This window comes from Amblyomma americanum, chromosome 2 (assembly GCF_052857255.1).
Source record: "Amblyomma americanum isolate KBUSLIRL-KWMA chromosome 2, ASM5285725v1, whole genome shotgun sequence".
NCBI classification, from domain to species: domain Eukaryota; kingdom Metazoa; phylum Arthropoda; class Arachnida; order Ixodida; family Ixodidae; genus Amblyomma; species Amblyomma americanum.
In genome coordinates this window covers 80,076,507-80,137,454 of record NC_135498.1, presented here as the reverse complement: position 1 = coordinate 80,137,454, position 60,948 = coordinate 80,076,507, and the positions used below count along the sequence as shown (strand labels likewise).

The 60,948-nt window shown below is 47.7% G+C and overlaps 4 protein-coding genes across 6 annotated transcripts in view; 1 reads left to right on the top strand and 3 right to left on the bottom strand.

The window, feature by feature from the left end:
* Window positions 1–2,465: 2,465 nt before the first annotated feature.
* Window positions 2,466–13,927, bottom strand: Drep2 (DNA fragmentation factor-related protein 2). Of its 2 annotated transcripts, XR_013312623.1 has the most exons (5): window positions 13,690–13,927; window positions 12,971–13,064; window positions 10,823–10,996; window positions 3,660–8,474; window positions 2,466–3,617 (listed from the first exon to the last, which is right to left on the bottom strand). XR_013312623.1 is itself a non-coding variant. In XM_077654698.1 (4 exons), the coding sequence occupies exons 1-4, from the start codon at window positions 13,699–13,701 to the stop codon at window positions 7,546–7,548; spliced, it is 1,209 nt and encodes a 402-aa protein (XP_077510824.1). In that variant the 5' UTR covers window positions 13,702–13,927; the 3' UTR covers window positions 2,466–7,545. The 2 variants fall into 2 exon arrangements, 1 of the variants encoding a protein (XP_077510824.1); XM_077654698.1 differs by having other exon boundaries at window positions 2,466–8,474.
* Window positions 13,928–14,071: 144 nt separating this feature from the next.
* Pex14 (peroxisomal biogenesis factor 14) lies at window positions 14,072–28,230 on the top strand. Of its 2 annotated transcripts, none has more exons than XM_077654700.1 (9): window positions 14,072–14,401; window positions 14,519–14,599; window positions 14,712–14,796; window positions 16,086–16,220; window positions 18,077–18,165; window positions 19,630–19,803; window positions 22,384–22,469; window positions 24,721–24,829; window positions 27,964–28,230. In XM_077654700.1, the coding sequence occupies exons 1-9, from the start codon at window positions 14,336–14,338 to the stop codon at window positions 28,066–28,068; spliced, it is 930 nt and encodes a 309-aa protein (XP_077510826.1). In that variant the 5' UTR covers window positions 14,072–14,335; the 3' UTR covers window positions 28,069–28,230. The 2 variants fall into 2 exon arrangements, with proteins under 2 accessions (XP_077510826.1, XP_077510825.1); XM_077654699.1 differs by having other exon boundaries at window positions 14,081–14,401; window positions 19,630–19,836.
* Window positions 28,231–32,809: 4,579 nt separating this feature from the next.
* On the bottom strand, window positions 32,810–37,451 carry LOC144121472 (scoloptoxin SSD20-like). The gene is made up of 3 exons (XM_077654697.1): window positions 36,926–37,451; window positions 35,308–35,421; window positions 32,810–33,276 (listed from the first exon to the last, which is right to left on the bottom strand). The coding sequence occupies exons 1-3, from the start codon at window positions 37,175–37,177 to the stop codon at window positions 33,127–33,129; spliced, it is 516 nt and encodes a 171-aa protein (XP_077510823.1). The 5' UTR covers window positions 37,178–37,451; the 3' UTR covers window positions 32,810–33,126.
* A 1,656-nt stretch (window positions 37,452–39,107) lies between these two features.
* LOC144119819 (scoloptoxin SSD14-like) overlaps window positions 39,108–60,948 on the bottom strand; it is a 169,789-nt gene continuing 147,948 nt past the window's right edge. Inside the window, exons 7-9 of the mRNA XM_077652350.1 lie at window positions 46,204–46,484; window positions 43,679–43,935; window positions 39,108–39,246 (exon numbers count right to left, since the gene is read on the bottom strand). Coding sequence (XP_077508476.1) covers window positions 39,108–39,246; window positions 43,679–43,935; window positions 46,204–46,484 — 677 coding nt within the window. The remainder of the gene's footprint in view (window positions 39,247–43,678; window positions 43,936–46,203; window positions 46,485–60,948) is intronic.

Below are 60,948 nucleotides of genomic sequence, written 5' to 3'. Positions count from 1 at the left end.
CTTTCAAATGAGGTGTTAGACATCACAATAATGGATCACCACATAGTCTTTGCATACAATCACTACATAATCTATAATTGAATTTCTTCTGTCACGCTGTTTCAGTTTCATCAACCAAACAATGGCTGAGACATGTAGTTGGCCCTTAGGTCACATGAGACATGAACAAAACTACAATATAAACGTTGAAATGTAGTTTTAATTCACTACAACAACCTGCTTCAACAGCTGGAATGACAACAAATAACGCAGCAACAGTTACATTGCCATTTTTTTATACCTCACATGACCTAAAGGTCAACTACACGTCACAGCTATCATTGTTTAGTTCATGAAACCGAAACAGCGTCGAGAAGAAATTCAATTATAAGTTATTCAGTGGTCGTAGCTTAGATGTGGGTTGATCCATGGATATTAATGTCTAAAACATCATATGAAATAAAAAAATGAGATAGCTCTCTAAGGCCCAATTTAAAGAAAATGGAGTATTCGCCCTTTCTGTGGGATGCCAACGTTAAGTGCCAAGCGATTATAAATGTAGTGTTACAATTTGGCACTATGTTAACCACTGTAAAAGTGCTGAAAAATCTCACAAACATTGACAACTGTGTTATGCTGCCTTCACACTTCATCCGCTACACTTAGGACCCACTGGAAGAATTTGTGACACTTCTCAAGAGAACTGGTGGAAAGGCGCTCAACGTAAACAGCGAACCACCTATGTGTTGTTTAAAGCTAAACTTCAAGCTGTAGCAAAGCAGCAAAATTAGACTTAAACAAAGCAAAACTTTAATAAATGGCGTACCCAACTCCCACAAACATGAAACTGTAACCTCTCCTCTGAAAAAAAAAAAAAAATGTGCTCGATGAGCAACAAGCAGCAACACAGCTGCCTGCGCTTTCGTCCAGCTTGGGCTGGAACCATGGGCATAACAGTAAGCTCAAAAAGAGTGCCAGAGATAGCACTTAGTGCAAGTTGAATTCAACAAGCAGTGCCTACGCAAGCCCAATTTGCAACCAATCTCAACAACAAATCTGCAGATGACATGCAGCCAGCAAGCAACATGGAAGCGTCAACGCAGAGCCCACCCAGACTCAAACGAGGCCAGCAGTATGTGTATTGTGCACAAAAAACGAGTTGCCGTGTTCAGGTAGAAAGATTATTCAGGTACTCTCTGGGGATTACTCTTTCTTCCCCAGAGCTCATGTGGCAACAAAAGTCAACATTGAGAGCTGCGCTATGGCAATCAGACGGGTATTAATGCTGCTTCTGCCTTAACTGTTTGCCAGTTTTCACTAAAGCTTTGCGCAGAGGTGATGCTTGGAGGTGGGAGTCCCGAGCTGTCCCAAAGCAAACACTATGTTCTGTGACACCCCACACAAGACAAACCAAAACACTTCACTGTGTGGATTTAGCTAGTAACAAAGGACTTAAATGGCAATGCAAAATATTAAAAAGAAAAGTACCAGAAAACCATTAGCTGCCATGGCAGCGAAGTACCAGACAGAAAGGGGAAAAAAAAAAACACAGCCGGCAAACAGCAGGCAGTTCACCCCTGTGGCAGCCCATGGCATCATGTTTGTAAAGCTGTAAAATTGTACACATCTGGTTGGCAATTACAAAAGATTGCGGGCTATAAAATCTACCTGAGAGAAAAAAAGAGGCAAGCAAATTAACTAGAAGCGATGTTACGCAAACCCACCTCCAAATGCCACCTATGGATAAAATATTAGCACACGTCAGCTAGTGCTCTCTAAGGAGAAGCGCTGACATCTCCATTATTGACGCAGCAATCAGTATATGCCACTGGGCCACAACGATACGTTTTCAGCACAACTGGACACAATGTAAAGCAAAACCCAAATAATTATCACAAGACTCTGCTTTCTCTTACACCACTATCACATGGTCACTTTCAATCCTGATACAGTCGATTCAGGTTGAACACATTTGCTACAGGGTCGATTTCAATCTCAACTGAGCCTGATACGGTTTGACACTGAGCCGGTTCCAAAGGCATGATTGAGGTTTTCAATCCAGATCAAGAAGCTACCACTGCTGGCTACCCTTGTGTTCAGAAAACGTTAAAATGCTTACTAATAGGCTAAACTACCTGCCTGCACATAACTGAAAAATTACACAACACTGTTTTAAACAAAACTGTTTTCTTGGTTTAATTATGATTTGCTACAAACCAATAATTTGCTACAGCTACACAACTATATGTGAGTGCAATGCCATCAGGCATGAAGCAGACCAACTGGTTAGTTAGGATTGAGTTGGAACGTGTATGAGCGGTGCATGTTGAGCATGCCCAAAACTTCAATCAGGATCGCACTCAATCAGGATCAAAGGTGTCCACCTGACAGTGGTATTAGAAAACTCTACTCACTGGTACTTCCACGCGCACGAGACGTTGGAGAATTTCAGGTAGCCCACTGAATAAAAGTACTTTCGCTGTGAGAACAAGTGATACACAAATGTTCCCGTCAGCTAATGTTAAAAAATTTGGCACAGAATTGTAGAATGACAAAAGTTGAACACTGTCAACACATGGCATGACAACGTACACTGAAAAAAAAAAAAAATATGAAGACTCGTTCAACAAACCTCATGTCAGGTACACCTGCTGCCAGGCAAGGTGCCAAGAATTAAACAAGTGTAAACAATAACAACAGGTATTAAGCATAACAATGCCTGGCCATAGACACACCAACAAATTGCATGCCATGACACAGATAAAGCGACCAACAATGCTATTTCGCTCTTGGCGGAACCACCCTCTTCTGGTTACGTAATTCCTAGGCTGCCTCAAACAGAGAAGGCAGATGTCATTGCATATAATAATAGGCAGTCTTGTAACACAGCAATAAGCTTGGAACCTTTTCCACTGTTACATTTAAGACAAGTGCAACACCAAAAACACACACGAAGAAAGCATTTGAGAAACAGTTGAAAACATGAAGGCCACCTCAAATATCATCAGAATAATTCTTTTGCAAAGTGTGTCTGAAGGCATAGCAATGAATAGATGCCTTTCTTTTTCCACAATATAATGATAAAAGTAACTGCGTAACTGCTTTGTAACATTGAACTACAAGAAGATAAGTGTCGCTAAAAGTCTCTGCACGGTATAATATGCCAGAAATGTAAACCAGTACCAAAAACCTTCCTTTCCTAACATGTTAGCCAAGCATGCAAAAATCTATTGGAACTAACCTGAGAGCTGAAAGTGAAGTCGTAAAGTCAGTAAGAAACACAAAGCTGTATTCATAAAAGTACAACTACCAAGAAAATAGAGAAAGCCCTGCACTTAGAGGGACATTGACAGATAGAAGTTGGCTTGCATTGATAGGGTACCGCATTTTAATCACAAAGAGACCACTTTCAGCAAAAGTGATTTATAAGCCAGAAAAAAAAAACAACGAAATACAGGTGTCGCCACCACTGGCTGATTTCGCAACTAAAATGCGTGTGCCGACAGTGAATTTTCGGCGATGATCCCAGAGGCTACATTACACCACCATTCACTTCAAAACGGTGGCAATCCGTCCTTTCCGGCAAGGATGTCACTAATTTGAATCGATTGGTGGGATGATTTCTAAAATCCAACTTCCTCGCCGATAAATGCATCTTTTACATTTCGACAAACATCAACATAGCCGTAAACAGCCACTCAATGAATTTTTACTGAGAACATTAATTGGGTGGAGTTGTCCTCAATGTCCCTTAAAATTTAAATAAAAAAATGTGGCAAGCTTGGTCAAAGTATAATTATCAGTTATGTGAAACGCAGAAACAGAAATGCATGTATGCATGCATTTCTTGGATATAAACCTTGGATATAAAATGAATGACTTAGCGGATTGGAAAGTATTACCTGAAATAAAAGCAGCTCCAATGTGAATGCACGGGCAAGGTTTTTTTGAGTTGGACAATGCCATCTAATAGCTCCAAAGCCAAGTAGGAATAGTTTGTAAGATTTTCAAGCAAACGGTGCATAGACACTAGTGAATCTTTGTTATGCTTTCTAAAACAGACTTCACTTCCTGCCAGCATGAACCACAAGTTCCATACATAGTAGAATTTCCTAAAAACAAGTCAAGTGGAAACAAACTGCAAGTGAATAAATTGGTTCAGGCTACATTTAGGCATTACATAATGCACACACAGCTCAATAGGAAGCAATAAAAGTTTGATCAACAAACAGCAAAATAGATGCCTAAAATGAAGTCTTCTTTGTCTTGAACTGTACTGCAACCTCTAACAGGCCTCGCAGAAACAAGCACAAAAACATGCATCACACCAAGCTACATGTAGCAAGACTCTCAAGGCCTTTGCATCATACCAATTTCGGAGCAGAAAGATGACATAAAGTAACCCAGATATCATGCAGAACAGCATATTTTACCCCGTCTGTGCAAAAGCACTAGAAGAAAGCGAATAGTTGACATCTGTACATCACTATTTAATAATAATAAACAAAATAAATTCAGCTCATAAATAAAAGGCAGGAACGTGTATCGTGGAAGTAATGCATTAACTGGCAGCCAAGTGGCATGAATTGCATCTTCTCAAAATGAGCCTCTTGCTAGCCGCATTAAATTGCTGACTACTTAACCAAGACAGGAAAGCGAGTAGCAAGACACCAAGTTCCGTGCGAACCCTCTCAACACAACTAGAGTCGGCATTTCCAGCAACAATAAGCTACTCTTGCATCCAAATTCTTCCAGTGCAAGCTTTGAGTCAGGTAATGCCCATGGCAAGCCTTGGACATAATGAAACAACAGGAAACAAACAACCATGAAACACAAGGAAGTCAATCAGAAAAGTGAAATGGAAATATTCAACAGCCTGCCTGCATATGAACAGCGCCAGGGGAACTGGCGTTCGCCCAGCTTTTAATATCCAACAAGTCGGTTCCTACAAGCCTACAAGCTCCACTCCCCGACAGTGAAAACACAACGGCAGGTGGAAGAAGACTGCCCCTCGGCGGAAGACCCAAAGAATACTTGAAAAATGCCAAGTTTTCTGCCTCCCTCATCAATCTGCATAATTGGCGACAAGAAGGGTGGGGGGGAGCTTCCAGGGTATACATACAGGCTTGTAGCAGAAGGAAACGGTTACTTCCCACAGTGCATGTATAGTATATGTACATGTATAACTTGTAGATTTGTTAGATATCAGTTATATATATATATTTTTTTTATTCGTCTCCTATGTACATTACAAAACTATGGCAATAATTACTTAGCTGTTGCTTTTTTATTCTTAATGGCAGTTCCAACAATGGGATGTCAAAAGTAGCTTATAAAGGGAACGGGCTTTTACTTCTCATGGCAGCTAAGTGGCAGGGAAGAGAGGTTGAGAATAAGGGGGTAGCAGCAGCAGCAGTTCCTAGACACACCTACACTACATACAACTCTCACGTCTCTGCTCTCCGTGTAGAGATGCAAGGCTGGAAAGGTGACAAGGAGGAGGGAGGTTCTAGAGCGCCATCTATGAGCTCACCCGAAAAGCTCGCAATCTCACCAGCGGGGGACCGAGACAGCACTCCCACTTTGAAAACCACTTTTGCAGCCAGCACGACGTCAACGATATATCAGCATCATCATTGCTATCGTCACCAGAAGCACGCATGGCAAAAAACAGAGAACAGTCCCTTTGCATTGTTTCTAGTGTCTTCCCTTCACTTTGCTTGTTTGACAATGTTACAATGAGCAACAAAAGCCTTTTTCATTCGATGATACCATGGATTTCAAACAGTCAGAAAACAAGACATGCAAGACAACATTGCTAATAAAAGAAAGATGAAACAGAAATTCACGCTCGATGATTAGATTCTCGCAAAAAGTCAAGAGCCAGCAAGTGTGTACGTCTGTGTGTGTGTGTCTACGCAGGTGCGCATTCTCCCAACGCCACTGGTTTGAGCACTGACACCTTGGTCTTCGACACACATGCAAATAGGTCAGGACAGGGAAGAAACCAATTGAGGAATAAAGAGAATACGGAAATTCAATAAGAATAAAGAAGATCATGCCAAGCTGGCATATATATAGAATGTTACCTTGAAAGAAAGAGTCAACGTATAAACCATAAGCCAATGAATAACAATTGGTCCAACAAGTTTAAAACAAAAAAATGTGCAACCAAACACTGACCTACTTGAGGATTCCTATTGGCACAGGACAAAGACGTTAACTGAGGTTTCCACCAGCAACATCCAAAAACTGACAGGCATTCGCTAAATTGAAGGCTTCTTCGACAAACCTCCAAGAATTGTAAAACGTTTGTTGTCAACAGTGAAAATGTTGTACTGTCCAAAAGGTGATGTTCATCAGTTTCCTTTTTTTTTCTCGTATACACACGCACATATATACAAACACACACACATATATACAGTTAATTCATGCATTGAAAGTGCTTGCCTTTGATGTGACAACAGCTTAGCCACAATGGCCACAGTAAAAAAGAAAGTAAAAGGTATTGAAAAGGAAGAGTAAAACAACCGACAAGCGCTACCTGCAAAAACACAAGGAGCAGGTGGCATGCACCATGAAAGCAAAGTCGAAAACTTTGCCAAGGTGACGACAGGTGAGCCGACAAAATAGGAGCAACGTCTCATGTCAACACGTTGCGAGACAGTGGCAGTGAGTCGGCGCCGCAAAGTTCAGAGCACTCAAGAGGTCAAAGGAAGATGACCCACTGCAGGCTGAGACAGTACAGTGCACATCAGTATGGGGGAGGAAAAGGGAAATGGTAGGGATGAAGGGGATGGGGCACTGTAGAGTGCCGTGCTCGAGAGAGGGATACCCCAAAAATTGGTGAGAGGAGATTGCAAAAAACGTCTTGAGCAGGGGATGTGTGCGAGGCCTGGGTCCTAAGCCATTAGGCCACATGAGGCTGGGTTCACGGGATGGTCAGTTCATGCAGCCAGGAAAGGCAGCCTGCCGCCCGCCGCTGGCAATACAAGGTGAACGGCTGGAAACGCTGAGGAGACTCATATTAGCACCAAGCGAAAGAACAAAGCCTGCGAGAACACACCACGGGGAAGCTAAAAAGACGCCGGCAGTAAAAAAAAAACAAACACCGCAAAGGAACCATTAAAAATCTATCAAATACAGAAAGGCATGCTAATGAGTTATATAATCTGTGGAAAGTATCTAGACATGAAGCAACCAAAGAAGAGACAAGGAAGCAAGAGCAACGACTTTAGCGCTGCATTAAGGAATGTCACTTGAACATAAGATGACGGTGCAACCAAGGAGTAGCCAATAAGTGAGGAAGCTGCTAAACAGAGGTGGCACACTCTACTCTAGCTGCACTTATGTTACCCACAGAGGAGCTAGTGGCATGCCGCTTTGACCCGGAACAATGCCTCTGGTGTTGATTGGCATTTCGAAGGGAACAGTGACCTCAGCACTGCCATCACCGAGCAGCGTGGCTCCTTGCGCCCCAAAAGTGGCAGTGGCAATTCTTTGGCACATGGCCTCTATGTGAGCTAAAAAGGAAAGGAAAGACACCAAAAGCACTGACACCTCTTATCAAAAGTACCCCGGGTGTTCCATAATGCCATAATACTGTCCATTGTAGATGACTCCGATTTCCCTGAGCACCTCGCCGCGTAGCGTTGCTTTGATAGTCCAGTTGTGGACATCGGCACTCTCTCGCTCGCGCTCTAGTCGGTCCACGTCGACAATGCGCGAGCCCAGCCTCTCGAGAATGACGCCAATGTCTCTGATGGTGAGGTGCCGGTCCTGCTCTAGCGACAGCTGGTCTACCAGCAGCAGGTAGCGCTCCGTCAGCTGCTCCTCCTCACAGGCTGTGTTCTCCGTGTCAGACTCTGAGTCGTCGACAGCAGGTATGCGTGCTTCCTCCGTCACCTCCAAGAAGCGGACGTGCTGCCCCTTGCCCGATGTCGTCGGTTGAGGCTGAGACACCATCCTTTGCAAGCCCGATGTGCCGGGGAACGGACCGCCGCGTGGCGGGAACTCCTGGATGGGCGACGTTGCGACTGACTTGTTCACCTGGATCTGGTGGGAGCCATGGAGCGCGGCACAGTGGAAGTCGCACTCAGCGTGGTTGTGGTCGGGGCTTCCGGTCCCGTTGTTGCCGTTCGAGGAAGGGGCGGCACCCGTCGTCGAATCACGCGACCCTGCTCTGGGTGGCAGCGTGCGTGACTCAGGTCGGGGCCCCAGGCCTTCCAAGGTGAGCCGGGTTCGAGGAATGGCACCGGCGGCGCCTCCGTCCACGGCTCCGGCGGCTTGTGCCTCTTGCGAGGAAACTTCGACACGAAGCACTCCACCGGGCTCGGAGCCGGGTCCGCGGCGCCCCTGGCACCTTTCATGCTGGTCCCAGTGGAGCACGACTGTGACGCGTCCCTTGTTGTCCATGATCTTCCAGGAAGGCTGCAGGTCCATCAGTTCCAGGCTGGCAATGGCGTCGCACACAATGCGTGGTATTGCTGTGATGGCTGAAGTGAGGAGGCGGGGACGTGGGTCGACAGAACAACCCAGCCAGAAATTTGGTAATGCGACAGAACTCTGCATATAGATTGCACTGAAACAAAATGTAGCTAAAAAGAAGACCAGATGTAAGCTACTTGTACTTTCTTAGCTAAAGAACACCACTACTACCAGGCGCGATTAGTACGAACATGTGGAAATATGAAATACTTTTACTTTATTAACTAAAAAGTCATATTAGGTAAGCATGATTAGTTTATGCAACAAGAACATATGAAAGTGGAAACTTCATGCATTTCAATTGTGCAATAGTGCTAAAGATGGCTCCAAGGTTTTGTTGCTTAAGAAAGAAAACAAACGTGTGAGCACTGGCAGGCAGAGACAGAGCCATTACGGTTTTCATGTCAGCAGGTGCGCCCACTGTATGAAACTGTATTGGTGCACCTCTCGTAAGTGACATTCCAGATTGCTTACTCACACTTGCACGAATTGGGAGTTCTCGACAGCCCACTAGCCTGTATTCCAGCCATTTACTACACAGAAGGAAGTGCGTTTTCTTTACACAGGCTAACACGCAGGCACCCTTCAGTTACCTAAGCAAGTTGACAACTTTTAGCAGTTTCTGTAAAACGCAAGGCAAAACTGGAGCTATAGATTAATCGGACAGCTTTTTTTAATGAGCCAATTTACAAACATCCTATTGCTGCTTGTAGTCTTCGCACCCATATTTTGCAACAGATGCCATTTCAAGCGTTCCTGCTTCTTGGCCAATACATGCTTTGTGTCGATAGAGGAGACATACTTTCTGCAAACTTGCAAAGCAATCTTCTTGAATGTCAAATATCACAATGCTCTAGCATTTTTTCTTTGTTCGAACAAGCTTGTTCTAACCTTCAGTTCTACAAGCTGTGAATTAACTGACCACATTAGCCTTCTGCTTGGATGTTTGGCATTGTTACGGTTGTATGGGGCACGGGGTTCAGCAGCGCTAAGTCATGCACCTGGTATGTCCCCATGAGGATGCATGTGTGTTTAACAGCAAAAATAAATGGAAACGTAAAAGCAAGTGAAGCTTTATTTTCATAAGGTTACAAAATAACAACGAAACACAAGAAACTAAATACACAAAACTAAATAATGAAGAATGCATTAAATGAGACTCAAGGAGACAAACAAAAGGTGATCATGCAGAGTGCAAACACAAGAAATACCAAAATCTGACAATGCAAAAGAAGCAAAATTTTGCACTGTATTAAAACATACAGCAAACATCTCATTTCTGTGTATTGTCAACAATATATAAATGGTATATGTAAGTATGCGCCAATGTAAAAACCAGGTTTGTGTTGTGTTCCTAAATTGTGAAAAACTAAAAGCAGCAAGCCAAAATATGTCACAAAAAACATGGAAATGTGTAGGAAATCAAAAGTAAAGACCCAAGTGCTCAGGAGTAAATATCTCTGAAAAGATGCCCCATAGAAAATGCATGATAGAAGATGTACAGAAGTATAAATGGAAGCTCATGAACGACATGAATTAATGAAATGCAAAAACATTACGGAATACCGCGTGAGCAGAGATTGGCTGCTCTGCCCATTTTGTTAACTATGTTGGCATATATTCACTTTAACACTTTAATGAACTGAGATGTAAAATAAGTACATCAGCATCAGACAAAATGGGAAATATCCGGAATTCTTAAATCGAGCTTCTCCACAACACATTGAACAGTCAACATGCTGGCATCTTGACCCATAAAGCTGCTTAACTGCAAAATCATGCAGATACAAAACTTTTGGTAGCACACCACGACTTTTTATAGAGCCAGGCAGCCTCAAAACATGTGCTGTAAACATAACGTGTATATTGCATACTATGCCCCAAAAATTATTACTGAAGAGAAATATTGTTACTAACAAATTATAAAAGCTTCTAAGGCGGCTTTCACACAGTGCAAGTCACCACCATGGCCATTACAACATGCTTTGTCGAAAAAGTAGTTTTCAGAATTTTGCACATTCCCTACTGCTCTGCCTATGTGCACTATGTAAATCAGTAGACACAGCCTAAATGTCTGATGGGATTTCCTTCAGGGACATGCTGTGTGGCTCGACATGCATTGCCAGCGTTCCAAATGTCCTAAAGCTGGAGGACTTCCACAGATGCTACAACAGCCCCTTTACACAACTTAGAAACAAAATCCCTAGCGCTGTTTACTTTCTACAAAGGCTGTAAGGTGGATTTATGAATTTGGCATCAAAAGAACGAAAGTACCACGAATCTCCTCTTGTGCCAGCAGCATGCAAATCTTGGTGAGAGAGAGGCGAGCAGCAGTCATCAGGACAACACTCCTTACCTGCCCTCAATGCTTCGACACCGGGTGGCAGCCATTTTTCGTTGGGCTGGAGCATTAGGAAAACTGTGTCCCTTTCAGCTCGCTGGAAATAGTTTTCATCTTCCACTTCGGTGCCATCTGTTTCGAGTACGATCTTCAAGTCGAAAGGGTTGTTGTACCCTAACTTGGCTGCTCCTGGAGGGGAAAGTTTGCATGTTCGAATTATGAGCAGCTAAGGTGCACAAGAGTAACACTTGCAATGAAAGTGACGATGGGGAATATGCCCTACAGCAGCTGCAGGCATTGAGATGGAAATGTAGCAATAGTGGTAGTTGGAACTAAGAACTAGTTGAAACCACCGTGAGGCCAGAATGCATTGGTACAAAAGCACACGGGTATTTCTGCACAGGGGCCTTAGAAATCAGGAATGATACTTGGAACGGACATCTATCTTACCATACCGCACAGAAGTACAGGAAATGAATTGGTGAGTGCCGGTAGAAAAAGGCATCTTTCAGTCTAGAAAACATAAATGATGACAGAGAGAAACCATTCATGAGCAGTACACGATGACAGACTGTTTCACTAAATGCAACTGAAAAGCCAATGTGCTCTGGCTTCCTTTCTGGACCTGCAGAAAGTTGGAAACATGTTTTAACTAAAAAAAAAAAACCCACGGAACAGTCATTGTTAACCCAGACATCGGATACCAACACACTGATGTGATGCGTGTCATATCTGCTTCTTATAAGCATTGTAAAGCAGGGACACTATCAGTGCCAAGGTTGTGCCTCCTAAAAAAAATTAAAATACTCTATACATCAATATCAGCAAGAAAGCTGCCAATAAGGGCCTTACGACAACCCACTCTATGCAACCAGTAAACACAATGCACGTAATCAGCTTGTACTGGAAAGCCCCACTAAACGGACAACCCCAGAACAGAACGGCTTCACACAAGGAAATGAACAGTGAAGGCACAGCAAACCACTAACAGGAGTACTGGTTAATTCAATTCAGGGTGCAATAAAGGATATGCTCCTAATACGAAAATAAGCAAAAAAACAAAGCAGAGAAAATAATAACCGAACTTCAGCTTGTTGCATCGCAGATGGACGTGCTCTAAATCATCCTCATCCCAATTTTAATACCAACTGATGCAAGAGCAGTGGTAGCAGATCCTGCCAAAGGATTTCTATGCTTGTGTTTGTGTAAAAAATTGTACTCTTAATTTCGTTAACACCATAAGCCAGCTGCAACCCATTACGCATGAGGATTGAACTAGTTTATATTATTTGCACCAAAAAGAACTGAATACATATTAAGGCGACAGTTATGAAGGCACAGTGAACAAACTGACTTTTGAACTGTAACTATGTGTAGAGATTTGATTACAAAAATGAACTGCTGTGAGTTACCAGGAGACTGCTGCTAGAGGCACATTGTACTTTCAACTGACTAGCACTTAGCCACTGACTAATGTGTTAAGGACAAGGCAACCACTGCCATTGATGTGTTATTTGACAAGCTGAGCTGTAAGACAGGAAAAGTGCAACTCCCATATTCTCTCCCTTTGAGCTACACATAACATTTGCTTGTCAAAACTTTATTTCTATGAACAGAGCACAGAAACTATTTCCAACTATTTCTGCTGCCACAAGCAAACTATGGCAACAGCAGTGCAAGGCAGCGAGCTTGTGGGTAGCTGCGCTTTTAGACACATCCCATTATTACAGCTGGGTAAATAACGTGCACTTTCTATAATGGTGTTGGCTGACAGAATAACAATGCGTTTACAATGTTTTGTGTACGTTGCGGTGTCTGTCTTGTTTTATCTGGCCTTTTCTTTTGAGCACATTATCAGGCTGCATCCATTAGAAAAATCTCGAACATGGTCAACGCTAACACATATTATGGCACTATAGCAGCTTGAGAAATGATGAAAGTTCCCTTTCTGCTCCACTTTTATATATTACATTTAAACAGAAACCTCTGCTTTCATTCACTGCTGGAAGTGGATCAGGGATAACAAACCATACAAGCAAAGCTGGCTCGCGTTTACGGAACCGAGCGACTACTCGCGAGTCAGTGACAAGGAGGCGAAACATAAACCAGAGGTGGTAGGATCAAGATAACTCAGCACGTAAGCTAAAGGCCCTGCAAACTAACCTTTTGTTCGGAGTTCATCCAGAGACGATGCGACAACACACTTTCTTGTCTGTCGGTCACAGCTCCACACTTTGTGCGGTTTGCCTGCCAAATCCTGCAATCGATTGCACAGGTCAAGTCAGAACGAAAACCAAACTAATTGCCTTATACCTTAGCTTCTCTATGCATACATATGGCTGTAGCAAGTTATTACAGACTCGAATAAAACGATTAGTAGCAGCGCGCGAACTCCGCACGGACTAGTCGCTGGACGCTGTACTATGCGTCATGACTGCGACACGACGGTGCATGGTTTGTCAACGGCTGCATCGGATACGCGTGACAGGATCACTTACGCGTGTCCTGCCGAATTAAAAGAGAAAAAAAAACTGCCCCTTTTAAACCGAAAAAAAATCACGGACGGTCGACTTTCCGTCCTCTCGTCGCCGGTGACCGCGCATGGGGACCAGAGGTTGGCTCCAAAGGGCAAACTAGGACAACTGGGATCGGGCGGCCCCTGTGCCCATCGACCACTTCGCGTAGCCGATCCCCGCGTCCCGTGAGCTCGGCCAGCCGTGGTATTACAGCCAATCCTTCCGTGGTCTACTTATTTCCACCAGAAACTGCCCGGACGAAGCCTAACGTGGTCCCGTTTGACATCTGTCCGTTTTATGTTATGGGTGCTCCTCGGCTGGGCTCTCCGGAGTGCTGCCGTACAGTAGGGAACCGGGTCAACTCACCTCTGTAGTCATTATAGTCGACTTGCGCAGCTAATTCCAGCCGCTGGGTCCCGCCTTCCACTGATCCCTCGCCATTTCGCAGAGAATCGAGATATTCCAGCGAAAAGATGCACAGCCCTTTGACTCCCACACCATCCGCCTTGCTTGGCTGTTTGCTTTGTGAACCTGCTGCCCCGTTTTTGTTTTGGTTTTGACGTTATTGTTATGCAATTTTTCAGCGCTTCATTTCCTCTTCTTTATAGCCTAGCACTCTCGTAAATAAGCATTTTTTTAAACAGGAAAAGCTGTTAGAAGAGTGAAGAAATTATAAATCTTAAAAACTACACATGGATATGGGGTAGGCGGCAGGGCTGTCGTTGACAAAATCCGCATGGTTTCTCCTTCGGTTTCCGGTTTGCGAATTCAGTTGTATTTGCGTGTTTTGCGGTTTTGCGCGTGTTTGTGCTGATGGGTTGCGCGTTGCTCGAGTTCGATGACTCTAGGTTTCTTTGATGCTGTGTGGTGTCTGTTTGTGATGTCGTAACTTGGTGATTGTTACGTGTGTGCCGAGTGTTCGGGAACGAGCACTGGTCTTCTGTGCAACGCCTCGAACCCCGAACCCGTTCTCTCTTGGTGCTCTTGGTGCATCAGGCTTGATCGAAGAGAAATGGCAGATTCAGAGTCGTCGTCCGACGCAGTTCCAAAGGAAGTTCCCAAAAGCACCGACGCTACAGTGAGAATCATTCCACGCTTTTGTTTCATGTGTTCGCATTCTTCCGCGTGTTTGCTGTTCTGCATATAGCGGCTCGTTTCGCCTTTTCAAGCCGTTTTCCTGTTATGCTCGTCTCAGGAAGGATCAGAATCGGCGTGCCCTGTCGCCGACCAGAATGCGACCGGAGTGCCAGTCCCACAGGTACCGAGGAAGGACCTTGTGAGTTTTTAAAAAGCTTAATAACGCGGACTTCGTATCCCTTGGCACTTTTGTCGCTTTTTCGCGATGGTAATTCGCTTCACCATTCGCTTCTTGTTTCCTCCTTTCGCAGGTTGCCACAGCCGTGAGCTTCCTTGAAAACCCGCGCGTTCAAGGCAGTCCTCTTTCGCAGAAACGAGCGTTCTTGCTCAAGAAAGGTGCGCACGATATAATATCTTCGGGGGCTCGCACCGTAGCACCACAGTTGAAGAATTAAATTTGATGTGAGCTTTGTGCTTTCATTAGCGTGTCGCCGCGAACGGGCTTTGCCGTTTCTGTCTGGAGTATCTTTTTTTGTGCTTTATCAACCTCTCCAATAAAAATTATAAGTTCTGCTATTTTGAAAACCGCAAAGAAAAGGTGGTGCTCTGAGACTGGTTTCTTTCGCTAAGAACCATTGCTAAGCAACCTCTGTCAGTATATCCTTGCAGTGATGTTTTGTTTGAAGGTAATCGGCATATCAACTCTGTACACAAGTTTCTTTTTTGTTATCTTCTAAAATTTCTTGTATGAGAGCCCCTTGCAAGTAGTGTTTTGTGGGCCGTGAAACGTGACACACCTTAGTTAATTGTAATCGTAACCCTGGAAACTAAATTTAACAAACTAGACAGAAGCAGTCTTTCTGGCAGCTGCTTCATTTCTTTAGAACTTATATTTCTCTAATACTAACTTATAAAAAAAATTTCCCTAATAAAAATGTGCTTTGAACTTTCAGTGAAGTTTTTCCTGTTGAATTGAATTTTGTGAAGAGATGCAGCAAACTCTGGGAAATTGGGATGTGGAAACGTGATGTCCTGTCAGTGGCAAATGGTGCCGTATTGTAACACAGTGCTTTTGCATAGTCATCAGTGGGAAAATGCATAGCAGTGGGCTTACCGCTTATTAGTGCGTAAATATATAATTTAATAAGAATTTGCCAAGGCATGTTTAGGACTACACACTTGCTTGGTTTTTGCCAGATGGGGGTAGCCTAAACTTGCATAGTGGTATCCTTCAGTAATGTGCTTGCTTGGACTGATTTCCCAAGCAGTGTTCTGCATGTGTATGTCTTGAGTAACTCTGTCTGAGTGCTGCTCTTATATGACTCAGAGTTCAAGTTCCTTAAACTGTTGGTCATCAACACTTGCTTTTCAAAGCAGTGACTTAAACATAATGAGAACATTTAATAAACCTGGTGCCTGTTGCAGCTATCTTTCCTTTTCGTGTCTGCCTACTCATGAAACGGTGAAGAGGTGGAGATTGCTACCAGCGAGATCTATTCTTAAAGCAAGGCACTTAAACTGAGGCGTTATAACCTTATGTAATTGCTCGCAAATTTTTTTCATGAAATACAGAAACCATCATCTTTGAGGACACTACTAAGGTTGGAACAGACACATAGCAAAGCAAAATAACATTTTGTAGTATGCTTCATTTTGCAGAACCTGTCTTTTAATGTGCCATGCAGGGCTAACACCTGAGGAAATCGATGCAGCCATTGAGAAGGCGAGAGTCTGGAACGGGGATGCTTCTCGGCCATCCACCTCGCCGCCATTGCCCCCTCCACCACCTCCGCCACCTCCACCACATCTGCTGCAGCCAGGTTAGGCAGTGTTAATTGTTTCCTTAGTTGTTTTAATCTGCATCTGTGGCATGGGGCTCATTGAACAAAGGCAACTTTCTGAGACCTTCGCAGAATGCACAAGAGGCTTTCAAAAAGCAACCTTAATAATCTTTTATTTCCATAAAATGAAAAAAGAAAAGTACTTCATTATTTTCATATTGATCATAGCACATCTATAACAGGTGCTGCATGGTTTCATCAATGCCTGGCTTGTGAAAATAAACAATGCTTCAGGTTGACCCTGTAGCTATCTATGCACTACTGTTATCACGTCATTTTTTATGATGAACTTCATGGCCCAATGTTGCAACTCTGCTTCTGACTTGCAGTGCAGCTCGTAGACCTGCTGAAAGTGTGAGGCAGGTGTTCCCGTGCTGTTCTTTCATTGATAGGTCAATGGCATTTAGTGTCAGGAAAAGAATAATAGCTATGCACTGCTCCCCTGTCGCACACACTTCGAAAAAAACAGCCATCTTCTATATACTCTGGCGACATCGCCTTTCACATCATACTGATGGATCGCGATGCACTGGCCAACCTGATGGTAGGAAATAACATGCCCAGAGTAGAGCCGTGTACCGCATGATTATGATCTTCAATCACCATTTTAAGGTTACTTTTTGGCTCGCCCTCATAGTTTTGTTATATTTCCATGAAACATGAGTTGCAGTGAAGTTTCATTCTTTTAAGAGTTGATGCTTTCTGTCAGCCAACCAAACCACTTCATATTGCCTTCAGTTTTGTGTGATGTATGTCTCAGCTATGTCTCATGTTAATCAGTGCAAGTTAACAGAATGATTTAGGAATGTGCACCTTGCATTTCTTGTCTTTCCGTTTAGACTTAGGCAGCTGTGTTACCGATGCTGCTGTGAAGATTGTGAAACTATAGCTGGAAGGGTTGATGGAAAACGCGTTATACAGCCAGCAGTTTCTTAGTTTTCGCCCTCACCCTCTTTGCCCGTTTCAGATATAGTAGAATCTCATTGATATGAATCTCACGGGGTCACAAAAAATAATCGTATCATCCAATGTGTAGACTGCACGAAGGTGAGGTCGCGGCTCGTGTGTTCATGTCATCCGTAATGGTGCGGGAGGGTGTCTGGAACATCCGCGATTCCGCTCTTTGCTCACAACGCACTTCGGCCGAGGAATTTTACAAATATGTGTCATCCCGAAATTTGTATCAACCGTAATCATATCATCGAGTTTCCACTGTATTAATTAGGAGTGGCGAAATCATGTATGCATATTTTTTTTGGTTGTGTTGCTCTAACCATGCTTTCTTTGTATGCCAGAAGTAATTGACAGTGCAATATATCAAAGAGCAGCTGATTGTAACTTTCATGCTTTCAGCTGTAAACATATGGTTAAATGGACTTTGAAATGGTGTCTGAAAGAAGCATATACACTGGTAGAAGAGTTGCCATCATTTAAAGTTACAATAAATGGAAATAATAAAGGAAACAATATGCTACGCTACACCGATAAATTACCCTTCGGGAACACATTCAACGTTTTTTTCTGTGTGTTGTGTCAGAATGTTAGTGTCGCAGAAGAAATCGTTTATAAAAGTCTCGGATTCCCTCTTCCATTTAAGCCCTCTGCAGTGCAGGTTTCTTTCTTTCCCTTGTCATTTTTATTGTGTAACCTTGAGCTCTCAGCAACTTGGAGAAAACAAATAAAGATATAACCGCTTGATTTGTCAATTGGACACACCGTGTGCTACTGTGAGTACCAGGAAATTTTAGACTGTGTGAGAAATGTGTGACATCCAGAGAATTATGTACCACTTGTCACTGAAGTGAACGCTGTTTTCTGCTGACTTCAACTTTCAGAGTACTCTTTGTGGTCCCAGTTGAGCCACTTCTCGTCATCAGTGGTCATAATTGGAGTTGCTTGCTACGGTGCTTACTATGTGTACAAGGTAAGGTAATCTTTTCATTGTGCTCTGATCTGTTTAAACACATAGTGTAGCCTTGTAACGCAGTGGAGAGCGCTATGTGTTAGCTGTGAAAGTCAATTTTTTTCTTGAGTTCAGTTTCAAGGCAGACAACTGCAGTAGGAAATGTATAAATGAAATTACTCTAGGATGCTTCATTTACTAATGCTGTATTCGCAAAATGGTATACAGTGACTATAGTGTGCCTGTTTTCGTCACAGACACCGTAATTTGCTAGATCTTTTTTTCTACATAGCTTACTCTACATAACTTGAATCTGCAATTTGAAATTACTTGATACACCTGTACTGCACTGCTTGCCCTTAGTAGCATTTTAATGCAATAGTATTTTAGCTGGTGTCATGCAGTTTCCTGCTTCTCAGTAGCGAAATTTCCTGATTGGTCAATCCCCTGACGACATCATCAGGGTCATGTGACTCCAATTGTCCTGTTAGAGAGCACCATGAAATTTGAAATTTCCTGATTCGTCGAGAGAGGTCATGTGACCTCGAAATGTCACTGTTGCCAAATTCGATGCAGTTGCCACGCCACCTGTTCACCTTGGTGCTGTGCATGAGCCTTACGGGAGCTCGGGAAGAGCAACCCGGGTCTCGCAAGGCCCACCGGTGTCTGTGTTTGAAACAGCCACCTGTCGGGGCAGTGGCACATCGCTTATCCACTGCAGCACTGTGCCAGTAAGGGTATGAGGACTCCCCACGATCTATGAAAGTGATTGAGTGGTCGTGACATCATCACCACTGTGACCATCAGTGGACCAATCTCAGGGCACCGCCAAAATTGCAAATGTGAGGACCCTCGAAATTTGTAAGTTGGCCCACCGCCAAAATTTTGGAAGCAGGGCCACCCGGAAAATGGAATAAGGTGGATTAGTGGGTTAGATTAGAATAATCCCATACAATTATCCAGTGGAAGGTAGTTGAATATTATAGAAAGTGACGACTCATGCATACCATATAAAGGCAGTAGAACCGGTCCCAACCGAAGTTTTGGCCAGAAAATCGCAAAAAAGACACTTATTCTAGGCACTGCAGCATTGTAAGCACCACCTAAATACCATATTTTCTTTAAGAATCTGGCTAAGAAGGCTTGTTTGTAGAAGTTCACAATTTGGATATTGCAGAGCATGAAACTATCAAAAGCATCATGAACTCCCGGGCAGCATTACTTGGATCAACTTGTGATAAGTTGGTCCCGTGATAACGTGATATCATTGTCATCTTGTGGTGGTGGACGAAACATAACTTTTTTTTTCAGCTTGGTTCAAAAAATTTCAGTAGAACGTTTACCTGCGTGTTCTTGTAAATTTCGAGCTTTTTAAATTAATACATCACAGTTACGTCTTGCTGCAATTGTTCGTACTGCACCACATGCAGCCAGCAATTGTGAGTTTGTGCAGACAGTGTCACTGATGTGCTTGTCTTGCTGCAGAGGTATGTGGAACCATACCTGAAAGGCTGGGACGGTCCAAGGGCCAAACCGGATCGGTTGTCTCAAGTCCAGGAGCAAATTAGTGCACTCACTGAGGCCATTCAGCAGCTGAAGGAAGCGGTTTCATCCCTGGAGTCGGCTGTTGCAGAAGACAAGTTCCAGCGCAAGCCAGCTGTGCGTATGATGCGTGCAAGCTTATTTCTCCAAGTAAGCTCATGTGAAATAGTGCGAAGGTAGTCGTCTCACCTTTCTGATCTGTGGATGCAGCCTCATTAGTGAGTATAGACGAGGGCAAAATAGCAACATGCACTCTTCATTTCTCTTATCTCTGCTGCGGATAGTTCATTAGTGCTAGTAATGGATTTGAAATGTTAAGGTGGCCTCATTGAGGACCATATTATACTCCTTTTCATACATAGCATGCAATGCTGCCAAAGCTAGCTTTTTCCGCCCCCTAAAAGTAGTTCGCCACACATCCAAAGTAGACACAAGAATCTTTTGTTGTGACAAAAATTGGGTACTGTGACTGGAAATGTCTTGCAATTCATTTTACTTTTTACCACGTTTTTACCACGTTTTCTTCCTGCCCATCACAGATACCTTGAAAAGTAGCTTGAGTGGTGTGCGGTAGAATGATATGTGGTTGGCACACCTATTTGCTCTGACTCTGTCTGCATCCAAAAAGTAGTTCGCCACCCATCAGTAATAATTATAATCATAGGGTTCAATAACTGAACACTCAGCTGTCTTGAGCGTGGTTTACAGCACTTAACATGTTGTTTTATATACTGCTACATGTTTTTGTCCTAGCCCTCACGGAAGCTCCGAGGAAGAATGAGTGATATGCGGCGGAGTAGTGGTACAGTGATAGCTCGTTAATTCACAACTCGTTAATTCGAAATTTTGGATAATTCGAAATAGTCATCGTGGTTCGGTCCGCAGTGCATAGAAGTCTATGCGTGTAACAGCTCGTTAATTCACTCAAAAATTGGCGCCGCCACCCATAATTCGAACTGCGCGCCGCCAAGCGCCGCTCTTGAAAACCATCGTTGGAAGCTTTCACGGCAGAACGATAGATGGCACAACCATCAAGGCGCCGCCAGGGTGCTGGAACAAGTACTAACCAGTCTTTCCTGCCACGACTGCTTCGAGGAACAACGTTTTAGTGTTTTAGCCCTCGTTTTGCACGCCGCTTGCTGTGAGCTTGTGTCCGCGAGATGTGTACGCGTGGGAAATACTGCGCCAAGACGGTGAAGGAGAAAGTGGAGATTTTACGCGAGGTGGACGAACGGAAGGCCAGCAAAGTGGAAATCGCAAAAAAGCACGGGATTTCACCAAGCATGTTGTCGACCTATGTCCGAAATAGGAAGGCCATCGAGGATGCCTACGAAGCCGAAGATTTCGCCAGCAACAGAAAAAGGCTCCGATTAGCCAAGTATCCGGAAATTGAGACCGCTGTGATCACGTGGGTGAAGGAAATGAGAAGCGCAGACATTCCACTGAGCGACCCAATTATCATGGCAAGGCGGCCGATTTCGCCCTGCGCATGAATGTGGAAGATTTTGTCGCCTCCGAAGGATGGTTTCACTGCTTTCGAGACAGACGAGTGACTACGGTAGCCCTCAGAGAGAAGAAGCAGAAGATGGTAACAGATTGTTTTGCTAAATAAATGTTTTTTGTGCCCTCTGGGCATCAAACACGTCCATTTTTGCTCACTTTCATTATTTCGAATTTTGGTTAATTCGAACTGGTCTGGCGGCCCCGTGGAATTCGAATTAACGAGCTTTTACTGTACTATACTCTTGCGGGCACACTACATTTTCTTTCTTTATTCGAAAAGTGTGCCATGAGGCATAAGTTGAAAAAAGGGGAAGGGCGCACTACTTGCACAGCTTTGACCACGTTGCATGCTAAGTGTGAAAAGCAGTCTAGCTTCTATATTCGTGCATTACTGTCTTGTTGCTTGCTCTAATTTCGAATGTACAGAGTGAGATGAAGCTCAGGCAGAACTTGTGTCTGCTTATGAAATAGTAAACAGCTGCAGTGGATGGCACTATTGGTGCTTAAAATAATTAATGTAAAGCTGGCTGGGTTGGAATGCATTGTAGTTTATTCTAAGCACAAGTATCTTGCCATTTATTTGAGCTACTTTTTCAACATCCAGAGAGAGGCAGAAATTTTTTTGTTAGCAGCCAGGAAGGCGAGCATCTGTAGTGCAGAATTAGAGTCCTCATTGAAACATTTTATAGTCGCTGTGGGATGCAGTGCTGTTACTCAGCTGACATTTCGAGCTTTTTTGAAAACATAGTAGCAGCATCAGCAAAAAACAAATGTTCTTGATTATCTGACTTGATGCGCATAGTAGTCAGTTCAATTTTGGTAAGCATGTTTTCATTTTATTACGGTGCACTCAGTTTCATGTTGCATTGTTTGGGCACACGATAGGATAATGCAGAAGAAGTATTTTCTTTATTTTATCATCAAGGTACAGAGTAACATTTAAAATTATGGCTGTACGAGCTGTTTATCATTGCTTTGTGAAAATACAAGGTTAGCTAGGTAAAAAGTAACAGTTTGGGAGTTCATAGAAAGGAAAAAATAAAAGGTTCAAGGGGACCCTGCTGCCAGTGTCACTTAACAGAGTTGGAGACGGAAGCTTTTGTATACTCTGTTTGGTAGAAACTTTATATTTAGGAACGGTACTAGTTTTTCCAGGTTCAGAATAACTAAGATGCTGTTTCACAATTGCCTCAGGATGCCGCGGACACTGCGAAACAAGACAGCGCCATCTCTGAGCTCAAATCCGAGGTGTTGTCAGTCAAGGCATTGCTACTAAGCAGGTGGGTGCAAGAGGCAGCTGCAGGCGTGTTTTGGGAAGGTTGATGAATGGTGAAGGACCTAGTTGTGCAATGGGGCTTTGCCATGTTGTGATGTATGGTCCACATTAAGTGTGTAAAGTTTTAAGGGTGCATTACTTGTGGCAAACTCCTTTCCATATTCAGCTTTGCTACATTACATGTCAAGCCTGAGGCCCATTATTATCTGCGCGGAAAAGTTAAAATTCTTCGAAGTGAGATCAAAGAATCTGCAGTATTCCACGGGAAGCGTTCCGCACATTATAAGTGAATGCGGTCTTTCACGATAAAGCGGCCGCGTGCTTCGCCTCGATAGCCCAAGGTCTTCAAGAAGTTGGCTTTTCCTCTCAGCTGTCGAGCATGGTGGGTGAGCGTGATGTGGGTATCTCAAAGAACAACGGGGGAAAAAAAAATGAGCGCTGTCTTAAAAAAAAAAACACCTGTGTGAAGCGGATGAATAAAAAAAACCGTGGTTTATTTTTGCAAATGCAGTAGCATTGCTTTTGACAGGTGCCAGTATCGTGACTCGTCGCACAGAAGGGTGCGGGTGCACTGCTTCCACAACCACAGCGCTTGATGTGCTAGCTTGTTTGAGTGGATCATGGAGCAAGCTTGTCAATGCATCGGCATACTTTTGTTCATTATCACGTTTTAGAATTCAGATGGAGAAAATTACTTACATTACCACCACTTTGTTATTCCTGCCGACTTCCACAAACGCCGCAAAATAAATAAAAAAGAGTGTGTGGCTGCTAACACATAACAGCATGAAAAATGTTAAAATCTGTCTTTTTTCGTGGAATCATGGGCAAATGGGGACCTTAAAAACCACATCCAATTTTTCAGAGCGAGTTGCATGTTTTTGAGGCTGGATAGTGTCACTGTGGCAGATTAGGGAGAGATGAGTAGGTAGCGTGGACAAGAGCACGGCAACATAGCCTTACAACTCCTTTATTCGTGACAATTTATGCTTGTAATGAATGGCAACAGATGGGAGCTGCTGACAGATGCACTGCAATACCTAACGTAGAAATGGTTGTCACAGTATGGCTTGTAGGTTAGCATTTTCCTCTTGCTTTTTTCAGTCTCCAGTGTATTGTGCTTTTCATGGTGCATTTGGTGGATTTTGTCTGACATATGACTATCTTGATGAGTGCATTGTGTGGCACTCAAAAGTGAGCTGTGCTGAGGTTTCAACATGTGTTGATGTTCTTGTTTGAACGTGGTTTATGTTCGTGTTTGCAATGCTAGAAGGCTGTTCTAGAAGCTGATTTGTCTTCTAAGGAGAGGAGGTGCCATTTATTATTTTAGTTTGTTTTGCTTTATTAATGCTATTAGAGTTGTCACACCGAAACTCCACCAATGTCCGAGACAAAATTTGCTGATTAGTTGTGGGAGGTCACTTGGCCTTGTGATGGCATCACAACCTACCCCAATGGGCCGTGCTGATTGGTCGAGAGAGGTCACGTGACCTCTTGACGTCATCACAACCTGCCCATCGTAGCAGGTGGCAGTTAATGATTCGTCAAGAGAGGTCACGTAACCTTTTGATGTCATCATAACCTGCCGACCAGGTTGTGAGCAACCTGCTTTCTAGAAAGCAACCTAGATGGGGAATCGAAATAAAAAAAAGTCAGAAAAAAATGTGATTATGCAAATCTCAGTACCGTCACACCATAACGGATGCCTGCCGCTGTAGCTAGCAGTCTGAATGTGGAGGTTGACGGACCAGAAATTGCAAAGAAAGTGACCCAAACACATTCAGAAGTTGTACTAAAAGCTGTTACAGTGACAAATGTGAAATCTAATAATACTGCATTCCACTCTTAAGGTGACTTGAGCTTCCTGTAGCTTTTTTGAACATCATCAGCTGTTAATGCTTACCTTAACTGCAGCCAATTAAAATTTGGTCATCACACAAGTGTACTAGCAATGATCATGCAAAATTTTGTGCAACACCGTGCAACACCCTGTGTTTTAAGTTTTCTTGAAGTTGTAAATTGAGGGTTGAAAAATTTCCTCTTTGCAGATGGGAGCATGGGCATGCCCACTTTTAAACTGACCTTTTTTTTTTATGTGTGGGCGTTTGATAGCTTGCCACAGCGTAAATTCCCTTATGAATTTGTCCACCTGTTTCTCTCTCGTCATTTCAATAAGCGCCCAAATGAGCACACATTTCAGTGGTGCGGTACAGAGTTTGACGCAACTGTTGTTCCCTTGCCCTTTTGATTTGCAGGAGTCAGTTTCCAAGCACTCCAAAAGTGACTCCACCTGCAGCTAGCATTCCAGCATGGCAGCTGTCTAGCAACGGCACGAGCAAAACGGAGAATGGCACCACTGCACAGGTTGGTGGCCATGTTGTCATTTGGCAGTGATGGTGTGCAGGCAAGTAATTTGAGAGAAAACTGTTTTTAGGACATACTCATGCCTGCAAAACAGAGTAAGCTTGTCAGTAGTGAAAGTGACTAGCACAATTAGTGATTGCAAAATGGATTTTTTGAAGTATCGCCTCACATTCTAGCTTACTCACGGGTTGTTGTGACTTTTGTAAGAACGTGCTACAGGCATCATAGATCATAAAGGAGCTTAGTATTGTATGTCTTGCATCATAACAAAAGCATGGTACAGTAAAAGCTCGTTAATTCGACACTGACGGGACCGCGAAAAATTGTCGAATTAACCGAATGTCGAAATATCGAATGAACCACAAAAAACATGAAATTTGCCCCAGCATGACATACCTTTATTTGGCAAAGAAGTTTGTTATCGTCGTCTGCTTTTTCGGGCGAATTTGAGCGGCTACAATAGCTCTAACAGCTGCCAGATGCTCCGCGGCACGCGAACCATCCGGAATTTGTTCACAGCAGTCTTCCAGCACGGACAAGGCTTCTGCGGCTTCTTTCACCGTGCGCTTCGGCGTTTGGGGCAGGTGCTCACAATCGTCGTCTTCCGACGAATCGTCGTTGTCGGCGCCTGTCACTTCTTGGATGATTTCGTCCTCGGTCAGCTGACCGGCAATGGCGACACCATCATCGATGGACACGTAATCCGCGAGCCGCACGGCAGGAGGCAAAACGCTGTCGAAACAGCTGTCGTCTTCTGTGGTTGCGTCAGCTGCTTCTGTCGGCAGTTCCCCCACACCGCAGTTCGGTTGCACAAAACCGCTGCCAAAAGCAGTTCGCAATAACTGCTGTAGGCGTGTTGGCCCATTCGTGCGCCAGAATGTTCAAAGTGCTGAGGAGCGTAAGGTCGTACTTCTTCCCAGCTTCCATACAGAGAAGCATGCGCTGCAATACATGCTTTCTGTACTTGCATTTTATATGCTGGACTATGCCCTGGTCCATGGGCTGAAGGGCTGCGGTTGTATTCGGCGGGAGGAACACAAGCTTAATCCATTCCAGGCCCGACACCTTGCAGTGAGCACTGCAATTGTCCACAACCATGAGGACCTTCCGTTTCTCAGCTCGAAAATGCCGATCCATTTGATGAAGCCAGGACTGAAATATGCTGGACGTCATCCAAGCCTTCCTGTTGGCTTGGTATTCAACCGGAAGGCGCCGCGCGTTCTTGAAGCACCTCGGCTTCTGAGCCTTTCCGATCACTAGGAGAGGCAGATGCTCTGTTCCCGTCATGTTGGCGGCAAGTAGCACAGTGACCCTTTCTTTGCTTCTTTTCCCTGCTGTGCAGGGGTCACCTTTAAAGGTGATCGTCGTATCCGGGAGTGCTTTAAAGAAAAGCGCTGTTTCGTCGGCGTTCAATATATTCGGAGCGTCGTACGCAGCTAGGTGTTCACGAAGCCCGGTGATCCGCCACTCCTCGATCCTGTCTTCGTCCACGGATGCTCTTTCGCCACACACACTCTTAAAAGTCAGATTGTGACGGCTTCTGAAGCGAGCAAGCCAACCTTCAGAAGCTTTGAACTCTTCAAGGTTCATTTTTGTGGCGAACCTTTCAGCCTGGGCACAAATTAATAGCCCACTCACAGGGAGGTAGGCCTCACGTGCGTTTCTAATCCATCGCATTACGGCTTCTTCGAGTTCCGGGTGGGCCGCAGTCCGCAGTCGTTTCCTTTTGTCACCGTAGGCTTCACTGTCAAACGCCTCCATAATGCTGTTTTCATTCTTCACGTAAGTGGCCAAGGTGGTTCTTTTAACATCATACTTGACCATCACGTCAGAGCGTGAAACACCATCCTTCAGCACCTTCAATATTTCCACTTTCGTGGCTAGGTCCTTCGCCTGGTTGTACTTCGGCCGCTTTGCCGGTGTTGCCATTGGAGCAGGACGCGATGGCGAGGCGCGCAGGCACGGCGCGCTACGCACTCGAAAACAGCACAGTAAACACGCTGGCAAAGCACGCAATATCCAGAAAAGGCGTGTTAGGGTTCAATAACCGCGATCGTAGCAGCAAGAAACACGGGGCAACGACGACACACGCCAAAACGAGACTTGCTGAAGATAGGGTTAACACGACGACTGAGCACGACTGCAAGAGGCAACAAAGCACAAAGAAAGACACCGGTGCTTCGGCCACTGCTAACCTTGCTTCCCTCGCCCTCTCTCGCACTGCTGATGACGATGACCGTACAGATGGCCTACGCTACATTCTTTTTTTCCAACTTTACAGTAGCGCTGCTCTTGGCGGGCCGTGGAACTAGGTCGAATTAACCGATGGGCGGTAAAATTTGTCCGAATTAACGAGTTTTGCCCCATAGACTCCTATATATAATTGTAGGGACCATGCGTGCAGGTCGAATTATCCGATTGTCCGAATTAACGGGGGTCGAATTAACGAGCTTTCACTGTACCCCTATGCATTCTGCATAAAGCAGAGCAATAAAAGAAGTGTTACCGTGTCTCTTGTGTGTTGGCAAATATTGGCAAGGTTTCAACTTTGAGGGAGGCCCTAACATTGTGTTGCTACTTTCCAAAGCTTGGATGTTAACTCACAAAATCACAGTTCATTGCTATAAAGATTTAAGTTTGATCACCAACCAGTGAAATCCCACAACATAGCCATATTGTGACAAAAACTTTCGAGGGCAACTTTTTTTTTTTCATAGTATAGTTTAATTTCTTGCTACCTACATTGCAATTTGCCTTTTATGGCAAGGTTGCGAGTCTGACGATGTATAGCTTGCACATGACTCCGGCATGAATGCTTTTTTTTTTTCAAATTCTAATGTGCCGCGAATTCTGTAGCTTACCTCATTATCATGGCTAAGGAAAAGAGGAGCATTGTTTGCATGGTTTTGGTATTCTACCCTGCTCTAAGACGCGTGATGTCCTGATTATTTTTCCGGAAAAATAAACATATGAAGACATGTGCGTTAGTATCACGTAAGTACAGCAATTAACACCAATTTATGCTGTACAGCAGAAAGCCTGCCAGTTATGGAGGCATTTTTGTGCAGCATTTGCTCTGAGAGTTCACTGTTTAATCATTTCTTCCCCCCCCCCCCCCCCCCTTTTTTTTTCAGCCTAATGATTCAGAGGAGGATGAGCAGAGTGAAAATGATGCAAAGGAGCCTGCTGCATCCAGGAAGGAGGAACTGGTGCAGAACAGACCAACTGGCTTGGCATGACAAGTCTGTTGCATATTGTTAAAACAAAGAAAAGGGGTGTGTCTGGCAATGCACCTCAATTTTCGTGTCGTCCACTGTTTATACCCACTCATTATAACTTGAATTGAGCATGCTAATATATACCTTTTGGCAATAAATGGTATATAAGGTGATATATCATGACTGCGTCCCACGTTATTTACTTTAATGGGTAGACTCATTGTATGGCATACAGTTCTCAGTGATATACAATAATGCGTGTGTGTAGCTCTTGCTGAAGTAAATGTGGCTCAAATATATACAAGTAGGTAAACAAGCACTCTTACGATTTTTATTTCAAACCATCTTCGCTGTAGAAACCTCCCTATTGGGAGCTGCAGAGCTTGAAATACACCAGAAGGTTGAATTGGCTCATTGTACTCATTGACCGCTGCAGTCATTGCATAGATACAATTATAAATGACATAGATAGCTTATCTGTGTTCTAGTGCCATGCTGAAATCTGTGGTAACCTGTTGGAACACAAACACCTGCTGTAATGTTAAGGCAGCAAAAAAATCCTTAATATATGTTGTACAGAAACCACGTTGAACTGGTACTTAGGACACAAGACTTAAAACAAGGAATGACACAGACAGATCAAGTTTGACATTATTTATGCAAGTCGTGTTCTTTATCTGTCGGGCACGGTTTCTGCGCAGTGGACCACCAACTAGGCCTCGTTAATGCTCTGTTAATCCCTAATATGTCCCAGTCTTGACAGCAAATGTGTTTTGGCTATTTTACAGCACACGCATGATTTTGCGATGTCCGCGCCAGCATCGGCACGTTCACGATTACTTGACCACTATCGCAGTGCCAGAGTGAGAGAGGAGACAGAAGAGCAGAAGGGGAACAGCCAAACACGTGCATGACATGCGGAGCAACAAGGAGAGACATCACGGCGCGTCATGTGCACTCCATGTGTGTCGCCGGCCTACCACAGATGTAGCAACGTCAGAGAGAGCGGCGCAAAGAGTGCTGCTGGTCGGCGTGCCGATGCGGCAGGTCAGCACGGTGAAAGCATTGGCATGGATGAGGCGGAACGGTGTCGTGCAGAAAGGTGTGCTTCGGACAAGGCGCGTATGCGCGACATACACCAGATGCACCAGGTTTGAAACGTGCTACATCCAGAGCTCCTGAGGAAGAGCGCTCTTACCATTACGCAGGGGCCGATTTATTGATCACTCTTGGAGGGGATGGTTGGGGGGAAGAAGCCCCATTTGAACCATGTATTAGATTTGTTCTCCGAAAAATAAGGTTAGCATAGTTGTCGTATGTGAAAGTTCTCGCTTAAACCGCCGTGGTATGTGGCTCAGTGGCTAGGGCACTCGGCTACTGAGCCGGAGTTCCCTGGTTCGAACCTGGCCGGGGCGGCCGCGTTTCGATTGAGGGCAATGCAAAAGGCACCCGTGTGCTGTGCAATGTCAATGCACATTAAAGATTCGCAGGTGGTGGAAATTCTTCCGGAGGGCTGGAGCCCTCCACTACGGCACCTCTTTCTTCACCCCCGCCTTCCTCCCTTCCCTTAAGGGCAGTTCGGGTGTCCACTTAGATAAGTGAGACAGTTACTGCGCCATTTCCTTTCCTCACCTCCATATTCGAGGGCAGGCCAATCAAGCTTCTTTTGCGTTTCCAGACAATGTTTGCCTTAATTTGCCCTGAATGGAAGCTAGAATGCTTTCATGTTGTCATTGCCCTTCCTGCTGGTACCTAGAGAGATGATGTTCCTCGACTACGTGGCTGGTACCCACCGTACTCCCCTAGTCTGCGCTAGTGTTCCTTCCTATCACGTGATAACTGATTGTGTTAGCGCATCTGTGCCTCATGGCGAGACGTCTCCGTATCCGTTATCACTTCGCCCTCCAAATCGCCTTGAGCTCTCGTTGAGAGGGATGTGGTCTTCGTGCTCCGCTGCTCAGGTTTCAGACTATCTGCTGGAGTGGTGCAGCTGGGACAGTGCCAGGGTCGATTTTAAGTTGCTCGCTCTAGCCAACCCCTTATTCCTGGCCGCAGTGTTGTTATTGAATGTTTATGCTGTGCTCCCTCCACAGCGGTTTACGGCCTCACGGCATTTGGTCATATGTGCTTTGTAAGCTATACCGAAGGCGTCGCGCGAAATACGGAAACTTCGACGAATATCTATAGGCAACATGCAGAGGGGTTGCAAGTCAGTTATCCACTGCTGGTCAGAAGTGCTCTCCTCGATTCGTTGTTTTCTTACATACTGGCAGCATTCCACCCGTAGCAAGGTCAAGTCGTTTTGTTGAATGCAAGAGGAAGCGCCCAGCCGCCTACACCCTAAATAAGAGGGTTTCATGAGGGAGTAAACTGTTGGCCCTTATTGCACTCTTTTTTTTCTTGCGCTCTTGATAAACCAGAGTGCGTCGGAGTAACGCGTGCTGTCTCTGCAGGAGTATAGATACTCCCCACATAGGAACCGCGGGATTTCCGGCGGGGGGTGCGAGACACGATACCGCAAGGATGGATTCTTATGCTTTTATATGCGTACTGTCTTTGTCGAAAATAAAAATGGAAATGGGGTTTGTTTCAGAGCCGTGTGTACAGTTGAGAACTTACGGCAACCCTTAAGGCTGGTTCACATGCAAGCGACTGAGCAAATTGAGCAATTCGGTTGCGCGTCGCAACGAAAATTTCTAACTTGGAACCTCGTCGCTGTGGCCGCTCGAGCCGCCGAGACGACTAAAAACAGGTTTTTGTGCCGCGGCGACAGGATTCGCTATCGTTGTCGTTTGCACGTGCATTTTAGTCTTTAGCGACACGACGAAGGAGTGAGCACGACACTTTACTGCTCTGGAAATTGAGCCAGAGTAAATAACAGGCTGTAGTGACAGCTGCCAGAGAAGGTAAAGCCACTGGTTTACTCCTTCCGTGCGCCGTCCAGTTGTAACGGTTGCTGCGGCAGCACTCTTGTTCAGTAGTCAATTGTGTCATTTCTGCTTACAGAAAGGAACGAACTATCCATCACGAAGTGTTGAAGCAGCTATGAACGTGGATTCAATGCTGCCACGGCCGGAAGCTTTCTCATATTCGCGGGCCAAGGGCTAACATGAACGAAAAAGCAAGGCTTACGACGGATATATAAACAAACTCCTTTGACAACAGCCAATATACATAACTGCCGCTCAAGGCAATACGTTGGCTCAGTTGATACTCATAAATACGAAGTACGATGCCGGGCCGCGCTTTTTTTTTACGCTGTTTTGTCTGCTTTTGTCTAATGCGACGGCTACTTACTCCGCCTGGTCAACCAGGCCCGATGGCGGTGCGCTCCGGCTACGAATTCGCGGCAGCGCACCGCGCAGTATTGTTCGCCGCGAGAATTTCGCAGTGAATGAAATTTCGCCCCTTGGAGGTTGGCCTTCACCTGCCGAGACACTTAGACGACTAGCGGCACAGACGGCAAATTGTCCCATGTGCTGGTGGGGGCCGAGCACCGATGAGTCATCAGTGAGCCGGCCACAGCAGTGGCAGTGAAAGCTTGGAGTGGTGCGATATTTATGAACGTTACGGCAGTCGTGCCAGTCACGTGACATCAGGTGTAACGGCGACGTGTACCCTTCACAACTGTGGCTATGAAATTATTGTGCGTTGTCTGCTTTCATGACCGCGAAGCGTATTCATGCTGCGGACCATTGGATTACAACTAGACATAATAAGCGAGGGAGGGTCCTTTTTACATACTTCAGAAGCAGCAGAAATGTTGCACAAAACATTTTATTTAAAACAAGGGGAAGAGTTAAAAAATTGGAGGACGCTGAAGCTTCGCCTTTAAGAGTGCGAGTGCCAAGGGATTCCCGTTAAGCAGTGTATGCGGCTACCTTCACGATTACATATGTGCAACTAATCGATTATCTTGTTAGCTATATACAAAATTCTTTCGCATGTCCAAAAAAGGCTAGATTGATTCTATTCCGGATGACTCATACCTCTTGAATTCATTTTATTTTTCCAATTTTTTTATCTTGATTCAGTCTTCTGACGTTTCCTTCCCCGCGCAAATGCTTCCTTGGCATTCTACTCTATACCTTGGCCAATCCCCCCACGTGGGTATGTGCCATATTACTTGAGAAGAAGAAGAAGAGTGGAACGCTACGTGTTGCAGCACTGCCAGGGAGTCTACAGAACGCCATCGCCCAATCGGCGCGACGCCTTTAGACAAATCGCTCTGCTGTGTACGGTGAAACGGACGCGCAGAGCGGCAAACCATGTAGAAGCGCTGCCAGGCGCCTTGCCAAAACGCGCGGGACTCAAGTTGCAGTCATAGTTCGTTGGCACATCGTTCTCAACCAACCCGGCTGATGCCACGAACGCCAGCATAGCTTCCGCGCCGAACGAACGGGTAGCAAGCCGCAAGCTTCGTGGTGAACGCACTTTGGATGTGCGCTGAGTTGTTCGCCGCTCACCGCGTGATTCCTGCGTGCCCGCACGGCCCCACTGTGCCCGAACGAGACGAGCGGGAGGCGCTGCCGTCGCGCGCTATCTGTTGGGCAGTGGCGTACATTGCGAGGAGGAGGAGGACGATTTTTCGCTCACGGCCAACGCCGCCGACTACACCGGCTTTTCTGCGACACGGGGCCCTTAACGCTGTCGCGTTAATACAGAAAGAAATATGGAAGGGTATAGGGGCAACGGAATTTGAAAGCTACGGCACTGAAGTGTGTTCGGACAGTTCCCGAAGAGTAACCGACAGAGACATGCAGACAGGTCAAGGATATACATTCCTTTAATGTGATGTGTTGAAAAAACTAACATATATATCGGGAGGGCCTTTATAGATTCTTAGAAAGATGACAGCTCCTTTTCCTCTGTCTTCCATTTTCTGTTACATGCAGGTGCTACAATATTGCATAGTTTCAGTATATATATGACAGAGTGCATTGACTTCTTTTGCGATAATGTTCTAAAGTTACATATACTGGAGAGTCCCGTGCAAATCTGTTCCAATCATCGCTTGCGGGACCCTCCAGCGCGGCATGCCCACTGTCTAAGGCGCTGCTGCTCAAAGTGCGGCATGCGTCAGTTGCCGTCAAAATAGCCGCCGATGCGGTCGTTGACCGCAGGATAGAAGCGGTGGTCTTCATCCCTGAAAATGGCGGCCGCATTGGTGACGTTGTCCTCTAACATGTACATGCGATGTCCTTTGTTCTGGAGTTCCCGTACAGTCTCCTGCAGATGGAAAATGTGTAGAAAGTGCACAACTTTTGAACGCGGCCGATGCACATTTCGTCACAAGACGAGCAATTCGACGCTTTGAGCTTGTTTCGCATAGGGGCGGATTTATGGGTCACAGGCTGGAAGGGGCGGGGCGGTTGAGGAGGAGGAGGGGGGGGGGGGGGTTCTACGAACCAAGTATTTCTTGGAACTTTTTCGTCGAAAAAGTGGGGTTCAGCATGGTTTTCTTATGTAAAATTTCTCGTTTGGAAAAGGGTGACCCCCCCCCCCCCCCCCCTTCAAATTTGCCTCTTGCTTCACACCAACGAACGTTGTGAAAGCCTAGATTCACATAACTGTGATCACAGTAACCCTAACTTTCGAAGTAGTGACGTCATTAAGCGAACTGGCCAGGAATGAATCGTGAAAACGCATTCGTCGTGAACACTTACGTACCGAATAGGATTAGAGCGAAGAGAATACTGAACTGCACTAAAAAGTGCGCAGCAAAGTCAAGACTCACGCAGCCTCCGGTATAAATGCAGAAGTTCGTGGCTTGACGAAATCGCTTTTTTTTTTGCTCTGTTTCGATGGAAGCGAAATTAAGGCGTCCGTGTGCTGTGCGATGTCAGTGCACGTTAAAGATCCCCAGGTGGTCGAAATTATTCCGGAGCCCTCCACTACGGCACCTCTTTCTTCCTTCACTCCCTTCTTTATCCCTTCCCTTACGGCGCGGTTCAGGTGTCCGCCGATATATGAGACAGATACTGCGCCATTTCCTTTCCCCAAAATCCAATTATTATTATTATTTAAATCGCTTATTTCGATGGCTGTTAAACGCCTGGTGGTGACACCGGGTGAAAAAAAAACACGCCTCAATACGTCGAAAACCGTTGCATTGTCGTTGACTTCCATGCTTCTGGCACACGTTTTTTGGAAAGCAAAAAAAAAAAAACGCTCATAGAGAGGCGGTAGAACTGCGAGTAGGAGTGCGTAGTTGCCCGGAAGGGCACGCCAGAACGTAATATTTGGTCTTCTGGTGTTTAGAGACACTTCGGTTGGCCACGACAAAGAGGACGGGTGACGTCGTGAATAGGTGGTGTAAGAATGATTCTAGCTTAGTAACCTCATACCCTCTACGTATTTGACAATGCCCAAGTGAATGGTATCAAGGAGAAGTGATTTGTGCTCCATACGGCCGAATTGTGTTAAAACCAGCAACTCTTCAGATGGGGGAGGGGGGGGGGCAGGATTTTTGTTTCCTCGCTGGTTTTACTTAAACTCTCGATGGTTATTGGCTGGTTCCTCTGCTTCAGCACATAGACTGAATGCATGATTTAGAGCCCTCTAGAAGCGCCTGTAAATCGCCAAGGAGTAAAAAGGGGTTTCAAAAGCACTTGCATCATACACCTTTTTAGAGTCACAAACGATACTCGGTGTTTAGTGCGGCGGAAATGGAGTGATATATTACACCATTTGGCTGTCCACGTTCCTTGTTTAAGCTATACTACGTGATATGCGGTAGCGACAAGTTGAACGAAAGAAACCTGTTGAGCTTTTGTCGGAGCACAGTTTTCGGGAATGCGCTCCTCGCATTGAGGCCAGTATCTCACGCTGTTTCTGAGGTCAGATCAGTTCGTGAAACGTCTTCACGGCTTTGATTTTCGGACTAAATATTTTCACCATGCTTATATTTGGTGCCACGGAATAAGCGCTCCGGCATAAGAATTTGAAAGGATACTCTTACTTCAGTGGCCGCGATCACAATTCATTCTTCTCCGCACTGACTGCTTATTTCCAAGTCATTATTTAAAAACATTTCCTCACTTATTAAAAAACTCATCTTTTTACTTCTTGAAATGTAGAAAAGTGTGTCCACCCCATTTTCACCAAAGTCGACCTGTAGCTGAATGTGGACATAAGATAAAAAAGAAGAAAGTTAACACCACAGTTTTGTTATCTGACGTCGAGGAAAAAGATAGATGCACGTATCTTGTTATGGCGTCGCGGCGAATGTGAACAAGTGCGGCAACGCTGTTTGCTCACCGGAGGTAGGTCGCTATCGTAGAAGGCGCCTTTGAGGCTGGGGCGGTAGCGGACCTTGGAGGCTGTCACCGCGTCAACCACTGTCTTGTTCATCAGGAGAAGCTGGCACAGCACCTGTAGAGGAGTTAGGGGTAAAGAAAGCACAGCGGGCACCTGCTAGGCCTAGAGGCTACCGCTGCAGCGCTGCTGGTGCACATCCAAACAAGATTTTGGAACAGTGTTCTCTTTTCCCAGCAGCGCATCAATTTTCGGTAGAGTTGCATAAAGGTTCTACAGATAAACTTCGCCCCCCCCCCCCCCCCCCCGCGCGCGCGCGCTGGGAACACCGGTTCCCGGACACCGCCCGCTCTACCGGACTTCTGTTCTCTAGAATGAAATAACGTCTTAAGGGTATATGCGCTTCGCGTCCTACGAAAAAAAGGTACCAGTGTACCCCCTCCAGGACATACCCGCCCAGAGCTACCTCCAGGACATACCCGCCCGAACTTCAAAGAGCAGTGCAGTCTTCAGACAAGGGCACTCAACTATGGGCCGTCCAGCAGGCCCGGGGTGCACTCGAAAAGCACAAGCCTCACGGCCCACCACAAACGGGCCGAACCGGGGTAGTGCAGAGTAGGGCATAATTCCGGGTCGACGCTTGGCAAACGTCAAGACGCGTTAAACCGTCGATTGTCGGCGTTTTAATAAACTTATTCCTATCCTATCCTATGCCACTGTGGTGCGCCGTTTCATGGCGAAATTAACAGTAGCCTCCACTTTTATACGATGGTGCACGGAAACTGCAGTTCGGGACTGCATAAAATAAACGCTCCTGGGGAAAAAGGCACACTCCGCAGTTTCGTTCGAATGCAACATTTTTTAATTTCCCTCGCAAAAACTTACTAAATCTGACGGCTGCATGAAGGCCTCGCGGTTCTGATGTTAATGACTGGTCTAATGTCACTTCGAAAGGCCTAATAGTCACTGGCCCGCAGACACTGACAATAAAGTCTCGGCGGCCAATTAAATGGTGACTGATCATGCGGCATGCAAATATACAAGCACAGGTGAAACCAATCAGAACACGCGGTATGCTGAACACTTAACAAAATATGAATTGATAAAGATTTTTTAATGAATTAGCTTAGAAACCCCACCGTGTAAAAAAATTTTCCGGCGTCGTCCGGAGCCGCTGTGTTGTGGACTGGGTTAGGGTGCCTCGAGCGGAGAGCGGGCACTCATCGAGGCACCCTAGACTGGGTGCCTGGATGGCCAGCGCCACGAGCGGGCATCCAGGCCCCCTATTGTGGACACTTGCCACCTGGCTGGTGGAAAGAGTCACCTGCCACGGTTGGCAGGTAGTAAAGAAGGAAATGAAAAGATCCTACTGGCGGCCAACAGAGGACGCTATATAGTTGTATTCGGTCAGGGCACTTTTTTTAGGCGCCCGCCCGTTCAAAGGGAAGACCACACTATAATCATCATCAGCTGTTTATGAAGGCTGAACAAGGGAAGCAAGGGAGAACATGTGACGCCGTTTTTGTTGCCCTGCAGCTTGAGTTCAGTATGGCCTTTTTTCCTGCTGACTATTCCCTCTTCACTATAGGCTCAGGGTGTCCATCGGGTGTTAACTGCTCACCAAGGCGGCGTACTGCGGAAGATCGAAGTCCTCAGACGCAGCCAGTGCCGCGACCAGGTCTCCGCCGGCGGCGTCGAGCACCAGCGAGGGCGCCAGCGGCGACAAGGGCCGCTTGCCCGGACGGGCGAAGTTGAGCGAGACACCAGCGTGGCCCCAGTACCGGTCCGGTAGGCGCGCGGTGAAGGCGTGCATCTCGTTGTTCAGCACCAGGCCCGTGGACGGAGAGGCCTGCCGAGATCCCAGTCTGCGCATGCGCCGGATGTGTGCAGGGGCGAGTTCTTGGTCCTTCGTATGTGAAGAAACGCCGTGCTCGAGGACCTTCTCGCTGAATGAGCTTTTACCGACTTTAGCTTGTTAATGCCGCCTCCACAGCCTTGCACTTGCGTGATCGGATGGGAACCCGAGAGCACATAGATTTTCGAAAGAGTGAGAGTGGTGGAAAGGGAGAATAAGAGGAAGCTGCATGTGCCGATCATGCGGCCATCACGTGGGCAGCAACAGTGGCGACGAGCAGCTTATAGCATGGTGTTACCATGGCTTAGAGAGTATGTGGGGAGGGGAAAATGGAGGGAAGGAGCAATAGGTTCCTAGAGTGACTATTGACTATACAGGTTCCGATCACGCAACGACACCACGTGGTTGCCGCTTCAGCCAGTCATCCCGTGCTTCTAGTTTCCTTGGCAGCCATCACGTGGCGCATGGCTATGAACATTAAAAAAATGATACCGTCACCGTCTGGAAGACGTGGAAGTAAAGAGCGTTAGCTGGGCTATGACGTCATAGTCAGGTGGCGGCCTAAGGCGGCCGCCATCTGGCATTAATTAATGACGCCATCAGTTAATTATCATTATTTCCCGACGTCTTGGATTTATAAGTGACGTCACCAAACAATCACCATGCATTGAATATATCAGACGTCACCAGTCAATCACCAAATGGACTGCTATTGATTTCCATTGGCGGCCGGCGTCTTGGATTTATCCATGACATCAACTGACGGCTATCTTGGATATATCAGTGACGTCACCAATCAATCACCAGTTGGGTTGCTATATTGCTTTACTATGGAGGCCGCCATCTTGAATTCCTTGTACTTAGAAAATTTCACCCCGAAGGGAGGTGGTAGCAGACCCCAAGAAATCGAGAAACATGCTGAGTAAGAGCTAACGCTGTTAAAATAACGCTTTGACATCATGACGGATGCAGGAGAATGAGCGAGTGGCTGCAGAACAGAACACGATAGGCCTAGTGACACCGGTGAGGAAGTTGTCTGGAATTCCATGCGCATGCGATGTGTATACTGGTGGGCGCTCCTGTGTGCGCTTTACAGCCGCGCAGTTTTCGAATGACGTGAAATGGACAGAAATTATTGCGCCACAGCACCGAGTTTAATCGCGCTTTCGATATTCTGACAGCTATCATTACCTACTACAAAAGGCCTTTACAGACCTATAGTTCGAATCAGCCGCCCAACTGTAACAGTTCAAAATGATGTTAGAATTTATGTAACTAGCTTAATAGTTAACATATGATTCAATGGTACTTTGTCGTGCACCACAACTGGTATTACTATGCCACATAAACAGAAAATTAAAAATTTGCTTGTTTACTAAACGGCCCGTACGTATCCAGACCACTCTTACGCCACCTCAGGGTGAACTTAAAAAAAAATGCTTGAGTACTGTACAGAGATGACTGTGGTAAACACGCCGCGATCACTGTCCTATGCAGTGATCGCAAATTTCTGCAAGCGGATTACTTGCGCGCTACTATGCACATTATTCGAAATGCTTTCATCGCGGTCAGGAGACGGGCGACGCACAAACTGTTGTACCAAGGCATGCAGAACACAGGACACGAAGCACACACCGTCCGTTAAGCAAGGAGTGCCATATTTCTTCCTTGCGTGTGCGTGCATCACGCATCACTCTGAACACAGATACGCCTATACGGGGGTAAAAAAAAAAGAGTAAGCTGTTTTCTACTCTAGCGCCCTCCCTTTCACTCCTTTCTGTTTAGAGCGTCTCTTCTACTTCTTTTATAACACAAACGACGTAGATGGGCGCTTACTTCCAACTGCTCATGAAAACGCCTAAACCGTCGTACACCAACACGAACATCAAAACAATAACCAAAGCCAGAACTGCACTGCTAAAAGGCCACTGTGCTAAAACATCGGCCTTTATATAGCGGCCGTGTATACTTGCATCATGCCGAGGCTTCCCGAGAAGGCGATGGCGTCGCCGCTGGGTGCCAGGAAGACGGCGTTCGCCGCCGCGTGCTTGGTCTCAAAGGGCTTCGCCGAGTGCCTTTTCGAGGAACTGCAAGGACAGAGGACAGTGCAAGCATGAGCGTGACCTGAATTACAAGTCGGCAGTCACGCTTTATTTCGAGCCCCCAGGCAACCGACTCCCTGCGTGCCCCGTTGAACCCGACTCAAGATCAGGTCTCCCGTATCCGCTCAATGGTGCCTGCCCTTGCGCACAGGTGGGCACCTGGGCAATAGTCAGTGTACCCATGCTATGCACCTGTGCTTATCACGTGCACCTGCACGGAAACGAAATGCGTGCAGATGCAATATATGGGCTTCAACGGAAGTCTATACCTCATCAGTACAGGTCTAAACTTAGATTTATTGATGCACCTATGCTGTTGGTTTGGTTTATGTTGGCTTAGCGTCCCAAAGCGACTCCGGTTATGAGGGACGCCGTAGCGGAGGGCTGCGGACAATTTCAACCACCTGGGGTTCTTTAACGTGCACTGACATCGCACTGTACACGGGCCTCTAGCATTTCGCCTCCATCGAAATTCGGCCGCCGCGGCCGGGATCACCTGTGCTATTGTATGCAGTGTTTGATATGCTTTTTTATTAATTTTGTTAGTTTTCTTCAAGCTGCTGTTCTCTTATTTTAGTTTCTTTCATTCATGCCCAGGATTCCGGGACATCGTCTGCTCCAGCCATCTGGCGGCGATCACGAGCGCTCTCGTTAAGCAAGTTACAGTTCTGGGCTGAAGTCAGGTGTGTCTCGGGGGTCTCAGCCCCCCCCCCCTCCCCACCCCCAGTACTGACGGGATCTTAGGCCCCCACCCACTGCTAGAAAGTAGAGACGGCATGAATCTGAAGCAGGCAGCCATTTTTATTCTCCTTGTCAGTGGACATTATTCTCTACCGGTTCGAAGATTTCACTGCGATTTTTAGTAAGAATCATCAACGTGTTTTCTCAAGCCTGAGGTGGAGAAAAATTCAAAGTCTGCAGCACTACAAAAAGGCTGGATGAAAGGGTAACCCGTGTCCTCACACCATCAGTCAATCCAGTGCTGGCAACTTACCTCCAAGGCTACAGAACAAGAACACACAACAACAACGAGCACACTGGCAGAGCGTGGGGATTGCTTGTTTCAGGTCTATATCACGAACTGAGCAAACAACGACCTGTGATTTCTCCCCTTTGTGTAAAACGATGTATTAAAAAAATTAGGATGACGCTGAAGCTTCGCCTTAAGAGTAGACGGGATAACGCCTTCTTCTCCTTTTTTCCCTCTTTTTATTCCTTTTGTTTCTCATTCCTCGCTGATTGCCAATCCAGGATCACATTACCGATCACGGTCATCGAAGACAACCACAATTGCCGATCACATTACCGATTACCAATCACCAATTACTATCTAGGTTACACTGCACGCCATACTACGCTACTACATACTCATACACATACACACTATTTCACTACAACGAAGCACCGTAACACCCCCTTTTCATTCCGCGCAATTTCTGACGCCTAATTGACACATTTATATTTGGTTTGAATTTTTTAATTACTATGACATCAGTGCACATCCCAGACACGCGTTACTAAGCCATACACACCACAACGCATTCTCTAAAGGTGCCCCTCTAACACGCTCTAACCACTACCCTTCGTGGCCTTTGCGTTGTGTGCCCGCTTGGCTGGAAGATGGCCTGGGTGCGAACAACAGTGGCGGCTGTTTTCTTTTAATCGTTTACTTCTGTATTCCGATTTTTATATATTCTGGGATTATTTCCGACTGACGCAGGACGACGGCAGACGCCGGGAATTCAGCAAAACGAGCTCCTTACGCTATCGTGTAATGAGCCCTCCCTATTTTCCTTTCCACCTCTCCTCCAATCCCTTTCGATGGAGCCAGTCTTCAAGAAATGAGGTACTTTTGCCAACAATATCGCAAAACGGCGAAACTGGCTTTAAAACTAACAATGAAAAGCTTATTTTTTGTGTGTAGCGCCGCGAAGCCCACGTCGGATTACAAAGGCGTAATCGTTGTTTTGAGCACGTTTTGTGTACAGCGACGAATAAGCTCCTCCCCTGCCACGAAAGAGAAAAACGCCGACTCGTACTCGCAAGTTTAGTTTTTTATTATTTACTCATTCGCTTCGTAATTTCCTCATTACTCTGTAGCCGCGGTGGCTAAGTGGTTAAGGCGCTCGTCTACTGAGCCGGAGTACCCGGGTTCGAACCCGACCGCGGCGGCCGCGTTTCGACGGAGGCGAAACGCAACAGGCACCCGTAGGCTGTGCGATGTCAGTGCACGTTAAAGATCCCCAGGTGGTCGAAATAATTTCGGAGCTCTCCATTACGGCATTTCTTCATTTCTTCTTTCACTACTTCCTTTATCCCTTCCCTTACTGCGCGGTTCAGGTGTCCACCAAGGCAAGTGAGATAGTTACTGCGCCATTTCCTTTCCTCAAAAAAATATTATAATTGATTTTTGGGAAAGGAAATGGCGCAGTATCTGTCTCATATATCGTTGGACACCTGAACCGCGCCGTAAAGGAAGGGATAAAGGAGGGAGTGAAAGAAGAAAGGAAGAGAGAGGTGCCGTAGTGGAGGGCTCTGGAATAATTTCGGCCACCTGGGGATCCTTAACGTGCACTGAAATCGCACAGCACACGGGCGCCTTAGCGCTTTGCCTCCATAAAAACGCAGCCGCCGCGGTAGGGTTCGAACCCGGGAACTGCGGATCAGTAGCCGAGCGCCCTAAGCACTGAGCCACCGCAGCGGGTCTTTCCTCAAAATCAATTCTCGATTTGTCGCCTTTCCACTTCCGCTTTCCGGGTAGCCGAGACTGTATTCAAATCAAGTAAACTCAACCTCTTTACAACAACTACCTTTCTTTTGCGCCTAACATAATTTTAAGCTTGGAATTTTTTAGCTCTTACTCTAGGCAAATCCAGACAAACACTGACATTTCAACTTTAGTTTTTGCATAAGCTATTGGATGGCGGTTTCACCATCCTGTCTCGTGCAAAGGCGAAAATTGATAGGGAACTTAGTAAGTATATAACAGCTTTATCTTACCGGTATTCACCTATGGGGCAGAAACGTGGAGGCTGTCAAAAAGGGCTCAACTTATGCTAAGGACAGCGCAGCGAGCTATGGAAAGAAAAACGATAAGTGTAACGTTGAGAGACCCGAAGCAGGCAGAGCGGGTGAGGGATCAAAGACGGGTTAATGGCATCCTAGTCCAAATTAGGAGGAAGAAATGTGCTTGGGCAGAGCATGTAATGCGGAGGCAAAATAACCACTGATCCTTAAGAATAACAGACTGGATTCCAAGAGAAGCCAAGCGTAGCATGGGGCGACATAATGTTAGTTGGGCGGATGATATTAAAAATGACCCGCTGCGGTGGCTCAGTGGTTAGGGCGCTCGACTACTGATCCGGAGTTCCCGGGATCGAACCCGATCGCGGCGGCTGCGTTTTTATGGAGGAAAAACTATAAGGCACCCGTGTGCTGTGCGATGTCAGTGCACGTTAAAGATCCCCAGGTGGTCGAAATCATTCCGGAGCCCTCCACTACGGCACCTCTTTCTTCCTTTGTTCTTTCACTCCCTCCTTTATCCCTTCCCTTACGGTGCGGTTCAGGTGTCCAACGATATATGAGACAGATACTGAGCCATTTCCTTTCTCCCCGAATCAATTATTATTATTATTATTATTATTATTATTATTATTATTATTATTATTATTATTATTATTATTATTATTATTATAATATTAAGAAGTTTGCGGGGATAGGGTGGCCGCAGGTGGAACATAACAGGGTTAATTGGAGAGAAATGGGAGAGGCCTTTGTTTTGCAGTGGGCGTAGTTAGGCTGATTGTTACGATTATTATCAAGGCGTACAAGATTTTGACCGCTGGAAAAGAAAATTGTTGAAGATCTCCAGGTGGTCGAAATTATTCTGGAGTCCTCCACTACGGCACCTCTTTCTTCCTTTGTTCTTTCACTCCCTCCTTTATCCGTTCCCTTACGGCACGGCACGGTTTAGGGGTCGCCGATATGTGAGACTGATACTGTGCCATTTCCTTTCCCCCAAAACCAATTTATCACCCCTGAATCCGTTACATTTTTGAGTAGTGAATTGGAATGGCTAGGGATGTCGAGTTGATCACAGGAGAAGACTGCACATTTGTTCTTTTGCCTGTAGGGTAGGAATGAACTCAATTGTGAGTACACACTTTGTCTGCCTAGTTCCTTCGTTTGTGTTTTCTTCTCGTGGTAACCAGTACAGTATATGCGCATGAACGGTCGCCAGCTTGCCCAGACGAGAATTCTGACCTAACTGAAAAGGCTGACGTTTTAAAATTAGTATAGGTCGAGAATGATCCGCTTAGGAGCCGTAGGCTACCCAGACACTTTACCCTAACGGCTGCGACCTCGATTAGCGAAAACGTGAAAAGGGTGTGCACGGAAGTGGAACCGCCGAGCTCACGACGATGGTTTCCTCCGGGTGGCCTGGTCATAGCGGACACCCCCGCCGCGACCACTGCTTTCGGGGTGGCGTTCCACGGAGTCCCTGGGCAGGTCGGCATAGCGACCCATGGCGACCCTCTCGGAGACGCCGCGAATCGCCTCGCGCATGAGCTGCATGTCGAATACGTAGAAGATGGCGTCCGAGAATGTGGAGCTGTCACTGATGCGTCCATTCGCCTTGAGCGCCTGGCCTCGCGACACCATAATGTGCACCGTCTGCGTTAGGCATGGCGGAAGAGATCAGCGTGACCGTTGTGGGCGCATAAACACTAATGCCCGCCCCAGCAGATTCAAATGTTCAATCGTATATGACCGAATTGGGTCGAACTCCCGCGGGCTCATGCAGACTCAATGAATAATTCGCGCGCAGATTCACTTAAACCCTTGTTATGAACACATGCAACATTCAGATTATATAAACACAGATCCACTGTGACTCACACCCATTAGACTAGGAGTTTTTTGGCAGAAACTCCTCGCGACAATATTTGAGTGTCCTGCTTGTGTTTTATACCCATGAATATTGAAACGCAGAGAGCAATTCAGCGGAAACACATCAAATGCTGAAGTTTATGAGGTGGTGCTCATGTTCTCAACGAATACTGTAGCGTGTATTTGTCTTTCTCAGTTCTCCGTGAATTCCATAAAACTGGTCCCGTCCTGTCGCACACATCATCGACTGTTCACCACCCGTCAGTGCAACCAGTGTGTTTAAACTGCTAAAAATTGAAGGAGACACTTTAGATCCGCTTTAAGGGTATGACGGGATAACAATATAGTTTTAATTGTCATATATGCGTAAAATCATTCTCTACTTTAATTTCATACATCCCTGGGGAGTTGTCGTACCACTCCTGAACTGTGGGGCAGCGGTTAAGTGAGGTACTACTTCCCTGCCATCGCAGGTGCTGCCAGCAGTGAAGTTTGAGAGTCAGGTTGTTATTTCCGATCAACCTCTCGCGACCAATCATTAATTGAACTGCACCTGCCATGTCCAGCATTCCCGGACAAAAATGTTGAATATTGGAATACTGTATGCTGCTGTTATGGAAATACTGAAGGCAATGATTCATTCTTCCGGTGTGCAGCAAAATTCTTTTTTTTTTAGTTTTCCATCGCTTGCATCGAATATTTAAGACTGCCATAGAAAACCAACGTGGAACGCTTTTGACGATACAAAAAAGTTAATAGCAAAAAAAGCAAGCCTGCTCATAGGAGATCTGTGCCTGATATATGGATTGTTATAGTGAAATCTTACAATATACAAAAAAAATGAGTTCATGAACTCTTTCCCATTGAAATGTGCATTTGTCCAGAATTGTTGGTTATGCGGTGGACAGTTTCTTCAGAATCCGGTAAGCAGGACCCTATCCCGACGAATTCTTCGCTCAGAATGCTGACGGCGACGCCAGATTTTCTCCATATCGGGAGCCTTAACGCTATCTCGTTAAAATGATGAATAGCTCATAAGGGGCACAAACGCCTTGATGCATTCCAGCAAATTCGTGGCTGCAGTATAACAGTGTTGTCGGGTGGAGGGGGGGGAAGCGGTGCATATAGACGACGAGGGAATGCTTGCGCTACAGGCCTATGTTGTTTGAACAAACAAACGAAATTAAATATTTTCCTATATGCCAAAGAAGAAGCCTGGGCGAGTTGGCAGGTACTCATTCTGAAACAGCGCAAACAAGACAAGGACGAAGAAAGCGTACAACACGAGCGCTCGTGTTGTGCGTTTCCTTCGTCCTTGTCTTGTTTGCGCTGTTTCAGAATGAATTTTTCCTATAGTTTGCCCTTGCGAAAGCCTGCCGGAAACCTTGCGAAGAAAATATATCCTCGCACTGTGCTGTTGTATGATCATAAGTTCATAACCTATATAAGACGTCACAGATCTGCATGCGGACATTATCATCAAGTGGACTACAGTCGGCGTGCGCAAGCCTGAAGAGGCTCATGTCTGGTCGCCACGAGCATCTATATACAGGGTGCATTGAACACAGATGGCCATGTTGAGAGCAGAAAATTCGCAAAAATAGGGTGGTTGCATCCTGCAATACGAAACAAGTGACTGGAGATCACTGCCAGGCAGCATATGTATTTAGCTGGGCTTATGACGACGAGTATGTGGCGCCGCGCTCTTCAGAGCGCCAGTGCGCCCCTCTCGGCCACGCACCAAAGCGAAGTGGCAGCGCCACCTCCAGGTCATTTTGCGCCTGCGCCACTTTTCTTCGATGCGCGGCGGATACTACGGAGAGCGCGGTGTAACACATTCGAATGTTCACCCTAAGAGTGCACCACTCTGTACGTGTTTGTTGTGTAGTTGTGAGCATTCCTCCAGTGACGACTGAAGCACGGGAGACTGAAACAATCTTTGAATAAGTATTTTCCCTCCTCCTAAGCTGCAACGAATGATGCTACAGCATCTGACCTGCAGTGGGCGCTACCGCGACGTAAGCGCGTATGCCCGGTTGCAACAGCGCTCACATCGGCCACGTTCTCGACAGCGTCGTCGCCGAGGTCCTCGCGGAAGGGGTGCGCGAACTTGATGGTCTCGAGCAGCCGGTGGTAGGTGAGCGGCCCGTCCCGGAGCACGTCTCCCTTGTTGGGCCGGAACATGTCCATGGTGGCCAGCATGAATGCCAGCAGGGCGCCCCCCGCCGGTGGGGGAGGCGCTTGCAGGCGCACGCCAGCCACGGGCACGCTTTGCACGGGCGCCTTCCACGCGGCCCTGTAGAACACCAGGTCCTCCTGGGACACCAACGACCCTGCGATAAGTGCGATGTCGGGGATGAGGGAAGTCTGTGTCTCTCGTGTGGAGTTATTCATGCAGGAGCCTCCAGGCTCAATGCCTAATAAACTGACCCAGAGACATATCAGAAGCACGGGGAAGTTTTGGCAAGAGGCGCGACAAAACAGCACAAGGCGAAAAATTCACCGCACGCTTACCCTTGGGGTGGTACGCATTTCACCGATAGCTATAGGTAATGCGAAGCGTTTATTAATTCTGGGCAGCGGATATGTCAAATGCTTTCATGCTGCTGAGAGCGCTTGCTTAGCGCAACAGGTAAGCAATTGCTGGGAGTGTTGGAGCAATTTCGTGCATTAAGCAGTCAACGGGTTTGGGAGGAGGGACGCGTGAATCGTGGCGTGGGGCAGGCGTGATGCATTGGAGCGGTCATGCTCAGTCACGGCTTGCTGCATTCGTTCACCGGGCGAACGCCTCAGATAAAAATGTAGCATCTATCCATCGGAGATCTCCGGCCGGAGCGCGTACAACTATGCTGACCACGACGCCGTGATATCATTGGCCGAGTGTGACACATATTACAGCTGTTGCAGTAAATGTAGTGGAGTCAGACAAGTGCGGCCCTTTTATTTTACAGACTTTCGGCCATCATGACTCGCCTGCGGCCTAATACAGCCTGCGACGGCGACACAATCGCCGCCGAGGAGGCGAGCAACCGAGAGGCTGTGCGATGCGCCCTGGGATACCAAGAAATACCGCCAGAATCCGCATCCACCGCGTCAAGAACAGTGATGGGAGCGTGCAGAATTTTTTACCGTTTTTTTTCCCGAGGCATGGAAAGCGAAAAAAAAACATGCTTTGTCTAGTGAGCCTTAGAGGAGGCAGTAGACATTTATTCTAGTGAACACTAAAACTGGGATCAGTGGTTGCGTACAAAATAACGCGAAAAAGTGCACTTGATTTAATATTATATTTCATTGCGAAATAATTCGGGGTTGAGCCATGACACCATTCTCATACATAGGGCCTAAATGAATTGCGCTTCGTGTACCGGCATGCTGTATTCAGGTAATGTGCCTTTTGCTTTCCACTGGAACCAAGCCGCAGCCAAGGCGCTATTAGAAATGGGTTGCTGTTATGTTCTGGTATAACGCCGTTACATGTCATGAAAATTAAAAAAAAAATCACATGCTATTACCTTGTTATCGTTTATCAATAAAGAAAAAATTGCTTCTTCAGGAAAGAACAGAGCTTGTAGTCTTTTCTTGCCTTGGAAACATCACAAAAATTGATATTTCTCATTTCTAGAGAAATTCATAGTGGATAAGCATGGCTGAAAAAAAAGCCGCCGATTAGATCAGAAAACACTCCTGCGTTGTAAAATAAGCACACACCAGGCGAGACTTCTTTGAGTAATTGATCTTACATTTAGACCTCATTAACTTAATCATAACAGAAGAGAGCAAAGAGGAAGCCAAGCGCAAAAAAACGTAGTGGGATCAGTCAAGTGCGGCAGTTTTATTTATTTAATGAACACACAGCTGCCGGTCGGTCAGCTGGACCTGGCTGCAGCCTACTTTTGCCCCCAATGCAGGTGGCAACGTACAGCCAGCGACGATACACTTTGGCCCCCGTTGCCGAGGGTTGCGTGCCGTCATCCCACCGGCCGGAGGATACGATTCTGAAAGGACCCAATAGAATGCGCAATGACACCCTAAACGGGCCGAAACTCCTGCCAGATCCGCACCCGCCACCTGACCAGACCCGAGCGCAGTGCCTCGAGACATTGAGAAACGGTTCTGGCTGATTCAATATGGTTTAATCGGCGATATAAGTGTACTAATTTCAACTACCGAGATGGCAAAAAATGTAGTGAGATCAGCCAAGTGCGGCCCGTTTATTTATTTAATGAACACACAGCAGCCGGTCGGTCAGCTGGACCTGACTGCAGCCTACTTTTGCCCCCAATGCAGGTGGCAACGTACAGCCAGCGACGATACACTTTGGCCCCCGTTGCCGAGGGTTGTGTGCCGTCATCCCACCGGCCGGAGGATACGATTCTGAAAGGACCCAATAGAATGCGCAATGACACCCTAAAGGGGCCGAAACTCCTGCCAGATCCGCACCCGCCACCTGACCAGACCCGAGCGCAGTGCCTCGAGACATTGAGAAACGGTTCTGGCTGATTCAATATGGTTTAATCGGCGATATAAGTGTACTAGTTTCAACTACCGAGATGGCAAAAAATGTAGTGAGATCAGCCAAGTGCGGCCCGTTTATTTATTTAATGAACACACAGCAGCCGGTCGGTCAGCTGGACCTGACTGCAGCCTACTTTTGCCCCCAATGCAGGTGGCAACGTACAGCCAGCGACGATACACTTTGGCCCCCGTTGCCGAGGGTTGTGTGCCGTCATCCCACCGGCCGGAGGATACGATTCTGAAAGGACCCAATAGAATGCGCAATGACACCCTAAAGGGGCCGAAACTCCTGCCAGATCCGCACCCGCCACCTGACCAGACCCGAGCGCAGTGCCTCGAGACATTGAGAAACGGTTCTGGCTGATTCAATATGGTTTAATCGGCGATATAAGTGTACTAGTTTCAACTACCGAGATGGCAAAAAATGTAGTGAGATCAGCCAAGTGCGGCCCGTTTATTTATTTAATGAACACACAGCAGCCGGTCGGTCAGCTGGACCTGACTGCAGCCTACTTTTGCCCCCAATGCAGGTGGCAACGTACAGCCAGCGACGATACACTTTGGCCCCCGTTGCCGAGGGTTGTGTGCCGTCATCCCACCGGCCGGAGGATACGATTCTGAAAGGACCCAATAGAATGCGCAATGACACCCTAAAGGGGCCGAAACTCCTGCCAGATCCGCACCCGCCACCTGACCAGACCCGAGCGCAGTGCCTCGAGATACTGAGCCACGGTTCTGGCTGATTCAATATGGTTTAATCGGCGATATAAGTGTACTAGTTTCAACTATCGAGATGGCAAAAATGTAGTGAGATCAGCCAAGTGCGGCCCGTTTATTTATTTATTGAACACACAGCTGCCGGTCGGTCAGCTGGACCTGGCTACAGCCTACTCTTGCCCCCAATGCAGGTGGCAACGTACAGCCAGCGACGATACACTTTTGCCCCCGTTGCCGAGGGTTGCGTGCCGTCATCCCACCGGCCGGAGGATACGATTCTGAAAAAACCCAATAGAATGCACAATGACACCCTAAACGCACCGAAACTCCTGCCAGATCCGCACCCGCCACCTGACCAGACCCGAGCGCAGTGCCTCGAGATACTGAGCCACGGTTCTGGCTGATTCAATATGGTTTAATCGGCGATATAAGTGTACTAGTTTCAACTATCGAGATGGCAAAAATGTAGTGAGATCAGCCAAGTGCGGCCCGTTTATTTATTTATTGAACACACAGCTGCCGGTCGGTCAGCTGGACCTGACTGCAGCCTACTTTTGCCCCCAATGCAGGTGGCAACGTACAGCCAGCGACGATACACTTTGGCCCCCGTTGCCTAGGGTTGCGTGCCGTCATCCCACCGGCCGGAGGATACGATTCTGAAAGGACTCAATAGAATGCGCAACAACACCCTAAAGGGGCCGAAACTCCTGCCAGATCCGCACCCTCCACCTGACCAGACCCGAGCGCAGTGCCTCGAGACACTGAGCCACGGTTCTGGCAGATTCAATATGGTTTAATCGGCGATATAAGTGTACTAGTTTCAACTACCGAGATGGCAAAAAATGTAGTGAAATCAGCCAAGTGCGGCCCGTTTATTTATTTAATGAACACACAGCTGCCGGTCGGTCAGCTGGACCTGACTGCAGCCTACGTTTGCCCCCAATGCAGGCGGCAACGCACAGCCAGCGACGATACACTTTGGCCCCCGTTGCCGAGGGTTGCGTGCCGTCATCCCACCGGCCGGAGGATACGATTCTGAAAGGACCCAATAGAATGCGCAATGACACCCTAAAGGGGCCGAAACTCCTGCCAGATCCGCACCCTCCACCTGACCAGACCCGAGCACAGTGCCTCGAGACACTGAGCCACGGTTCTGGCTGATTCAATATGGTTTAATCGGCGATATAAGTGTACTAGTTTCAACTACCGAGATGGCAAAAAATGTAGTGAGATCAGCCAAGTGCGGCCCGTTTATTTATTTAATGAACACACAGCTGCCGGTCGGTCAGCTGGACCTGACTGCAGCCTACGTTTGCCCCCAATGCAGGCGGCAACGCACAGCCAGCGACGATACACTTTGGCCCCCGTTGCCGAGGGTTGCGTGCCGTCATCCCACCGGCCGGAGGATACGATTCTGAAAGGACCCAATAGAATGCGCAATGACACCCTAAAGGGGCCGAAACTCCTGCCAGATCCGCACCCTCCACCTGACCAGACCCGAGCGCAGTGCCTCGAGACACTGAGCCACGGTTCTGGCTGATTCAATATGGTTTAATCGGCGATATAAGTGTACTAGTTTCAACTACCGAGATGGCAAAAAATGTAGTGAGATCAGCCAAGTGCGGCCCGTTTATTTATTTAATGAACACACAGCTGCCGGTCGGTCAGCTGGACCTGACTGCAGCCTACGTTTGCCCCCAATGCAGGCGGCAACGCACAGCCAGCGACGATACACTTTGGCCCCCGTTGCCGAGGGTTGCGTGCCGTCATCCCACCGGCCGGAGGATACGATTCTGAAAGGACCCAATAGAATGCGCAATGACACCCTAAAGGGGCCGAAACTCCTGCCAGATCCGCACCCTCCACCTGACCAGACCCGAGCGCAGTGCCTCGAGACACTGAGCCACGGTTCTGGCTGATTCAATATGGTTTAATCGGCGATATAAGTGTACTAGTTTCAACTACCGAGATGGCAAAAAATGTAGTGAGATCAGCCAAGTGCGGCCCGTTTATTTATTTAATGAACACACAGCTGCCGGTCGGTCAGCTGGACCTGACTGCAGCCTACGTTTGCCCCCAATGCAGGCGGCAACGCACAGCCAGCGACGATACACTTTGGCCCCCGTTGCCGAGGGTTGCGTGCCGTCATCCCACCGGCCGGAGGATACGATTCTGAAAGGACCCAATAGAATGCGCAACAACACCCTAAAGGGGCCGAAACTCCTGCCAGATCCGCACCCTCCACCTGACCAGACCCGAGCGCAGTGCCTCGAGACACTGAGCCACGGTTCTGGCTGATTCAATATGGTTTAATCGGCGATATAAGTGTACTAGTTTCAACTACCGAGATGGCAAAAAATGTAGTGAGATCAGCCAAGTGCGGCCCGTTTATTTATTTAATGAACACACAGCTGCCGGTCGGTCAGCTGGACCTGACTGCAGCCTACGTTTGCCCCCAATGCAGGCGGCAACGCACAGCCAGCGACGATACACTTTGGCCCCCGTTTCCGAGGGTTGTGTGCCGTCATCCCACCGGCCGGAGGATACGATTCTGAAAGGACCCAATAGAATGCGCAATGACACCCTAAAGGGGCCGAAACTCCTGCCAGATCCGCACCCGCCACCTGACCAGACCCGAGCGCAGTGCCTCGAGACATTGAGAAACGGTTCTGGCTGATTCAATATGGTTTAATCGGCGATATAAGTGTACTAGTTTCAACTACCGAGATGGCAAAAAATGTAGTGAGATCAGCCAAGTGCGGCCCGTTTATTTATTTAATGAACACACAGCAGCCGGTCGGTCAGCTGGACCTGACTGCAGCCTACTTTTGCCCCCAATGCAGGTGGCAACGTACAGCCAGCGACGATACACTTTGGCCCCCGTTGCCGAGGGTTGTGTGCCGTCATCCCACCGGCCGGAGGATACGATTCTGAAAGGACCCAATAGAATGCGCAATGACACCCTAAAGGGGCCGAAACTCCTGCCAGATCCGCACCCGCCACCTGACCAGACCCGAGCGCAGTGCCTCGAGATACTGAGCCACGGTTCTGGCTGATTCAATATGGTTTAATCGGCGATATAAGTGTACTAGTTTCAACTATCGAGATGGCAAAAATGTAGTGAGATCAGCCAAGTGCGGCCCGTTTATTTATTTATTGAACACACAGCTGCCGGTCGGTCAGCTGGACCTGGCTGCAGCCTACTCTTGCCCCCAATGCAGGTGGCAACGTACAGCCAGCGACGATACACTTTTGCCCCCGTTGCCGAGGGTTGCGTGCCGTCATCCCACCGGCCGGAGGATACGATTCTGAAAGGACCCAATAGAATGCACAATGACACCCTAAACGCACCGAAACTCCTGCCAGATCCGCACCCGCCACCTGACCAGACCCGAGCGCAGTGCCTCGAGATACTGAGCCACGGTTCTGGCTGATTCAATATGGTTTAATCGGCGATATAAGTGTACTAGTTTCAACTATCGAGATGGCAAAAATGTAGTGAGATCAGCCAAGTGCGGCCCGTTTATTTATTTATTGAACACACAGCTGCCGGTCGGTCAGCTGGACCTGACTGCAGCCTACTTTTGCCCCCAATGCAGGTGGCAACGTACAGCCAGCGACGATACACTTTGGCCCCCGTTGCCTAGGGTTGCGTGCCGTCATCCCACCGGCCGGAGGATACGATTCTGAAAGGACTCAATAGAATGCGCAACAACACCCTAAAGGGGCCGAAACTCCTGCCAGATCCGCACCCTCCACCTGACCAGACCCGAGCGCAGTGCCTCGAGACACTGAGCCACGGTTCTGGCAGATTCAATATGGTTTAATCGGCGATATAAGTGTACTAGTTTCAACTACCGAGATGGCAAAAAATGTAGTGAAATCAGCCAAGTGCGGCCCGTTTATTTATTTAATGAACACACAGCTGCCGGTCGGTCAGCTGGACCTGACTGCAGCCTACGTTTGCCCCCAATGCAGGCGGCAACGCACAGCCAGCGACGATACACTTTGGCCCCCGTTGCCGAGGGTTGCGTGCCGTCATCCCACCGGCCGGAGGATACGATTCTGAAAGGACCCAATAGAATGCGCAATGACACCCTAAAGGGGCCAAAACTCCTGCCAGATCCGCACCCTCCACCTGACCAGACCCGAGCGCAGTGCCTCGAGACACTGAGCCACGGTTCTGGCTGATTCAATATGGTTTAATCGGCGATATAAGTGTACTAGTTTCAACTACCGAGATGGCAAAAAATGTAGTGAGATCAGCCAAGTGCGGCCCGTTTATTTATTTAATGAACACACAGCTGCCGGTCGGTCAGCTGGACCTGACTGCAGCCTACGTTTGCCCCCAATGCAGGCGGCAACGCACAGCCAGCGACGATACACTTTGGCCCCCGTTGCCGAGGGTTGCGTGCCGTCATCCCACCGGCCGGAGGATACGATTCTGAAAGGACCCAATAGAATGCGCAATGACACCCTAAAGGGGCCGAAACTCCTGCCAGATCCGCACCCTCCACCTGACCAGACCCGAGCGCAGTGCCTCGAGACACTGAGCCACGGTTCTGGCTGATTCAATATGGTTTAATCGGCGATATAAGTGTACTAGTTTCAACTACCGAGATGGCAAAAAATGTAGTGAGATCAGCCAAGTGCGGCCCGTTTATTTATTTAATGAACACACAGCTGCCGGTCGGTCAGCTGGACCTGACTGCAGCCTACGTTTGCCCCCAATGCAGGCGGCAACGCACAGCCAGCGACGATACACTTTGGCCCCCGTTGCCGAGGGTTGCGTGCCGTCATCCCACCGGCCGGAGGATACGATTCTGAAAGGACCCAATAGAATGCGCAATGACACCCTAAAGGGGCCGAAACTCCTGCCAGATCCGCACCCTCCACCTGACCAGACCCGAGCGCAGTGCCTCGAGACACTGAGCCACGGTTCTGGCTGATTCAATATGGTTTAATCGGCGATATAAGTGTACTAGTTTCAACTACCGAGATGGCAAAAAATGTAGTGAGATCAGCCAAGTGCGGCCCGTTTATTTATTTAATGAACACACAGCTGCCGGTCGGTCAGCTGGACCTGACTGCAGCCTACGTTTGCCCCCAATGCAGGCGGCAACGCACAGCCAGCGACGATACACTTTGGCCCCCGTTGCCGAGGGTTGCGTGCCGTCATCCCACCGGCCGGAGGATACGATTCTGAAAGGACCCAATAGAATGCGCGACAACACCCTAAAGGGGCCGAAACTCCTGCCAGATCCGCACCCTCCACCTGACCAGACCCGAGCGCAGTGCCTCGAGACACTGAGCCACGGTTCTGGCTGATTCAATATGGTTTAATCGGCGATATAAGTGTACTAGTTTCAACTACCGAGATGGCAAAAAATGTAGTGAGATCAGCCAAGTGCGGCCCGTTTATTTATTTAATGAACACACAGCTGCCGGTCGGTCAGCTGGACCTGACTGCAGCCTACGTTTGCCCCCAATGCAGGCGGCAACGCACAGCCAGCGACGATACACTTTGGCCCCCGTTGCCGAGGGTTGCGTGCCGTCATCCCACCGGCCGGAGGATACGATTCTGAAAGGACCCAATAGAATGCGCAATGACACCCTAAAGGGGCCGAAACTCCTGCCAGATCTGCACCCTCCACCTGACCAGACCCGAGCGCAGTGCCTCGAGACATTGAGCCACGGTTCTGGCTGTTCAATATGGTTTAATCCGCGATATAAGTGTACTAGTTTCAACTATCGAGATGGCAAAAATGTAGTGAGATCAGCCAAGTGCGGCCCGTTTATTTATTTATTGAACACACAGCTGCCGGTCGGTCAGCTGGACCTGACTGCAGCCTACTTTTGCCCCCAATGCAGGTGGCAACGTACAGCCAGCGACGATACACTTTGGCCCCCGTTGGCGAGGGTTGCGTGCCGTCATCCCACCGGCCGGAGGATACGATTCTGAAAGGACCCAATAGAATGCGCAATGACACCCTAAACGGACCGAAACTCCTCCCAGATCCCCACCCGCCACCTGACCAGACCCGAGCGCAGTGCCTCGAGACACTGAGCCACGGTTCTGGCTGATTCAATATGGTTTAATTGGCGATTAAAGTGTACTAGTTTCAACTACCGAGATGGCAAAAAATGTAGTGAGATCAGCCAAGTGCGGCCCGTTTATTTATTTAATGAACACACAGCTGCCGGTCGGTCAGCTGGACCTGACTGCAGCCTACTTTTGCCCCCAATGCAGGCGGCAACGTACAGCCAGCGACGATACACTTTGGCCCTCGTTGCCGAGGGTTGCGTGCCGTCATCCCACCGGCCGGAGGATACGATTCTGAAAGGACCCAATAGAATGCGCAATGACACCTCAAAGGGGCCGAAACCCCTGTCAGATCCGCACCCGCCACCTGACCAGACCCGAGCGCAGTGCCTCGAGACACTGAGCCACGGTTCTGGCTGATTCAATATGGTTTATTCGGCGACATAGGTGTACTAGTATCAAATAACGAGATGGCAAGAAATGTAGTGAGATCAGCCAAGTGCGTCCCGTTTATTTATTTAATGAACACACAGCTGCCGGTCGGTCAGCTGGACCTGACTGCAGCCTACTTTTGCCCCCAATGCAGGTGGCAACGTACAGCCAGCGACGATACACTTTGGCCCCCGTTGCCGAGGGTTGCGTGCCGTCATCCCACCGGCCGGAGGATACTATTCTGAAAGGACCCAATAGAATGCGCAATGACACCCTAAACGGACCGAAACTCCTCCCAGATCCCCACCCGCCACCTGACCAGACCCGAGCGCAGTGCCTCGAGACATTGAGCCACGGTTCTGGCTGATTCAATATGGTTTAATCGGCGATATAAGTGTACTAGTTTCAACTATCGAGATGGCAAAAAATGTAGTGAGATCAGCCAAGTGCGGCCCGTTTATTTATTTATTGAACACATAGCTGCCGTTCGGTCAGCTGGACCTGGCTTGAGCCTACTTTTGCCCCCAATGCAGGTGGCAACGTAAAGCCAGCGACGATACACTTTGGCCCCCGTTGCCGAGGGTTGCGTGCCGTCATCCCACCGGCCGGAGGATACGATTCTGAAAGGACCCAATAGAATGCGCAATGACACCCTAAAGGGGCCGAAACTCCTTCCAGATCCGCACCCTCCACCTGACCAGACCCGAGCGCAGTGCCTCGAGACACTGAGCCACGGTTCTGGCTGTTTCAATATGGTTTAATCGGCGGTATAAGTGTACTAGTTGCAACTATCGAGATGGCAAAAAATGTAGTGAGATCAGCCAAGTACGGCCCGTTTATTTATTTATTGAACACACAGCTGCCGGTCGGTCTGCTGGACCTGGCTGTAGCCTACATTTGCCCCCCATGCAGGTGGCAACGTACAGCCAGCGACGGTACAGTTTAGCCCCCGTGTCCGAGGGTTGCGTGCTGTCATCCCACCGGCAAGAGGCTACGATTCTGAAAGGACCCAAAAAAATGCGCAATGACACCCTAAAGGGGCCGAAACTCCTGCCAGATCCGCACCCGCCACCTGACCAGACCCGAGCGCAGTGCCTCGAGACACTGAGCCACGGTTCTGGCTGATTCAATATGGTTTATTCGGCGACATAGGTGTACTAGTTTCAAATAACGAGATGGCAAAAAATGTAGTGAGATCAGCCAAGTGCGGCCCGTTTATTTATTTAATGAACACACAGCTGCCGGTCGGTCAGCTGGACCTGACTGCAGCCTACTTTTGCCCCCAATGCAGGTGGCAACGTACAGCCAGCGACGATACACTTTGGCCCCCGTTGGCGAGGGTTGCGTGCCGTCATCCCACCGGCCGGAGGATACGATTCTGAAAGGACCCAATAGAATGCGCAATGACACCCTAAACGGACCGAAACTCCTCCCAGATCCCCACCCGCCACCTGACCAGACCCGTGCGCAGTGCCTCGAGACACTGAGCCACGGTTCTGGCTGATTCAATATGGTTTAATTGGCGATTTAAGTGTACTAGTTTCAACTACCGAGATGGCAAAAAATGTAGTGAGATCAGCCAAGTGCGGCCCGTTTATTTATTTAATGAACACACAGCTGCCGGTCGGTCAGCTGGACCTGACTGCAGCCTACTTTTGCCCCCAATGCAGGCGGCAACGTACAGCCAGCGACGATACACTTTGGCCCTCGTTGCCGAGGGTTGCGTGCCGTCATCCCACCGGCCGGAGGATACGATTCTGAAAGGACCCAATAGAATGCGCAATGACACCTCAAAGGGGCCGAAACCCCTGTCAGATCCGCACCCGCCACCTGACCAGACCCGAGCGCAGTGCCTCGAGACACTGAGCCACGGTTCTGGCTGATTCAATATGGTTTATTCGGCGACATAGGTGTACTAGTTTCAAATAACGAGATGGCAAGAAATGTAGTGAGATCAGCCAAGTGCGTCCCGTTTATTTATTTAATGAACACACAGCTGCCGGTCGGTCAGCTGGACCTGACTGCAGCCTACTTTTGCCCCCAATGCAGGTGGCAACGTACAGCCAGCGACGATACACTTTGGCCCCCGTTGCCGAGGGTTGCGTGCCGTCATCCCACCGGCCGGAGGATACGATTCTGAAAGGACCCAATAGAATGCGCAATGACACCCTAAACGGACCGAAACTCCTCCCAGATCCCCACCCGCCACCTGACCAGACCCGAGCGCAGTGCCTCGAGACATTGAGCCACGGTTCTGGCTGATTCAATATGGTTTAATCGGCGATATAAGTGTACTAGTTTCAACTATCGAGATGGCAAAAAATGTAGTGAGATCAGCCAAGTGCGGCCCGTTTATTTATTTATTGAACACATAGCTGCCGTTCGGTCAGCTGGACCTGGCTTGAGCCTACTTTTGCCCCCAATGCAGGTGGCAACGTAAAGCCAGCGACGATACACTTTGGCCCCCGTTGCCGAGGGTTGCGTGCCGTCATCCCACCGGCCGGAGGATACGATTCTGAAAGGACCCAATAGAATGCGCAATGACACCCTAAAGGGGCCGAAACTCCTTCCAGATCCGCACCCTCCACCTGACCAGACCCGAGCGCAGTGCCTCGAGACACTGAGCCACGGTTCTGGCTGTTTCAATATGGTTTAATCGGCGGTATAAGTGTACTAGTTGCAACTATCGAGATGGCAAAAAATGTAGTGAGATCAGCCAAGTACGGCCCGTTTATTTATTTATTGAACACACAGCTGCCGGTCGGTCTGCTGGACCTGGCTGTAGCCTACATTTGCCCGCCATGCAGGTGGCAACGTACAGCCAGCGACGGTACAGTTTAGCCCCCGTGTCCGAGGGTTGCGTGCTGTCATCCCACCGGCAAGAGGCTACGATTCTGAAAGGACCCAAAAAAATGCGCAATGACACCCTAAAGGGGCCGAAACTCCTGCCAGATCCGCACCCGCCACCTGACCAGACCCGAGCGCAGTGCCTCGAGACACTGAGCCACGGTTCTGGCTGATTCAATATGGTTTATTCGGCGACATAGGTGTACTAGTTTCAAATAACGAGATGGCAAAAAATGTAGTGAGATCAGCCAAGTGCGGCCCGTTTATTTATTTAATGAACACACAGCTGCCGGTCGGTCAGCTGGACCTGACTGCAGCCTACTTTTGCCCCCAATGCAGGTGGCAACGTACAGCCAGCGACGGTACACTTTGGCCCCCGTTGGCGAGGGTTGCGTGCCGTCATCCCACCGGCCGGAGGATACGATTCTGAAAGGACCCAATAGAATGCGCAATGACACCCTAAACGGACCGAAACTCCTCCCAGATCCCCACCCGCCACCTGACCAGACCCGAGCGCAGTGCCTCGAGACACTGAGCCACGGTTCTAGCTGATTCAATATGGTTTAATTGGCGATTTAAGTGTACTAGTTTCAACTACCGAGATGGCAAAAAATGTAGTGAGATCAGCCAAGTGCGGCCCGTTTATTTATTTAATGAACACACAGCTGCCGGTCGGTCAGCTGGACCTGACTGCAGCCTACTTTTGCCCCCAATGCAGGCGGCAACGTACAGCCAGCGACGATACACTTTGGCCCTCGTTGCCGAGGGTTGCGTGCCGTCATCCCACCGGCCGGAGGATACGATTCTGAAAGGACCCAATAGAATGCGCAATGACACCTCAAAGGGGCCGAAACCCCTGTCAGATCCGCACCCGCCACCTGACCAGACCCGAGCGCAGTGCCTCGAGACACTGAGCCACGGTTCTGGCTGATTCAATATGGTTTATTCGGCGACATAGGTGTACTAGTTTCAAATAACGAGATGGCAAGAAATGTAGTGAGATCAGCCAAGTGCGTCCCGTTTATTTATTTAATGAACACACAGCTGCCGGTCGGTCAGCTGGACCTGACTGCAGCCTACTTTTGCCCCCAATGCAGGTGGCAACGTACAGCCAGCGACGATACACTTTGGCCCCCGTTGCCGAGGGTTGCGTGCCGTCATCCCACCGGCCGGAGGATACGATTCTGAAAGGACCCAATAGAATGCGCAATGACACCCTAAACGGACCGAAACTCCTCCCAGATCCCCACCCGCCACCTGACCAGACCCGAGCGCAGTGCCTCGAGACATTGAGCCACGGTTCTGGCTGATTCAATATGGTTTAATCGGCGATATAAGTGTACTAGTTTCAACTATCGAGATGGCAAAAAATGTAGTGAGATCAGCCAAGTGCGGCCCGTTTATTTATTTATTGAACACATAGCTGCCGTTCGGTCAGCTGGACCTGGCTTGAGCCTACTTTTGCCCCCAATGCAGGTGGCAACGTAAAGCCAGCGACGATACACTTTGGCCCCCGTTGCCGAGGGTTGCGTGCCGTCATCCCACCGGCCGGAGGATACGATTCTGAAAGGACCCAATAGAATGCGCAATGACACCCTAAAGGGGCCGAAACCCCTGTCAGATCCGCACCCACCACCTGACCAGACCCGAGCGCAGTGCCTCGAGACACTGAGCCACGGTTCTGGCTGATGCAATATGGTTTAATCGGCGATATAAGTGTACTAGTTTCAACTATCGAGATGGCAAAAAATGCAGTGAGATTAGCCAAGTGCGGCCCATTTATTTATTTATTGAACACACAGCTGCCGGTCGGTCAACTGGACCTGGCTGCAGCCTACTTTTGCCCCCAATGCAGGTGGCAACGTACAGCCAGCGACGATATACTTTGGCCCCCGTTGCCGAGGGTTGCGTGCCGTCATCCCACCGGCCGGAGGATACGATTCTGAAAAGACCCAATAGAATGCGCAACGACACCCTAAAGGGGCCGAAACTCCTGCCAGATCCGCACCCTCCACCTGACCAGACCCGAGCGCAGTGCCTCGAGACACTCAGCCACGGTTCTGGCTGATTCAATATGGTTTAATCGGCGATATAAGCTTACTAGTTTCAACTATCGAGATGGCAAAAAATGTAATGAGATCAGACAAGTGCGGCCCGTTTATTTATTTATTGAACACATAGCTGCCGTTCGGTCAGCTGGACCTGGCTGCAGCCTACTTTTGCCCCCAATGCAGGTGGCAACG

Bases quoted from the DNA above. Each gene is read 5' to 3' on its own strand.
- Drep2 (XM_077654698.1), bottom strand. The intron at 10,997-12,970 runs GTTAGTTTGCAG...TTTCCCCTCCAG, and splicing joins GGATGAACTCCGAACAAAAG to GAGCAGCCAAGTTAGGGTAC. The intron at 8,475-10,822 runs GTAAGGAGTGTT...TCCTCACTTCAG, and splicing joins TGTCGAAGCATTGAGGGCAG to CCATCACAGCAATACCACGC.
- Pex14 (XM_077654699.1), top strand. From the start codon at position 14,336: ATGGCAGATTCAGAGTCGTCGTCCGACGCAGTTCCAAAGGAAGTTCCC. The intron at 14,402-14,518 runs GTGAGAATCATT...TGCTCGTCTCAG, and splicing joins CCAAAAGCACCGACGCTACA to GAAGGATCAGAATCGGCGTG. The intron at 14,600-14,711 runs GTGAGTTTTTAA...CTCCTTTCGCAG, and splicing joins AGGTACCGAGGAAGGACCTT to GTTGCCACAGCCGTGAGCTT.
- LOC144121472 (XM_077654697.1), bottom strand. From the start codon at position 37,177: ATGCGCAGACTGGGATCTCGGCAGGCCTCTCCGTCCACGGGCCTGGTG. The intron at 35,422-36,925 runs GTGAGCAGTTAA...ACTCCTCTACAG, and splicing joins TTCCGCAGTACGCCGCCTTG to GTGCTGTGCCAGCTTCTCCT. The intron at 33,277-35,307 runs GTGAGCAAACAG...TTCCATCTGCAG, and splicing joins ACGATAGCGACCTACCTCCG to GAGACTGTACGGGAACTCCA.